Source organism: Prionailurus bengalensis, chromosome E2 (genome assembly GCF_016509475.1).
Source record: "Prionailurus bengalensis isolate Pbe53 chromosome E2, Fcat_Pben_1.1_paternal_pri, whole genome shotgun sequence".
NCBI classification, from domain to species: domain Eukaryota; kingdom Metazoa; phylum Chordata; class Mammalia; order Carnivora; family Felidae; genus Prionailurus; species Prionailurus bengalensis.
Genome location: NC_057352.1, coordinates 44,352,876 through 44,418,860, shown reverse-complemented (window position 1 = coordinate 44,418,860; position 65,985 = coordinate 44,352,876). Strand labels below are relative to the sequence as shown.

At 43.6% G+C, this 65,985-nt stretch overlaps 1 protein-coding gene and 1 non-coding gene across 4 annotated transcripts; one reads left to right on the top strand and one right to left on the bottom strand.

The window, feature by feature from the left end:
* Nucleotides 1–6,736: 6,736 nt before the first annotated feature.
* Nucleotides 6,737–45,229, bottom strand: ZFP90 (ZFP90 zinc finger protein). Of its 3 annotated transcripts, none has more exons than XM_043600932.1 (5): nt 45,031–45,229; nt 44,675–44,741; nt 14,286–14,412; nt 13,852–13,947; nt 6,737–7,329 (listed from the first exon to the last, which is right to left on the bottom strand). In XM_043600932.1, exons 2-5 carry the CDS (start codon nt 44,705–44,707, stop codon nt 7,142–7,144), a joined length of 444 nt encoding a protein of 147 aa, XP_043456867.1. In that variant the 5' UTR covers nt 44,708–44,741; nt 45,031–45,229; the 3' UTR covers nt 6,737–7,141. The 3 variants fall into 3 exon arrangements, with proteins under 3 accessions (XP_043456867.1, XP_043456866.1, XP_043456865.1); XM_043600931.1 differs by having other exon boundaries at nt 6,737–8,420; nt 45,031–45,227; XM_043600930.1 differs by having other exon boundaries at nt 6,737–10,565; nt 45,031–45,226.
* Nucleotides 45,230–56,327: 11,098 nt separating this feature from the next.
* LOC122495321 lies at nt 56,328–56,434 on the top strand. The gene has a single exon (XR_006300395.1). It is a non-coding gene; the product is annotated as a U6 spliceosomal RNA (small nuclear RNA).
* Nucleotides 56,435–65,985: the final 9,551 nt, after the last annotated feature.

The window sequence follows — 65,985 nt, the reverse complement described above, 5'->3', positions numbered from 1 at the left end:
CAAGAGCAAGAGGTTGTGTGAATCTTAAACCTCCTAGAGTCTCCTGTGGGACAGGGTGTCCGAGCCTTGTGGTACCCTTTAGAATGCAGAAGAACACGAGATTTTGCCTTTGGGGTTTTATCAGCAACTCCCAGCCAACAGAAAAGTTCCTGTCAAAATCCTGTGATAACTCTTCTGAAAACAAGCACTAAAATTCAAGAGCAAATGCTAATTGCTAGTTTCTTAATGCATACAGTGTAACAAAAACCCCATTAATTATAATTAATACTTATCTGTTCATAGTGCAGTAAAATACCATGTATACTTCAGGTCCAAATTCTTGGTCCCTTTATCCACTAAAATGTGTCCAAAAAACCGTTCAAAGGAGTGTTTTTCCAAAACAACAAGGTTTTTACTGAAATGTATTATCAAAAATCAGTTTTCTCCTCCCACCAACTCCTGCAAATAATCACTTGGGTTCTGGATCTACAGGAAGTTCTCTGCTCCCTTGCCCTCCCCCCCCCCCCCCACCTTCTTTTTAACTGGTCCCTAAAGAGGCATTTACAGGGAGTGGAAATGACTTTGCTTGATCTTGACAGTGCCAAGAACCTTTTTTCATTCTTAGGGTTGGATCAGCTTTTCACCCTTGAGAAAAGGAATGTCTATTTTCCTTCTCCTAAATCCTCCTAAATGTTTGATGTACAGGTCAAACAGGCTCATACCCTGAGGGGAACCAAGCTTTGCGGGAGGAGGGACCGGATAAAAGCAAGGAGGCAGGGGCGCCTGGGTGGCGCAGTCGGTTAAGCGTCCGACTTCAGCCAGGTCACGATCTCGCGGTCCGTGAGTTCGAGCCCCGCGTCGGGCTCTGGGCTGATGGCTCAGAGCCTGGAGCCTGTTTCCGATTCTGTGTCTCCCTTTCTCTCTGCCCTTCCCCCGTTCATGCTCTGTCTCTCTCTGTCCCAAAAATAAATAAACGTTGAAAAAAAAATTAAAAAAAAATAAAAGCAAGGAGGCAGACTTTAAAAGAGTTTGAACATTCAGAGCTGCACATACGACATATGTAACATCCTTTAACACGTTAGTATTTTGCCATGTTTGCTTTTAAAAAAGAGAAATGATGCTTTAAGCTTGATTGTATTCCTTCCTACCCTCTCCCCTGTAGCTCCAGAGGAAACTACAATTCTGAAGCTGATATTTTAATACTTCCCTACTTTTACTTCATATGTTTATTAAAAATAAAGATTTTTAAGTTATAACACCTCACACTTTATGTATCCCTCAACTTTATTTTCAACGCTAGCCTCATTAAGACATGTACATCCAGCACAACCATTTATTACATATTTGAGTATCTCCTGTGCTGAGGACACAGCACCGAATAAGATGCAAACATTGCTGCCCTCGATCACCACGCTGTTTACTTGCCATTTGTGCACTTTTCTTTTTGTTATGCTTCAATAGTTTATCTCCTCTTTCCCCCACCTCCAAATTCCTACTTTCATGGAGTTTACCTTCTAGAGAAAGACATATAATAAGTAAAATATTTAGATGGTGGTATTATGGAAAAAAATGAAGCTGAGAAGGGAGATAGGGTGTGCCATGGAGGCAGCAGGCTCTTTTGATAGGGTAGTCAAAAAAGGGCTGTTGAGAAAATCTGGAGCAGATTTGGAGGAGATCAGGGATAGACTGTGTGACATCTAGGGCAATGGATTCCAGGAAAGGGAACAGCAAACGTACAGGCTCTAAGGTGGAAGCTTGTTGTGTGTGTAAGTTACCGCAGGGGTTCAGTGGGCCCAGAGCAGTGATAAGGAAGTCATAGTGGGGGGTGCCTGGGTGGCTGTCAGTTAGGTATCCAACTTTGCCTCAGGTCATGATCTCACGGTTCGTAGGTTCGAGCCCCAAGTCGGGCTCTGTGCTGACAGTGCAGAGCCTGGAGCCTGCTTCGGATTGTGGCTCCTTCTCTCTCTGCCCCTCCCCCACTCACGCTGTCTCTCTCAAAAATAAACATTAAAAAGAAAATTTTTTAAAAAAGGTAGTAGTGCGTCAGAAAGATCAAATAGGGAAGCAGGTGGTAGCAATACTATGTACAGCTTTTTAATTTTTATTCAGTGAAACGAAAGCTATTTGAGGACTTGAGAAGATGAATGACATGATCTTAGGTCACTACACTATCACTCTAGCTGCTAAACTGTAAACAAAGGGGGGCAAGGATGGAAGCAGAGAAACCAATTAGGCCTTTACAAATATCTGAGCCAGAGATGATGATGGTGACTTGGGCTAGGGTGGCAGAGGGAACAAGAAATGGTCATCTGCAGGCGCGCCTGGGTGGCTCAGTCAGCTGGGCGTCTGACTTTAGCTCAGGTCATGATCTCACAACTCGTGAGTTTGAGCCCTGCATCGGGCTGTGCTGACATCTTGGAGCCTGGAACCTGCTTCGGATTCTGTGCCTCCCTCTCTCTCTGCCCCTAACACACTCGCATTCTGCCTCTGTCTCTCTCAAAAATAAACATTAAAAAATTTTATTTAGAAATGGTCATCCGCATATACCCTGGAAGTTAGCATACAGGACTTACTGAGGCTTGGATGTGGGGTGCAAAAGAAAAGAATCAAGAACAGTTCCCCAGTTTGGGGACTGAGCAACCAGAAAAATGGGATTGTTTCTCCAGAAGAAAAGACTGAGGGAAGAACATGATTATGATAGGGCTGGGAGAAGGAGATCATGAGTTAGTTCATGGACACATTAAATTCAAGATGTGTTAGGCATCCAAGTAGGGATGTCACATATGCAGCCGATCATACAAGTATGGAATCCTGTGCTAGAGATACAAACTTTAAAGTTGCCAACAAGTAGATATTTAAAGCCATGAGAAACAGTGAAAGGCACAATGAGTGTGACTATAGAAAAAGAATCCTAAAGATTGAGCCCTAGAAGAATTCCCATGTTTAAAGAAAGAAATTTAAAAAAACTGGAAGTAGCTGTCAATAAAATATAAGGGAAAGTGTGATAACCCAGAAGCAAGCAAAAGAAATGTGTCAAGGGTGAGGAAGAGATGAACCGTAACAAATAATGCCGAAAGGTCAAGCAAAAGGACTGAAAAAAAAAAGAAAAAAAAAACAAACCCAGTGCATTTAGCTACATGGAGTCCCTCAGTGCCCTTTAGCAAGAGCAGAAACAAAGACCTGACTGGGAGGGTTGCAAGAAAGAACGGAAGGAGAGGAAGTGGAGACCATGCGCATTGGAATATTCCTCTTAAGTGAAGAAATGGAGTGGCAGGTGGAGGGGGATGCAGTGCGTATATTTACAAATATATATTTAAGATGAGAAAAACCACACATTACTATGTTAATGGGAAAGATTCAGTAGACAAGGGGGAAAAAGATGCAGAAAAGAGGACACCTGTAGGAGCGATGTCCTAGTTTAAGGACAGGATCTAATACAGGAGAAGTTGGCCGTAAAGAGAACCAAGCATCACACATAGTAACAGGAAGAGCAGGAAGAACACAGACAAGATACACATAGGTAACGGTAGTTATCTTCTAAATGCTTTTATTTCTCACTTAACTAGGACACAAGGTCTCCAGCTGAGTGAGGACTGGGTAGAAATGCTGGAGGCTGAGAAGAGAAAAACTATAAAATTATAGTTCAGGAGACTGGGACCTTAGGAGACTGGGACAAATGACTGGACTAGGGAAACAAAAGTTTGAGGTTCGCAGTCAGGAATTTAAGGTCTGGCCACTCACCAGGGCTCTGTTTTTCTGCAGTCTCATCTAGCTCCATGGGGACAGGAGTGATATAAGCAGAACTAGAATTTTTTTTCTTTTTTCTTTTGGCCAGATGCTCTGGTTACTTCACTTAAAACTGTTTTGTATTTAATTATAATATGCCACAACCTATTAACCACTTCACTTACTGATAGACATCTATCATGCGTCCGTATTTTTACTATTGCAAACACTGCTGCAATAAACATCCTTGTGCATCTTTGTGCTCACGCAGGAGTTTCCAGTCTGGGGTACACACCAAGTAGTGAAAATGCTGGGCCATGAGGTATGCTCAGCTTTACTCTTAACTGGATATTGCCAAGTTACTCTCCCAAATCATTATGTTTATCCTCTCACCAGCACTGTGTACATGTTCTCATTACTTCCCCTCCCAGACTTCTAAATTTTTGCCACCCTAATGGGTATGAACTAGTATGATGGCTCAGTCAGTTTTAAGCATCCGACTCTTGATTTCAGGTCATGATCTCACAGTTTGTGAGATGGAGCCCCGTATGGGCTCTGCGCTGACAGCATGGAGCCTGCTTGGGATTCTGTCTCTCCCTTTCTCTCTGCGCACAGCCCCCCCACCCCGCCCCCCCCCCCCCCCGCCTCACCAAATAAACTTTAAAAAATATATAGTATCTTATTGTCTTCTTTTGTAAAATTCTGATTTCAAGATAAAACATCTTTCCATTTATAAGCCAGTCTTCTTTGTCTAACAACAGATCTCCATTCCATCGCTCACTTCGTAAAACTACAAAAGTACCTACTATGTGCCTGGCATTGTGATGAGCAGGGGAACAAAAAAGTTACCAGAACAGAAATAGACCCTGCCTTCCCAGAACTCACAATCTAGTGTGAGGTGGAGGTGGGGAGAACACCAAATAATCACAAATACATACTATGGTAACATAAAGCACATTAACGGTAACCTATGAAAATTTAAAAGAGGGTGACCAATTTAGTTGAAGTAGGGAGGCAAAACCTTCCCTGAAGTGACATTTGCATTTCAACAGCTGAGTAAGAATTAGCTAGTTCAGCAGCTATGAAGAACCAGGCACCATCATCAGCATGGCTAAGAACTGGAAAAGTGTTTTCTATCTTTCCATGCTGGCACAGAGGTGTGCTAGATGCTGTGACAGAAATAATGCCCGCCCTGGGGTCCTTCCCCAGACACACCCAGGGACCAGGAATGGGAGGTTTTCTCCTGGCTCCCTTCTGCAATTTTGGACTATTACTCCTGTGCTATTGTATCCAGTTTATTCCTGTACGAGTCTCACACCATCTGATTATACTAACCTATACACACTGACCCAGAAAACTCATTTTTGGATATTTTAAGAAAAAATTCTATAAAAAGGAAGGGGTGCTTCAAAAGATAAAAGTATTAAATGTCATTATTATGAAAGCCAGTAACAAAGCCAATCCAAATGTGTCCCAACAGTAAGGGACTTAAGGAGATCTTGAGACTGTATAGCAACACAGAAAATATTTACGAAAAATGGTGGTTCAAGTATGGGCAAATGTAAATAACAACTTGATATATTAAGGTATGAGGGTTATGGGTGAATTTAGGGGATTTAATTTACTAAAGTAGTCAGGAAAAGTATTGCAAAGCCCTTCACCATTTTCTCCCTGTTTGGTCTCCAACCTTACGTATCACCGTATCCCTTCATCCACTCCTCCCAAAACAATACTACGTTACACGCACCTCCTTGAACAGAACATGGCTCTGGGTACATCAGAGTTAGAGGTAAAAGGCCAGACAGTCCTGGGTTCAAAGCCTCAATCTTCCATGGGAAATACTACCTCAAGGGAATTGCTTTACCTCTCTGGTCCCCCCACCCCCGTTAGAAAACAAGGATACGTGTATTAGGTTTCTTTAATGCAAACAACAGAAATCTGACAAATTAGCTTAATCAAAAAAGGGTAATCACTGAACTGACAGTAGGGAGTCCACTGAATCCCAGGAAGGGCTTCAGAAATTGAGCCAGGTCCAAAAGGATCTCAGGATTAGAAATGAGAGTACCCAGGCACCCAGCTGGCTCAGTCAGTTAAGCGCCTAACTCTTGGTTTTGGCTCTGGTCAGGATCTCATGGTTTGTGACATCAAGCCCCGCATCGGGCTCTGTGCTGACAGCGTGGAGCCTGCTTGGGATTCTCTCTCCCCACCTCCCGGCCCAGCCCCTCCTTGGCTCTCTCTCTCTCAAAATAAATAAACTTAAAAAGAAAAAAAAACCTTAAGAAATAAAGAAATGAGAGTACCATCATGTCAGCTGCATCCCCTCCTACAATAGAACTCCTCTCTCTGGTAAGGAATTGGGCTCTAGGCAGTTCTAGAACTTCACCTTTCCAGCCTAGCAACACAAAATAAAAATGGTCCTGTCAAATCTATTTTGAAAATATTCTGGCAAAGGACTCTGGCTCAGCTAGGTAACAGACTTGCCCCTAGACTATTACTGAGACCCAGGGATATCCTGACTTGTGTTCCTGTAGTCAGTACAGCAGAGATCTTACAAGAGAAAGAGGGAGGAAAAAGTTGGGCAAAGACAAGAGCTACCACAAGATCTAGAACAAAGAGTTGTAAGGATTAAATGAAATGATGGTTGGGGCGCCTGGGTGGCTCAGTAGGTTAAGCGTCTGACTTCAGCTCAGGTCATGATCTCACACTCTGTGAGTCTGAGTCCCATGTCGGGCTCTGCGCTGACAGCTCAGAGCCTGGAGCCTGCTTCAGATTCTGTGTCTCCCTCTCTCTCTGCCCCTCCCCTGCTCATGCTCTGTCTCTGTCTTGAAAATAAATAAAAACACTAAAAAATAAAAAAATGATGGTTATGAAATATTTCACACAATGTCTTTCTAGTAAACATTCAATAAATGGTACCTATTATTAACTCACCTGACTGTGATAAGATTAGCAGTCAATCCCTCCTTCTTGACACACCATGGTTTTAATCTTAGCCATGTTGTGAAAACTGAAAAAGACAAACTGACTCCCATTCAACTAAGAAGGCTATTTATTGAAATAATACAATGATGTTACAAGGATGCATTTCATGTGGCCTAAAAAGTTGGGTGTTTGTAAGCGCATGGTGCCTGGTTGCTGGAACTAGAGAATCCTCTGCTCAATCAACCACGCATACCATGAACATTCTGGGCTCCTTCACTATGAATGAAGATGTGCTGATATTCAGACACTGATTGATCTAGGCCAAGCTCCACACACAAACCAGTGGTTTTCTTTGAGTCTTCTGGAACCAAGTCTTTATAAACTTTCATAAAGGTAGGATAGCACTCAACTGGTTACAATTTATGTCATTCTTGCAAACAGTCCTCTATGAGGATCCCCAATCGGCAGCAAATAAGCTCCTGATAAGAATGGTAGCCACTCAGTAGTGGAGGGTCTATGCAGAATTACCCATTGTCAAACTACGTATCAGACAACACGTGGTCTTGGCACTGTGTGTGTTTAAATATGGAACATCACAAACAAGGTGTTTTTGAACAGTTAATGTCTTGGAAGAGCAGATTCTCATCTTGTTCCACTTATTGGGCTGGACACCACACATTTCAGCCCCCACGCACATTTTTCCTGCAAAGAATTATGAAGAATCATTGGGAGCTACCTCATGTGGTCCAGGATGAGACAAGGATGATGGATCCTGCTACTTGGCATGCAAAGAAGGCAGTAAGGAAGGCTTACCATCGCCACTACCCATATAACTCCATCTCATGATTCATCAGAGTGGGAAATTTTTATTATCTTAAAGGGGGAGAGGCTCTTGTGTGAAAGGGGTCAAAGTGCACACTTGCTTCCAAATTTCTCTCCACTGTTGGCACCATGAACAAACAAAGGTTTAGGAAATTCCTTTGGGATAGCCCATGGGAGGCATGAGAGAACATTAGGGATTGGAGTGGGCTATGGAAGCTTAACTTAGGCTTTACGGACAGAAGAGCAGCACTGAACTAAAAAAAGTAAAGGTCATTACATGGATTCCCTAAACTGATTTAAAGACAAATTTTATGACAATGGGTAATTACATTTATACTTCTCCACAGTAAAATTAATTTGGAGAAAATTTTCCCTGTTAGTCCTGTGTTGTTTTCCCATTGATCCAATATAGGAAGCTTGGAGCAGTGATTTTTCATGGGAGTGTCATAAAAAACACAATAAGAGAATTTAATAGGTTTATGAAATTGACACATGTTAGTTTAAAGTATAAATATTACACTTGGGAAAAGGCAAAAAGTCACTAGTAGTTGAACTATTCACAGCTTTTGTTAACATTTTGGTATGTAAGCCCCCAACAAGTTGTTTAAAATAGGCCCGTGACAAATGTGCATGTATTTTGTTGTCTCTTATGCTTTTATGAATTCCCAAAGTATCCAACTTGAGTGCTCATCAAATGTTTGTGCATCTGATTTATTTCAAAATTTACTTTAAAGCCCTCTGAATTCCAAAATACCTTTTCAGTGGACAGACCACTGAAAGATCCAGGCAAAAGAATCTTTTTTTTTTTTGGAAAGGGCAAAAGATCCAGGAGATCTGCATTCTCCACCCAGCTTTGCCATCATAAGCTCTATCACACGGTGCAAACCACTTCACATCTTTGGCTTTTGGTTTCTTCATCTGTACAACGAAGTGGTTGAACCAGTTGATCTCATCCTTTGAATGATGAATTCCTGGGGTGGAATTGGTTTCCATGGTGAATTTGTTAAAAGCTGCAGATGAATGCAGTTGTCAAGCAATTTTAAAAGTAAGTTTTGGTCATTACTGCAGGAGTTTTATTTATTAAAAAAGGCTGTAAACAGAGTGACAAGTCAAACTGTTCAAAGTTGATGATCTCCTGCATAACTGTATTTAAAAGCCTTATAAAGTCCAATACATAGGCATATCATTTCCAACTGGTTATATATGATGTTTGTAGTTGTTTTTACAAAAGTCTGTAATCAGATTTGAGAATGTAGCTTCTATTTATTAAAAAACATGGTCTACTAGCATAGAGCTTTCTTCTCACACCACACACATGCACACGCGTGCGTGCGCACACACACACACACACACACACACACACATTCATTACATTCTCAAGCTTCCTCTCCATTAAGAATCTTCTGATACTGAATATGAACAATATTTTAGCTAAAATTTTCTGCACATTCCTTAATTTCAGGGTTTCTACAGTTTATTTCGTGTATGAATTCTCTGATGTTTAGTTAGCGCTGAGCTTCTACTGAAGTTTTTCCCGCATTCCTTACAAGCATAGGGTTTTTCTCCAGTATGAATTCTCTGATGATCATGCAGATTGGTTTTCTTTCGAAAGGCTCGCCCACATTCATTACATTCATAGGGTTTTTCTCCAGTATGAGTTCTCTCATGCTGAATTAGGGATGAACTTTGACTGAAGGCTTTCCCACAGTCAATACATTCATAGGGTTTCTCTCCAGTGTGGGTCCTCTCATGTTGAGTAAGTGATGAACGTCGACTAAAGGCTTCTCCACATTCATTACATTCATAGGGTTTTTCTCCAGTATGAATTCTGTGATGTTCTATGAAGCTTGTACTCCTTTTGAAAGCTTTTCCACATACATTACACTGATAGGGTTTCTCTCCAGGATGAGAAACAGGTTGTTGATTAAAGTTCTGCTCACATTCATAGGGGTTCTGTCCGGTATGGATCCTCTGATGATCAGTAAAGTCAGTGATGTGACTGAAGTCTTCCCCACAATCATTACAATGATAGGATTTCACTTCATTGACAGTGCTTTCATCTTGAGTAAGAGATGAGCTGTGCTTGAAATCTACACTGTAGTTATTGCTTTGGTAAGGTTTGCCTCTCTTATGAATCCTCATATGCTTATAAAGGGACGGGCTCTGACCAAAAGCCCTCCCACATATGCTACATTCAAAAGGTTTCTCTCCCGTATGAGTCCTTTCGTGCTGGACAAGAGAAGAACATCTACTAAAGGCTTTCCCACACTCCTTACATTGGAAGGGTTTCTCTCCACTATGTGTCACCTCATGTTGAGTGAGGGATGTGCCATGCCTAAAAGATCTCCCACATAAATTGCATCGATAGGGTTTCTCGCCAGTGTGAATTCTCTGGTGTTGAACAAGGGAGGAGCTGCGCTGGAAGGCTTTCCCACAGAGACTACACTGATAAGGTTTCTCTCCGGTATGAGCGTTCTCATGCTGGCCAAGCGATGAGCTATGCCTGAAGGCCTTCCCACACACATTACATTCAAAGGGTTTCTCCCCAGTGTGAATTCTCTGATGCTCAGTAAGTTGTGTCTTCCAGAGGAAGGTTTTTCCACAGTCAGTACATTCATGGTGTTTCTTTCCAGGATAAATTCCCTGATCTGTACCATTGGGGCAAGCTCCCTCTCCTTTATGAGTTTTCTCGTGTTTAGTAAGTGATGATCTATGAATAAAGGCTTTTCTACATTTATCACATTTATAAGGTTTCTTTTTTGCAAGGCTATTACCCTGATTAATTATATCTGAATTCTGTCCCAAATTGCTTCCAAGTGTATCACATTCACTAGGCCGTGAAGGAACATTCAGTTGTGTAACCAGAACTGTGTTCAATCTGGGGTTTTCACCAAATTTATTTTGCTGAAAATTTTCCTCTGGTATGATTGTTTTCTTCTGGGTGGATGCATCTGGCCCCAGATATCTTTTCCAGTTTTCCTGTTGTCTTTCTAACTGGCTACTAACATCCCAAGTGTTTTCGAAAGTGGCACGTGAAAGGCCATCTGCACTACGGGATCCTTCAGATACACTCTGCTGTAGATGTGATGATTTGCCTTCAGGCCTGGTCTTCCAGTCTGAAAGAAATCCAAAGTGCAAAAGTCCCCTATTCCCTCCTATTGAAACAAACTGCTACAGTAGGAATAGGGAAATGAAAGAGATAAAAACTATTCATGATTCCGTCTTGAAATTAATCCAGGAGTTTGGAGAGAAGAGCCAAAATGAAGGAAAGGAAGAGTAAAGAGAAGCGACAGTGCAGGTTGCAGAGCCAGAGCGCATGGCAAGTGTAGAATGAGGAAGCCCACCTAGGAGGGCTGGTTACGAAGTAAGGGAATAAGTGAGCATGAGAATGTTGGGCACAGATACTACTGGAATAAAATCATGGTATGTCTTGCAAGATCCTATCTGCTCTCCACGCTTCTTGTCCATTCTACAAATTATCCCCAAATCTGTCTTCCTAATACAGCCATTTCACAATTTCTTTAAAAGTTACCTCTGAGGCTCCAAATCTTTAAATCCTGCTGAGAAGATCTGCAGTCACTGACGTAACTGAAATCATTCTTTGATATACTTGGAGATCAATGGCTATACTTCACAAGCTGAAATAAAATAATATTTCTGGAGGCAAATCATCCTTGCCTTTACCATTAGGGCTGTGGTTTTTAGTCTGAGTTCTGGTTCCATACTATTCACCTCTCTTGACCAAAAAGGATTTTACTCTGCCTACTAAGTTGATCTCTAAACCCCTGTTTAACCTCAGAATACTAGTAGCAGATAATTAATTAGTTTCTAGGTTCTAAGAATGGTAACTTTTAAAAACTAAGGGGAAGAAGGGTTCTGGAATGATGGAAATGTTCCATATCAAAATGAATTTGGATTAGATGGGTGAATGCATTTGTCAAAGTCAACTGGATGGTACTTAGAAGAGTTGTGTATCTTATTGTATGTACATTTTTCTTACCAAAAAAACATAAATACTGAATTCTGGTTAATGACACATATGAAGTATGCAGAAGTGAAATGTACTCGTGCCGGCAACGTAGTTGGAAATGCATCAAAAAGACAGACTGATAGACAGGTGAAGAATATGTAATAAAGCAAATATAATAAAATGTTAACAACTATAGAATCTTGGTGGTAGGTATACAGTGTTCACTGTATTAATTTTTTTTAACTTTCCACACGTTTGAAAATATTCACAGTAAAATGTTAGGAGGGAAAAAAACCAACAACAAGGGACCCTAACCCCCCAAATTCCTTACCCTGCAATAACATTCAATTCTGATTTCCCAAGGACAGAAAATGCTTTGAATTTCTTTTAGAATACTTCTCAGAGAGACATTCAAGAAATGCTTGTTGATATGAATGAATGAGAAAGTTCTCTCCCCAACCATATTCCAAAACAATCAAGTAATTCCTGACTGCCTTCTATGTGCTCTGCAACACAGACAGAATACATAGACATATAACAGTTTCTTTCTCCATGCGTTTGAAATCTTAGAAATAAGATTTAATCAGCTGACGAAAAAGGAAAACCATCAGATGGTATATTTTTAAATCTGAGTTTGTGTAGTAAAGATGATATAAATGGTACTTGTGATCAGGGAAGGAAAAAATACACATATTAGTATATATTATGTCTATGGATAGACACCTTGAACATAATATATAGCTTTGGATAGGGAGAAAGCATTATCCAATGAGGGAAAGTGTACACTACTTACAGAAAACATTAAAAGAAGTTCAACCCAAGTGAAGCTTGTTTTAGTGGGAACAAAAGAGAATACCAGAAGGTATGATAGGGGACCTTTAAAATGAGTGGGAGTTTCTATTTCCTATAATGAGCTACAGGGAGTGACCGCAAGAGCTTGTCAAAGGCGGGTGGTTTATGAAGATAAAACGTTAAAATCCAATATGGTCCACCCAGTGATGAGTAGAGAAACAAAACATGGTATGTCCATACAATGGCATATTATTCAGCAATACAAAGTAAGGAGGTACTAAAACATGCTACAACATGAACGAACCATGAAAATATGACACTAAGTGAAAGAAGCCAGTCACAAAAGGCTACATATTATGCAATTCCATTTACATAAAATACCCAGAAATGGTAATCCATTGAGAGAAAAAGATTAATGGGTGCAGGGGTAGCGGGGAATGGAGAGTGCTTGCTAGTGGGTATAGGGTTTCTTTTCGGGTGCTGAAAATGTTCTGTAGTTAGATAATGAACTCAGTAAATATCTGAAAAACCATTTACATTGTAAACTTTAAAAAGGTCAATTTTATGGTATGTAAATCATATCTCAAAAAAGCTAAGATTAAAAAATCCAATATGGGTTATAAAAGAAAACACAGGGTGAGCAATTTCAACTGGGAATTCTAGTAATCTCCACCCAGGGCCTGGTTTAGGAGGAAAATAACCTGAATTGCAGGAAAACACTAAACTGACTGGGGTGTCTGGCCTGAGGGATTAGAAATCCAGTGGTTTCTAATGGGCCAAGTAGCAAAATGTGCTGGCTGGGGATGAAAGATGATTCAGACTTTAGGTATTTAATTGCATGGGACTTCTACATGGAGAGGTCCTGTGAGAAGGGAAAAAGGTGACCAGGGTAGAAGTAAGGATGACTTCTGAGTCCACAGTAGAGATTCAAGAGCTGTAACTACCAGAAGGCAGGTGCCCTTTTAAGGTGGTAACAAAGAAAGGGGAAGAAGTTGGAGAGCAGCCTCCTTAAGGCAGATTTGCAAACTCCTTACGGCAGTCAAAGACCTAAAGCCAAGAAATACTTAGCGAGCCAGGATACCAGGCGAGGATGATATTCCAGGAACTGCAGGGAGAGGCAATGAAGCAAACTGGCATAAAGGCACGATGGAAAGAAGATGGTACTACTCCCTAGACAGGTTTTATAGGAGTAGAGTCAGGGAGAGAAGTCTGACGGAGGTTATGAAAAGGCAGAGAATCAAGGCTGTGAGTATTTCCTACAAGTCTGGGGCCAGTGACAGTAAAAGCAGCAAGACTAAAGAAGACGGGAGTTCAATTAAAGTCTGAATGAGTAAGAAAAGGGATCGCTAATAATGAGAGACTGAGGACACCTGAGGAGAAGATAATCCAGCAATAGGGTGACAGTATAGGGAGAAATGGTATTCTGTGTAGGACAAAGGGGCACGTTTTCCTCTAATGCCTGCCAGCAGCAGGAACACCCTATTGGAGAAGGGAGACAGAGAGAAGTGTCATCCAGGAGATGGTGCAGTCTCCTGCAGGTGTAGAAGCTCCCAAGGTACCAATTTGAAGGTGCTTCCCCCCTCCCTCAGCTGTGCCACTGTCTGTATTGATTCCTGCACGCCTGACTCCCCCTCGTTTACCTGGACAGAAAGGTCTTTGGATTTCTCCCTCTGATATCCATGGCTCTTCTCCTTGTTCCAATTTGAAGATCACCTCTGGCTTGGAAACTTGATATCCTGCTCATGGGTAAATACACAAGATTTGGTTGTTTGTGCAAGTGGACAAAGACCCCTCCTATAAGTCAGTACTAGTCCTTGATCGTCAGGAACTCTGAAGGAAAAAAAAGGTGCAACTTGAGGAGTCATGCAATCAAATGACCTATTTTCAGTTCTGCAAAAGAAAGAACTTCACTTAAAGAACAGTCTCAGAAAACTGTAAAGCTGAGTCCCAAAAGGGAGAACAAGCTCTAATGGTGAACATCCTCCTCACAGCCACCCGATCTACGAGCCCCACAACCTTAGCAAATGAGAGAGGAAAGACCTGCCAGTAGGCAAGATACTGAATTGGTCCTTACCCAGAGAAACCAGGTGGCTATAGTTCTCCAGCATCACATCCCTGTACAAGCGCCTCTGAGCAGGGTCCACGTGGTGCCATTCTTCCTGGGTGAAGTCCACAGCCACATCTTTGAATGTCACGGATTCCTGTAGGATCACATTCCTGTTCAACTAGGGATCAACATCAAAAATGTTCCCATGGCAACACTGGGAATATACTGTAGGGTCATCAGGAACAGTGATCACACATTTGATATCCTGTGGGGGCAATGTTGGGTTAAACATACTAGATGTTTATGTAATTTTGTAAAGGATCCAGTATGGCAGGCAGGAAAGTCATCAGGGGCAGTATGTCCTGCAATCCCATATCCCTATTAGCTGTCTTGTTTTCCTGCAAAGCCAAGCCTTGTCATACAATCACCAATTCCTCACTGTCCATGCACTTCCTTTGTTAGAAAATCCAAATACAGCGGGGAGTAAAAACAACAGCCCTCCTTTACCCGCATCACCAATCCCACCACGCTCCCTAGAAATAATGACTGTTTAACAGTTGGGTATTGCTTTGAATTGCTTCATCCCTTTGATTCAAATCCCTTTGAATTGCTTCATAGTACTCCACATGCAAGTATCATAACATATTCTTGATTACAACCAACAGCACTCCATGCTACTGTGGAGAAGATCCCGATATCCCCACCACTTACTGGGCTCTAGCCAGGCTCACCTTGCTGATTCCTGAACACATCAAGCTTGTTTCTACCCTGGGCCTTTATGCTTGTTTCTCCCTCTTCCCCTAGGATCTCCATGTGGTTGACAACTAGTTACTAGTTATTCAGTCTCATCTTGAGCACAGGCCCCCAGAAAAGCTGTCTTAGCACCCTCCAATTTATTCTCCATCACATTACCACATTAATCTCTCCCCAAGCACAGCTATCTCTCATGGCCAAATCCCTGCCACGTGAACTCAGGAACCAAACACATTCAGGTAAAAAGTACTTGTACTTCTAACAATAATCTACGATTAGCTTACTTGTTAGCTTCACTGTCTCCTCCACCATGAGCTCCACAGGAACAGGGACTTGATCTATCTTGGTTTTATACCCAACACAGAGTGGATGCTTAAAAAATGTTTGGTGAGGGGCGCCTGGGTGGCTCAGTCGGTTGGGCGTCTGACTTCGAGTCAGGTCATGATCTCACAGTTCGTGGGTTCGAGCCCCGCATCAGGCTCTGTGCTGACAGCTTGGAGCCTGGAGCATGCTTCAGATTATGTGTCTCCTTCTCTCTCTGCCCCTCCCCTGCTCATGCTCTGTCTCTCTGTCTCTCAAAAATAAATAAATGTGAAAAAAAATTTTAAAAAAAGCTTGGCGAATGAATAAATGGAACAGTCCCTGTTAGCAGACATTTGGATTATTTTCAGTATTTTGCTACTACAAACATCACTACAATAACTCCTTTGCGTAAATATAGCTAGTAAGAATTGGAATTGCTGGGTCACAGGTCTTTTCCTGCTTCTTACCCCCTCCAATCATTTCTTCCTCACTACCCCACTGAAGCTGTGCTGCCTGAGATCCCTTCAATCCGATACTCATGGACTGATTATAGTCTTGACTTACTAGGCCTTGTTAAACCATGTCACCATGCCCTACCTAAAATATTTCCTCTGGTCCTGGTTAGACTTCAAAAAAGTCTATATAGTAAAATATGGTAAAGACAATTAGTGTGAAAAGACTTTGAAAGCAGAGCTGACTACAGCAGTGAAGGAAGTTTCAGCCTTACTTTGTATCCCGCCCCCCGCTGCGCTTAGCTACAGCTGAACTGGAGTTCTTTCAATTTCCTGGAGGGTACCATTCTCTCCCCACCTTCCCACCTGTCTTTTCTTTGCTAATTCTGTTTCATATTTCAGGTGCTGGCTAAAAGATCTTCAGTGAAGTCTTCTGATCCCCTACTGGAGGGCCAATCCTCTTATTATGTGCTTTAAGCATTTTGTATATCCATAATTATTCAAATAAACCTAATAATCCATTTAATACTAGTTTTCCTAGTTAGATCATGAGCATTATGAGGGCAGAGACTCTTTTTTTTTTCCTTTAACTTGAAAACACCAGTGTCCAGCAAGTGCCCGATTCATACTAAACTCTGGTTTCCTGACAGAGATTTGAACTTTACAGAAGACAGGAGTGGCCCCTTTTACTGAGTGAGGAACATGACCACATCCACACATACCACTCACTCATCTGTATCGTATTCTGGCTCAACACTGCAGCTGGGTCCCCGAGGGAACAAGGAAGTGCTGGAACACGAAACTTTTCTGACTGAGATCAGGGATCTGAATGGGCCAGGTAAGATGATACTCAATATTTACTAGGCACCTGGCTTTACCAGATGCACTATGGCAGGAAAAAAAAAAATGCAAATGAAAAACACTGCAGTCCTTGAATACATTCCAGTGTATTTTAAAATGTGCTATTTATTAGAGCACAATATGAGATGATACATAGTGAGGTACCACAGGCATTCAGAGCACGAAAAACTGGGAAAGGGAGAGAAGCTTCAAGGCAGGCAATGTACTGAACTTGAATAGGCAGAAGTACCATTTGGACACGTGAAGGAAGTGGGAATCCAATCCAGGGATTACCAAGCTTGAAAGGGGAGGCTGGCCTTGAGATGGGCATGGGGAGCAAGGAAAAAGGGGTTGGATCAAGGCAAGGCAACCTAATTACAAGTTAGGTTGTGAGAAGTAACACCTTCTCCCCACTGCCTACTCTGTCCTGTAAACATACAGCCTGCTCTAGTTAGTAACAGGTGGTTATCGGCCAACCTGGACTCCTTTGCTCAACTGGCCCCCCTTATTTATTTACAGTTACTTACTTAATTAATTAAAGTAATCTCTACACCCAGTATAGGGCTCAAACTCATGACCCTGAGATCAAGAGTCACATGCTCCTTCTGACTGAGCCAGCCAGGAGCCCCCAGGTCCCTCCCTTCCCCTTCCCCTTCCCCTCTTTTCCTTTTCTTCTTTCTTTTCCCTCTTTCTTTCTTTTATTTTAAAAAATAAATTTTTTTTTAACATTTATTCATTTTTGAGAGAGAGACAGAGTGTGAGCAGGGGAGAGGCAGAGAGACACAGAATATGAAGTAGGCTCCAGGCTCTGAGCTGTCAGCACAGAACCTGATGCAGGGCTCGAACTCACAAACAGTGAGATCATGACCTGAGCCAAAGTCACACACTCAACTGACTGAGCCACCCAGGCACCCCATTCCTTCTTTCTTTCTTAAAGTTTATTTATTTTGAGAGAGAGAGAGAGAGAGAGAGAGAGAGCGCAACGCCTTTTTAAAATTAAAGAATTTAAAAATTAACAAAGTTATCATGAAGTATCAAGTATTTCGTCTTCCTCATGTTGACATAAAAGGTCCAAAGAACTAGAAACAGCATATACTAACTTGAGAAGACTCAATTGCCTGGGTCTGTAAAAAGTGGCACATTAATAACGTATAATATCCCTTGGGTAAATCACAGACCTCCTGCTCCAATCTTCTTATCTATAACATGGGCTCCCTGAACTAAAGATACAGGAGTTTTAAGAGGAGAAGGGTGAAAGGTCACTTCCAGCTGTACAGGACAACACTTGCAAATACAGAGAGCCCTCCAACTCTAACATGTGCCAACTCTGGAGGAGAAATCTGCTCAAATTCTAACTCAGGAAACTTTGTAACTTAGAAACTTTGCAAAGCTGAAAACCAGAGAACAGCAGCTAGTAAGTAAAAACAATCAAATTTATAAAAACAACTCCCTCTGCGACCAAAGTTAATTTGGAACACATTACATCTGCTAAGACATAGTGCAAGGTTTTCACTCAAGTACTCAGTGCTCTCTGATATCAGGCTATAATAGTTTGGTAAACTGGGTTAACAGCGTATCTAACAATTGAGCCTGGAGAGAAGAAACTATTCACTGTTAGCCTTTACACACACAGATGCCCTACTTAGGCTAAGGGCATCATCATCTATTGCATCCTAACTGAAAACCCGGACCTCATCCTTGACTTTTCATTTTTCCTTTACGCCCTGGAATCCTCAAGAGCCTCAAAAACATCTATCTATAGTCCCTCCCCTTCACTTATCAAATCCTGCTCAAATCCTCCCCTGCCAATGATGCCATTAAGCCAGGAAGTAACTTTCTAGATCTATGCTGTCTAATATGGTAGCCACCGGAAACATGCACACTACTGACACTTGTAATGTGGCAAATCCAAATTGGGATATGTGGCAAGTGTAAAATACACATTGAATTTCAAAGACTTAGCACCAAAATAAAGAAATAAATAAAATGCCTCATTAATAATTTTAAAATATTGATTCATATAGAAATATTTCAGTTATATTGGGTTAAATAGTATGTGTTACTAAAATTAATTTCACCTATTTCTTTCTACCTTGTGACTACTAGAAAGTTTTAAATTAAATATGTAGTTTGTATTTCTTTTGGACAGTGCTGTTCTAGACTGTCCTAGCTCTCCACCTCAGCCACTCTCCAATTGAATCACCTTTCTCTCTTGGGGGGAGACGGTGGAATATGAGGATTTTAGGCTTGCCTCGTCCTGTGGATATACGTAGATAACATCCACATCTGTGTAAGTAATCCACAAAACGACCTAGAGACTGGCAGAATAGACTCTCCACAGCGAAATGTAGAAAAGAGTAGGAAGGGCAAAGACTGGTGAAGGGCCAAATTGATCTGTGGGACAGTATACAGGAGGGAGTGACAATGTGGGCATGGAGAGGACAGATGCAGACCTCCACCTGAGTTAGCCCAGGCACACAGGACTGCCACTGGGAAGATGAGTCCCTATAACATTTGGCTTTGAAAGCCAGAAGAGCCTAACTTTGAGAGTTGCTACAATAAGTGGGGGCTTAGCACATAGAACTAAATATCAGTGGGTTCGGCTCTGGAAGAGCCAGACACGGTGACAGGAAACTGAGTGCCTGCCCTAAAAAGAGCACAACAAACAGCCCCACTGAGATAAACCATAGAAGCAGCAGTTTGGAAAACACCTGGGGTATAGGGACAGGAGATTTATTCACTAATCTCAGGGCATGTGCTGGAGGAGCAGGGATCTTTGGGAGATTTCTCCAAGAACAAAAGAGCTGGAGGGCACCACTTCCCTCTCCCACTCCCCAGCCTGGATTCGCCCAAAGCAGTGCCACAAGCCTGGCAACGTGCAAACAGCCCCAACAGGGGCCAGCACCACTCCAAAGTTACTCATACCCCAGAGAAAGGGGAAAATAACCACACCCACCAGTCCCAACTGTGGCCCCAGCAGTGGGCTGGGGGCTGACAATGGGTCTGACTGTAGGCCCCGCCCATCAACAAAAGCTTCTCAGGGAACACCACCACAACACCAGGAAAGCACCCTGCAATTCCGTGCTACCACTACCAACGCTCTGGCAAATGCTTGGCATGACTCAACTCAAGCTCAAGGCAGCCCCAGACCGGCCTGCTAACAACAGAGCGACTAAACTCTTCCCACAACAGGCAAAGAAAGTCCAGACAACTGGACTGAAGGTTAAACATGGCTTAGCCACAACAATGGGGCACACAAACACACACAGGAGACACCCTTCAAGTGCCAGGTTCTGATGAACAAGGGATAGTGCACTGCAGGGCACTAAAGAAACTCTTCTTCATAAGGCCACTACTTTCAAGAGTAGAAGACAGGGGCACCTGGGTGGCTCAGTCAGTTAAGTGTCCAACTTTGGTTCCGGTCATGATCTCACAGTTCTTGAATTTGAGCCCCACGTCGGACTCTGTGCTGACAGCTCAGAGCTTGGAGCCTGCTTCAGATTCTGTCTCCCCTCTCTCTGCCCCTCCCCCACTTGCACTAGTTCTCTCTCTGTCACACAAAAATAAATATTTTAAAAAATTAAAAAGATAAAAATAGAAAATAGAGTAGAAGACATAGCTGACTTTCCTAACACTGAAACAGTCACAGAGAATTAGACAAAATGAGGAGACAGAGAAATGTGTTCCAGATGAAAGAACAAGACAAAATCACAGCAAGAGACCTGAATGAAATGGAGATAAGGAATATGCCTGATACATAATTTAAAGTAATGGTCATAAAGATACTCACTGGACTCAAGAAAACAGTGGAGAACTTCAATGAGACCCTTAACAAAGAGAAACCATAAAAAAGAACCAAGCAGAGATGATGAACTCAAATAACAGAAATTAAAAATACACTAGATAGAATAAAGAACAGAATAGTGAAAGCGGAAGAATGGATCAGCAACCTGGAGGACAGAGTAATGAAAAGCAATCAAGCTGAAAAGGAAGAGAGAAAAAAAAAAAAGATAAATGAAAACAGACTTAGGGAACTCAGCAACACCATCAACCAAAATAACATTCACATTACAGAGATCCCAGAAGAAGAAGGGAGAGAAAAAGGAGCAGAAATTTTTTTTGAAGAAAGAACAACCAAAAACTTCCCAAATATTTCCCAAATCTGAGGAAGGAAACAGAAATCCAGATCCAGGAGGCACACAGAGTCCCCCAAAAAATCAACCCAAAGAGGTCCACAAAAAGACACATAGTAATTAAAATGGCAGGGGTGCCTGGGTGGCTCAGTTAAGTGTCTGACTCTTGATTTTAGCTCAGGTCATGATCTTAGGGTTTGTGAGTTTGAGCCCAGTGTCAGGCTCTGCACTACTGTGCAGAGTCCACTTGGGATTCTTTCTCTCCTTCTCCCCTGCTTTTGTATGCACACTGCTCTCTCTCTCAAAATAAATAAATAAACTTTTATTTATTTAAACAAACAAACAAACAAAGTAAAATGGGAAAAAGTAGTAATGAGGAGAGAATTTTAAAAGCAGCACAAGAAAAGATAACAGTTACATACAAGAGAAACCCCATAAGGCTATCAGCTGATTTTTCAGCAGAACCTTTCCAAGCCAGAAGGGACTGGCATGATATATTCAAAGAGCTAAAAGAAAAAAATCTGCAGCCAAGAAAACTCTATCCAGCAAGGCTATCATTCAGAATAGAAGGAGAGGTAAAGGGTTTTCCAGAGAAACAAAAGTTAAAAGAATTCATGACCACTAAACCAGCCCTACAAGAAATGTTAAAGGGGACTCTTTGAGTGGAAAGGAAGGACCATAAGTCGGAGTAAAGAAAAGTAGAAAGCCCCAAAGCAGTAAATATCAGTATATGTCTAAAATGAGTCAAGGGAGGGATACCTGGGTGGCTCAGTTGGTTAAGTGTCCAACTTTGGCTCAGGTCATGATCTCATGGTTCATGGGTTCGAGCCCTGTGTCCGGCTCTGCGCTGACAAACTCAGAGCCTCAGAGCCTCAGATTCTGTGTCTCCCTCTCTCTCTGCCCCTCCCCCACCTTGTGCGTTCACTCTCTTTCTCTTTCAAAAATAAATAAACTTCAAAAAAATGAGTCAAGAGAGTCACAAAATAAAAGGATGTAAAGTATGTCACCATATGCCTAAAGTGTTGGGGGCAGAGGAGTAAAGAATGGGTTCAAACTTTGGTGACTACTAATATGGACTGCTACATGCCTAAGATTTTATATACAAACCTAATAGTAACTACAAATCAAAAACCAGTAACAGATATGCAGAAAATAAAGAGAAAGGAATCCACGTATGTCACTAAAGAAAGCCAGCAAACTCAGAGAAGAGAACAAGGGAAGAAAGGAACAGAGAACTACAAAAACAACCATAAAACAAGGAACGAAATGCAATACATACCTATTGATAATTACTTTGAATGTAAATGGACTAAATGATCCAATCAAAAGATATAGGGTAACACAATAGATAAAAAGCAAGGCCCATCTATATGCTGCCTACAAGAGACTCATTTCAGACCTAAAGACATGCAGATTGAAAGTGAAGGGATGGGAAAGCATCTATCATGCCAAAAGAAGTGAAAAGAAAGCTAAGGTAGCAATACTTATATTGGACAAAATAGACTCTAAAACAAAGACTACGACAAGAAACAAAGAAGGACACTATAGGGGCGCCTGGATGGCTCAGTCAGTTAGTTGAGCGTCCGACTTCAGCTCAGGTCACGATCTCACAGTCCATGGGTTTGAGCCCCAAGTCAGGCTCCGTGCTGACAGCTCAGAGCCTGGAGCCTGCTTCAGATTCTGTGTCTCCCTCTCTCTCTGCCTGTCCCCTGCTCATTCTCTGTCTCTGTCTGTCTCAAAAATAAATAAAAACATTAAAAAAAAAAAAAGGACACTATATAATCATAAAGGAGACAATCCAACAAGATATAACAATTATAAATATTTATGCACCCAACATGAAAGCACCCAAATACATAAAGCAGCTTGAAAAAACATAAAGGAAATAATCAAGAGTAATACAATAATAGTAGGGGACTTTAACACTCCCCTTACATCAATGGATAGATCATCAAAACAGAAAATCAACAAGGCAATAGTGGCTTTGAATGACACATTGGACCAGATGGATATAACAGATATATTCAGAACATTCCATCCTGAAAGAGCAGAATACATATTCTTCTCAAGTATATGTGGAACATTCTCCAGAATAGATCGTATGTTAGGCCACAAAACAAGTCTGAACAAATTCAAAAAGAATGAAGGCATACCATGCATCGTTTTCAACCACAATGCTATGAAACTAGAAATCAACCACAAGAAAAAATCTGGAAGAAACACAAACATATGGAGGTTAAATAACACGCTGCTAAACAATCCAATGAAACCAAGAAATCAAAGAGGAAATAAAGAAATGCATGGAGGCAAATGAAAATGAAAACACAATGGTCCAAAATCTTTGGGATGCAGCAGAAATGGTTCTAAGAGGGAAGTTAGAGGGATACAGGCCTGTATCTTTCTCTCAAATTTTGCCTCCTGCCATACACCCCATGCTCCTACTACACGGACTCTTTGCGCTTATAATATCATTCTCTTTGGAGTCTCCTTGTCTTTGCACATCTTATTCTGACCACCATGTACTTTCTTCCCTCGGCTCTATAGGAAAAATTCCTACTCACCTTTCTAGAACCAGTTCAATGATGCCTTCCCTCATGAAGCTTTTCTGGAAAAGCTCCCTGCCTCCCCCTTCAGCATTTGATCCACATCTCCATTTTAGAACTGTAGTTGTGTTGATGCTTTTTTAAGTAAATATGCTTTTCTTTTTTTTATTTTTTATTAAGTAATCTCTATCCCCAAAATAGGGCTTGGACTCATGACCCCAAGATCAAGATCTGTATGCTCTACTGACTGAACCAGCCAGATGCCCCTAGTACTGTAGTTGTTTATTCACATGTTCTCCCTCAACATTTTCTCAAACTCCTTTTCATTTCTGTATCTCTAAAACCAAGCACGTTGGAATCGTCCAGAATCATGGGGGCAAGTGATAAAACCTGCCCATGCATGCATGGAGACCTCTGCTAAAAAATTTTTAAAAACTCCTCAGGTGATTCATTATCAAAGAACAATAGCTAACAATCAGTTAACATTCACCACAGGCTAGGCACTGAACTTGGGTCATTTACATGCACCCTCTCACTAAATCTCCTCATTGAAGCCCTACTGCTGCCCCAAAGGAATCAGGTACCTTCTGCTGACAAGTTATGAAGTGTGGGCGTAGTCAAGAACCACTGCCAGGCACAGAGTAGGTATTCCACTGCTGAGTGAACAAATACAGAGTCTGGGTCATTCTTTTTTTTTTTTTTTTTTTTAAACAGTAATTTTTTTTTTTTAATTTTTTTTTTCAACGTTTATTTTTTGGGGGACACAGAGAGACAGAGCATGAACAGGGGAGGGGCAGAGAGAGAGGGAGACACAGAATCAGAAACAGGCTCCAGGCTCTGAGCCATCAGCCCAGAGCCCCGCGCGGGGCTCGAACTCACGGACCGCGAGATCGTGACCTGGCTGAAGTCGGACGCTTAACCGACTGTGCCACCCAGGCGCCCCCAGAGTCTGGGTCATTCTTAAGGAAAATGAGGAGATTTTGAGGCTCCCAAAAAAATCAGGTGAATTAAATTCTTGGAAAACAAAAAGCAGCATTAAGAGCCAAATTCAAAAGCTGGTTCCTCTTAAATACCAGCCAAACAGAAGAGTTTTGAGAAATCTAGTATATCAAAGAAACAACTGGGGCACCTGGCCAGCTCCATCAGTGGAATGTGTGACTCTTGATCTCAGGGTTGTGAGTTCTAGCCCCACATTGGATGTAGAGATTACTTAAAAATAAAATCTTAAAACAAAAAGAAACAATAACAAAATAAATGACTTAAAAAAAATTTTTTTTCAACGTTTATTTATTTTTGGGACAGCGAGAGACAGAGCATGAATGGGGGAGGGGCAGAGAGAGAGGGAGACACAGAATCGGAAACAGGCTCCAGGCTCTGAGCCATCAGCCCAGAGCCTGACGTGGGGCTCGAACTCACGGACCGTGAGATCGTGACCTGGCTGAAGTCGGACGCTTAACCGACTGCGCCACCCAGGCGCCCCTAAAATAAATGACTTTAAAGGGAATAAACAAACCCATAAAATATATAGCACGTATTAAGAAATGTGAAAAATCTTAATGAAGTGGGTAATTTTTAAATTTTAAATCACCAGTGTTGACAGAAAAAAACCTTAATAATTGAGGAAGAAACAGAGCAAACTGTTCCCAATTATCCTTTCCATTAAAAATCCTAGATCTAAATGTTTTACAGTGTAAATTCTTTCAAAAGGCAGAAAAAGATAATAAGCAATCTGAATGCTTCTGTAAGTTCAGGATAAACATATCACCAAAACCTGTAGTAGATCTTTCTCACTCTAAGGGCTATTTCACTTAAGAATACAGATGCAGGGGTGCCTGGGTGGCTCCGTTGATTAAACATCTGACTTCAGGTCAGGTCATGATCTCACAGTTTGTGGGTTTGAGCCCCACGTTGGGCTCTCCGCTTTTCAAGTGGAACCCATTATAGATCCTGTTTCCCTCTTCACTGCCCCTCCCCTGTTTGTGCTCTGTCAAAAATAAACAATAAAAAAAAAAGTGTTTTTTTTTTTAAGATTTCCTTTAAAAAATACAAATGCAAATACTTTTTTAAAAAATTTTATTTACTTAGGGACAATATGCACAAAGGGGAGGGACAGAGGGAGAGGGGGAGAGGGGGAGAGGGAGAGGGGGAGAGGGAGAGGGATAGAAGGAGAGAGGGAGAGAGGGAGAGAGAGAGAAAGAGAGAATCCCGAGCAGACTCTGCACTGACAACATGGAGCCTGACTCCAGGCTCAAACTCACGAATTGGGAGATCATGACCTGAGATGAAATCTAGAGTCTAGAAAGTAAGCCATTCAGGCACCCTGCAAATAATTTTTTTAATTGTATTTTCAAAAAAAACAAAAACAAAAAACTATCCACCGTAACCAATTTTATCCCAGTATTATTTGTAATTGTAAAAATTTTAGAAAACAACCTAATGCTGAGAAAATGGTTAAAAAATTTTAGTATGCTCATGGAAATCAATATAAAACAGGGGCACCTGGGTGATTGTATGGAATCACCATACATCGCAATTGAAAGTGATTTTTAGGGTCACCTGAGTGGCTCAGTCACTTGAATATCTGACTCTTGACTTTGGCTCAGGTCATGATCCCAGGGTCACAGGATCAAGCCCAGAGTCAGGCTCCACACTGGAGCTCGCTTAAGATTCTTTCTCTCTTTCTGCTCCTTTACCCTGCTCTCTCTCTCATTCTCCCTCTCTTTCATGTTAAAAAAAAAAAAAATGATTTTTAAAAAAACATAAAGGGGTCACCTGCGTGGCTCAGTTGGTCTGACTCTTGATTTCAGCTTTGGTCATGATCTCAGGGTCGTGCAGGGTATGGAGCCTGCTTAAGATTGTCTCCCTCTCCTTTTCCCACCACTTGTGCACTCGCACTCTATCTAAAAAAAACTAAATAAGTAAATAAAACAAAATAAAACTCTTCATAAAAATTATATGAAATTTAGGGGTGCCCGGGTGGCCCAGTCGGTTGAGCATCTGACTCTCGACTTTGGCTCAGGTTATGATCCCAGGGTCATGGGATTGAGCCCTGCGTCAGGCTCCAGGCTGAGCATGGAGCCTGCTTAAGATTCTCTCTCTTTCCCTCTGCCACTCTCCACCACCCCCGGGGAAAAAAACTTACAATAAAACCTTGGATTGCAAGTAACTTGTGCAAGTGTTCCACAAGATGAGCAAACATTTCTAATAAATTTTAACTTGATAAACGAGTGATGTCTTGCAATACAAGTAGTACGTGATCACATGATCACAAGTGAGCCAATGGTTCTTCTCTTTCTCTCTGTGGGATTGTGGGTGATAGTCAATGCAATGTCACATTTCCATGAAATCCTCAAAAGGAAGCAAAAGCAAGTGTCACTGGATAAGTTCCTTGTTAAAGTTGCACAAACTTTCTTGCTTCCCTCACACCAGCCACAAAGGTTTTCAAAGATAAGTGCAGGTTAATTTACTTTTTTTATATTTTGTATTTTATTATTCTGTGTTATATAACAGTATTGTAATCATTTTTCTATGAAAATATTTCAGTTGTGGAACGAATCATCTGAGTTTCCATTATTTCTTACATTTCCTTGTAAGCATGTTTCTGGAACGAATTATGCTCACAAACCAAGGTTTTACTGTAGATGAAATTTAAAATGTTTTCATTGAAAATGTTTAAGGGAAAAACATGCATTAAGGAGAAAAGAAGGAAATTTATTACAACAAATACAGAGGTGCTAAAGAAGGATGACAAATGACCCTTTTCTGTTAAAAAGTCTATGTTAGGGAGGAGTCGAGGAGTCAGGCAGAGGAGTACGGAGACCCTAGGCTTGCCTCATCCCCACAGCTAGATAAATATCAAATCATTTTGGGGGTATCTGGGTGGCTCTGTCAGTTAAGTGTCCAACCCCGGATTTTGGTTCATGTCATGATCTCAGTTTGTGAGACTGAGCCCCGCATCAGGATCTGCACTGACAGCATGGAGCCTGCTTGGGATTCTCTCTTTCTCTCTGCCCCTCCCCCACTCCCTCAAAATAAATAAATAAACTTTAAAAAGATATATCAAATCATTTTGAACGTCCAAGAAATTGATCTGAGGATTCAGAGAGTAAAAATGCACAACTAGAGCTGAAAAAAACCTACCACATTGTGGAAAGTAGTAACTGCAAAGAGTTGATTTGGGGAGGAAAAGAGCTCTAGGTGCTGCAATGGGGAAGGAACCCTGATCGCAGAGAGAGGAGCACGAGAGACAGAAAGAGACAGAAGAAAGAGTGAAAGTGCACGTGGGGAACTGCATAAGAAAAACTCTTTCCCCAAAACCACTGCCTTGGGAAAGGAGAGGGGCTCAATACCACAAGTTTGAGTGCAGAGTCTAAAGTTTCAGAGGTTTGCACCATCACCAGAATCTCACTTGGCAGGCTGAATTGTGGTTTGGTGGGGAAGGAGAGCAGAGACACAGAGCAAGAACCATAGTCTGAAGATCCCCTGGATCACATGGGGAGAAGCAGTTATGCTGCTTCAAGTGCATTTGGGAGAGGTGGCACAGTCTCTCTGGGGGCAAAAGATCTGGCAGGTGCCACTGAGCTGCTCCATTTGCTAACATAGCATAGGACGCTAGCTGAGGGCAGCAAGCCTTGGTGCCAGCTTTCTGCTGTGCTTTACATTTTTTTTAAGTTTATTTATTTATTTTGAGAGAGACAGTTTGTGTGCAGGAAGGGTAGAAAGAGAGGAGAGATAATCCCAACCAGGCTCCACACTGTCAGTGCAAGGAGCCCAATACAGGTCTTGAACTCACAAACTAGGAGATCATGACCTAAGCTGAAATCAAGAGTCATGCTCAAACAACTGAGCCACCCAGGTGCCCCTCTGCTGTGCTTTACTATAAATAATGAACTGCTGCACGTTTGTATAACCCATTTCTGCAACAAGCTGGCACCGGCCAGTCTTGCAGAGCAAGATCCTCCTCTAGAGGATCAGCATGGGTACTCCCTGCGCAATCTCTAAAATGTGGAGCTTTGAAACTCAACCAATGCACCTGAGATAAAACACAGATGTGCTGTGGCCTGTCAGGTGGACAGCTCAGATACAGGCAGGATGAAGTTGGGGATCTGGCAGAAGCCAGCCACACAAGAAAGGTGATTGTTTGCTCTCCTGTGAGGGCTTCCTGAAGAGTGGTGGGTATGAGCTCCTCGCTGGGGGAAAAGGGAGCCAGGTGACACAATTTTCACCCCACCCATCAGCAATGATCAACTTCAGTGAGCAAAACAGCACCACCAAGGGAGGCTAGAGTCATTTACACCAACCCCTGCCCCCTGTGCCCTGCAGGTGCATCTCCACTAGGGCAAGTCAGCCTGAATCAGTGCAGCAGCCTGCACCTCCAGAAGATAAGCATAAACCCTCAAATGCACAAGTTTACTGATCATAGAATGTTACAAAGCTTCAGCTCTAGGGGAAATATTTCCCACTCTTCTTGGGATACAGAAAAAGCAATTTTTAATATTTAAAAAAATGTTTTAAATTTAATGTTTTATATGTTACTTATTTATTATTATTTTTTTTGATCTAGCTCCTTTTAACAAGGAGACCAAAACACACCTAGGATCTAGCTTCCTTTTTTGTTTTGCTTTGTTTTTTGACCTGGACAATATGAGAAGACACGAATTCACCCAAAAGAAAAAACAGGAAGAAGTGAAGGCATGGGATTTAATAAATACAGATGTAAGTAAGATGTCTGAACTAGAATTTAAAACAACAATTATAAGGATACTAGCTGGGCATGAACAAAGAAGACACTAGAGAATCCCCAACTGCAGAGATAAAGGAACTAAAAACTAGTCAGGATGAAATTAAAACTGCGATAATGGAGATGCAAGCTCAAATGAATGCTGTGATAATGAGGATGGATGAAGCAGAGGAATGAATCAGTGATAACAGAAGATAAAATTATGGAAAATAATGAAGCTGAAAAGAAGAGGGAAAGAAAGGTATTGGGTCAAAATGCAGACTTAGGGAACTCAGCAACTCTTTAAAGCGTAATAACATTTGTATTATAGGAGCCCCGGGATGAAGAGAGAGAAAAAGGGGTAGAAGGTTTATTTAAGCACATTATAGTTGAAAACTTTCCTAAACTGGGGAAGAAAACAGACATCAAAATCGAAGAAGCACAGAGAACTCTCATTAAATTCAACAAAAGCAGCCATCACAGGGGCGCCTGGGTGGCTCAGTCGGTTGGGTGTCCGACTTCAGCTCAGGTCATGATCTCACCGTCCATGGGTTCGAGCCCTGCATTGGGCTCTGTGCTGACAGCTTAGAGCCTGGAGACTGCTTCAGATTCTGTGTCTTGCTCCCTCTCTCTGCCTCTCCCCTGCTCAAGCTCTGTCTCTGTCTCTCTCAAAAATAAATAAATATTAAAAAAAAATTTTTTTAAAGCAGCCATCACCAAGACATATCATAGTCAAATTCATAAAATACACAGTTAAGGAAAGACTCCTGAAAGCAGCAAGGGAGAAAAAGTACTTAACATACGAGGGAAAACAGATCAGGTTTGCAGAAGATATGTCCATAGAAACATGCCAGATCAAAACGGAGTGGCAGGATATATTCAATGTGCTGAATGAGGGTAATATGCAGCCATGACTGCTTTATCCAGCAAGAATGTCATTCAGAATAGAAGAAGAGAGGGGCACCTGGGTGGCTCAGGCAGTTAAGTGTCCAGCTCTTTGTTTCAGCCCAGGTCATGATCTCATGGTTTTGTGAGTTCAAGTCCTGTGTTGGGCTCTGCTCTGGCAGCATGGAGCCTGCTTGGAATTCTCTGTCTCCCTCTCTCTTTGCTCCTCTCCGACTCACACAGTCTTTCTCTCTCAAAATAAATAAACTTAAAAAAAAAAAAAAGAGAGAGGAAGAGATACAGAGTTTCCCAAACAAAAACTAAAGGAGTTCATGACTACTAAACCAGCCCTACAAGAAATATTAAAGGGGACCCTATGAGTGGGGGGAAGAAAAGGACCAAAAGTAACAAAGACTAGAAAGAAACAGAGAAAATCACCAGAAAGGCTATTTTTATAGGTAATACACAGGCACTAAATTCATATCTACCAATAATCCCTCTGAATGTAAATGGACTAAATGCTCCAATCAAAAGACAAAGGGCATCAAAATGGACTAAAAAACAAGACCCATCTATATGGTGCCTATATGAGATTCATTTCAGACCTAAAGACACCTGCAGATTGAAAGTAAAGGATGATGTAAAGGATGGAGAACCATCTATCATTCTAATGGAAGTCAAAAGAAAGCCATACTTTCATCAGACAAAATTGACCTTAAACAAAGACTGTAATAAGAGATGAAGAAGGGCATTACACCCTAATTAAGAAGATCTAACAATTATAAATATTTATTTCCCCAACTTGGGAGAACCCAAATATATAAATCAATTAACAAACATAAAGAAATTTATTGATAATAATACAATAATAGTAGGGAGCTTTAACACCCCACTTAAAGTAATGGACAGGGCATCCAAACAGAAAATCATCAAGGAAACAATGGCTTTGAATGACACACTGAACCGGATGGAACTTAATAGGTATATTCATAACATTTCTTCCTAAAGCAGAACACACATTCTTTTCAAGTACACACAGAACATTCTCCAAATAGACCACATACTGGGTCACAAAACAGCCCTCAACAAATATAAAAAGATTGAGATCATACCATGCATATTTTCAGACCACAATGCTATGAAACTTGAAGTCAACACAAGAAAAAATTTGGAAAGACTACAAATATATGGAGGTTAAAAAACATCCTGCTAAAGAATGAGTGGGTTAACCAGGAAATTAAAGAAGTAAAAAAGTACATGGAAGCAAATGAAAATGAAACCACAACAGTCCAAAACCACTGGGATGCAGGAAAGGCAGTCCTAAGAGAGAAGTAAGTGGCAACAATACAGGCCTACATAAGAACCAAGAAAAATATCAAATACTCAAGTTAACTTAACACTTAAGGAGGTAGGAAAGGAATAGCAAATAAAGCCTAAAGCCAGAAGAAGGGAAATAATAAATATTAGAGCAGAAATAAACGATATAGAAACAAACAAATGAACAAACAGAACATATCAATGAGACTAAGAGCTAGTACCTTGAAAGAATAAAATTGATAAACTTCGGGCACCTGGGTGGTTGAGTCAGTTAAACATCTAACTCTTGATTTCAGTTCAGGTTATGATTTCATGGTTGTAAGATTGAGCCCCATGTAGGGCTCCATGCTGGGTGTGGAGCCTGCTTAAGATTCTCTCTCCCTTCTCCCTCTGCCCCTCCCCCACTCGTGTGAACACTCCCCACTCTCTCTCAAAAATAAATAAATAAATAAATAAATAAATAAATAAATAAATAACCCCCTAGCCAGACTTTTCAAAAAGAGAAAGGAGTCAAATAAATAAAATCACAAATGAGAGAGAAGATCATAACCAATACCACAGAAAAACAATTACAAAAGAATGTTATGAAAAATTATACACCAACAAACTGGGCATCTGGAAGAAATGGACAAATTCCTAGAAACATACAAACTACCAGAACTGAAATAGGAAGAAATACATAATTTGAACAGACCCATAACCAGCAAAGAAATGGAATCATTAATCAAAAATCTCCCAACAAACAATAGTACAGAGCCAGGTGGCTTCCCAGGGAAATTCTATAAGGCATTAAAAGAAGAGTTAACACCTATTCCTCCTAAACTGTTCCAAAAAATAGAAATGGAAAATTCCAAACTCATTTTACAATGCCAGTATTACCTTGATTCCAAAACCAGACATAGACTCCACTAGAAAGGAGAATTACAGGCCAATATCCTTGATGAACATGGATGCAAAAATTCTCAACAAGATACCAGGAAATCAAATCCAACAGTACATTAAAAAAATTATTCACCATGATCAAGTGGGATTTATTCCTGGGCTTCAAGGGTGGTTTAATATTCACAAATCAATGCGATATATTACATTAATAAAAGAAAGAATAAGAACCATACAATCCTCTCAATAGATGCAGAAAAAGCATTTGACAAAATCCTGCAACCATTTTTTTTTTTTTTTTTAGTTTATTTATTTCTTTGGGTGGGGGGAGGGGCAGAGAGAGACAGAATCCTAAGCAAGCTCTGCACTGTCAGCATGGAGCCTGATATGGAGCTCGAACACACAAACCCTAAGATCATGACCTGAGCCGAAACCAAGAGTTGGACGCTTAGCCGACTAATCCACCCAGGTGCCCCTACAGCATCCATTTTTTATAAAAACCCTCAACAAAGTAGGGATAGACAGAACATACCTCAAATCATAAAGACCATATATGAAAGATCCACAGCTAATATCATCTTCAATGGGGAAAAAAATGAAAGCTTTTTTCTTTAATCAGGAACAAGACAGCGATGTCCACTGTCACCATTACTATTTAACATAGTACTGGAAGTCTTAGTCTCAGCAATCAGACAACAAAAAGAAATAAAAGGCATCCAAATTGGCAAGGAAGAAGTCAAACTCTCACTATTTGCAGATGGCACAATACTCTATATGTAGAAAACCTGAAAGACTCCACCAAAAAACTGCTCGAACTAATACATGAATTCAGCAAAGTCGCATTTCTATACACCAATAATGAAGCAGAAAAAAAAAAAATCAAGGAATCAATCCCATTTATAATTGCACCAAAAACAATAAGATACCTAGGAATTAACCTAAAGAAGTAAAACTATAGAACACTTATGAAAGAAACTGAAGAGGACACAAAGAAATGGGAAAACATTCCATGTTCATGGAATGGAAGAACAAACACCATCAAAATGTCTATACTACCAAAGCAATCTACACATTTAACGCAATCCCTATCAAAATACCACCAGCATCTTTCACAGAGCTAGAGCAAACAATCCTAAAATTTGTATGGAACCACAAAAGAACCCGAATAGCCAAAGCAATCCTGAAAAAGAAAAGCAAAGCTGGAGGCATCATGATTCCAGACTTCAACCTATATTACAAAGCTGTAGTCATCAAGACAGTATGGTACTGGCACAAAAACAGACACATAGATCAATGGAACAAAACAGAAAACCCAGAAATGGACCCACAACTATATGGTCAACTCATCTTCAACAAAGCAGAAAAGAGTATCCAATGGAAAAAAAGATAGTCTCTTCAATAAATGGTGTTGGGAAGCTGGACAGCAATGTGCAGAAGAATGAAACAGGACCACTTTCTTACACCATACACAAAAATAAATTCAAAATGGATAAAAGACCTAAATGTGAGAGAGGAAACCATCAAAATCCTATAGGAGAACACAAGCAGCAACCTCTTTGACCTCAGTCACAGCAACTTCTTACTAGACACCTTGCTGGAAGCAAAAAAAATGAACTATTGGGACTTCATCAAGATAAAAAGCTTCTGCATAGTGAAGGAAACAATCAACAAAACTAAAAGGCAGCCTATGGAATGGGACAAGACATCTGCAAATGATATATATATCTGACAAAGGGTTAATATCCAAAATCTATAAAGAACTTACCAAACCCAACACCCAAAAAACCAAATAATCAAGTTAAGAAAATGGGCAGAAGACATGAATAGACATTTTTCTAAAGAAGACATCCAGAAGGCCAGACACATGAAACGATGCTCAACTCAACATCAATCATCACCAAGGAAATACAAATCAAAACCACAATGAGATACCACTTAACACCTGTGAGAATGCTTTAAAATACTTGTGAGAATGCATTAAAATTAACAACCCAAGAAACAACAAGTGTTGGTCAGGATGCAGAGAAAGGGAAACCCTCTTACACTGCTGGTGGGAATGCAAACTGGTGCAGCCACCATAGAAAACAATATGGAGGTTCTTCAAAAAGTTAAAAATAGAACTACCCTACAAACCAGCAATTGCACTACTAGGTATTTACCCAAAGGATACAAAATTACAGATTCAAAGGGGTACATGTACCCTGCTGTTTAGAGCAGCATTATCAACAATAGCCAAACTATGGGAGTTAAGATGGCAGAGAAGTAGGGGGACCAGGATTTCCCTCTTCCCTCAAACACAGCTATATTGAGGTCAGAGCACTTGGAACACCCAGGAATCAATCCTGTGTCGCATCTTGTGTTGTTAATTTTATGCATTCTGACAGGTATGAAGTGGTATCTCATTGTGGTTTTGATTTGTATTTCCCTGATAATGATGCAAAACAAACTAGATATAGTGACCAAAGGAGAGAACAGAAGAAGTGAAGAGGAGAGAATAGAGAATAGTGAAATAGAAGATAAAATTATGGAAAATGATGAAGCTGAAAAAAAGAAGAAAAAGAAATTCCTAGACCATAAAGGGAGAATTAGAGAGTTAAGTGATTCCATGAAACGAAATAATATCCATATCATAGGAGTTCCAGAAGAAGAGCGAGAGAAAGGGGAAGAAAGTTTATTTGAACAAATTATAGCTGAGAACTTCCCTAATCTGGGGAAGGAAGCAGGCATCCAAGTCCAAAAGGCACAGAGAACTCCCTTCAAAATCAACAAAAACGGGTCAACACAACATATCATAGTGAAACTGGCAAAATACAAAGATAAAGAAAGAATTCTGAAAGCAGCTAGGGACAAAAGGGGCTTAACCTACAAGGGTAGACAGAAGAAGGGTGGTAGTAGATCTGTCCACTGAAACTTGGCAGATCAGAAGGGAGTAGCAGGAAATATTCAATGTGCTGAAAAGGAAAAATATGCAGCCAAGAATCCTTTATCCAGCAAGGCTGTCATTCAGAGTAGAAGGAGAGATAAAGGCTTTCCCAGACAAACAAAAACTAAAGGAGTTCAAAACCACTAAACCAGCCCTGCAGGAGATCCTAAGGGGGACTCTGTGAGTGGAAAGCAGCAAAGACTACAAAGGACCAGAGACATCATGACAAACATGAAACCTACAGATAACACAATGACACTAAATCCATATCTTTCATAATCACTCTGAATGTAAATGGACTAAATGCCCCAATCAAAAGACACAGGGTATCAGAATGGCTAGAAAAACAAGATCCATCTATATGTTGCCTACAAGAGACTCATTTTAGACCTGAGAACACCTGTAGATTGAAAGTGAGGGGATGGAGAACCATCTACCATGCTATGGGGCATCAAAAGAAAGCCAGAGTAGCCATACTTATATCAGATAAGCTAGATTTTTTATATTTTTTTAATGTTTACTTATTTTTGAGAAAGAGAGAAAGTGAGAGAGATAGTGTGGGAGGGGCAGAGAGAGAGAGGGAGACACAGAATCCAAGGCACGCTCCAGGCTCTGAGCTGTCAGCACAGAGCCCAACGTGGGGTTCAAACTCACAAACTGAGAGATCATGACCTGAGCCAAATTCAGACGCCTAACTGAGCCACCCAGGAGGCCGCAGACAAGCTAGACTTTAAAATAAAGACCGTAATAAGAGATGAAGAAGGGCATTATAGCTTAACTAAGGGGTCTATCCATCAAGAAGAGCTAACAATTATAAATGTTTATGCCCCCAACGTGAGACACCCAAATATATAAATCAATTAATCAAATGTATAGATAATAATACCATGATTGTAAGGGACTTTAATACTCCACTTACAACAATGGACAGATCATCTAGGCAGGAAATCAATAGGGAAACAATGGCTCTGAATGACACATTGGACCAGATGAACTTAACAGATATATTCAGAATTTTTCATCTATAAGCAGCAGAATACACATTCTTCTCGAGTACACATGAAACATTCTCCAAAACAGACCACATACTGGGTCACAAACAACCCTCAACAAGTATAAAAAGATTGAGATCATACCATGCATATTTTCAGATAACAACGCTAAGAAACTTGAAATCAACCACAAGAAAAAATTTGGAAAGCCCCCAAATACATGGAGGTTAAAGAACATCTACTACTAAAGAATAAGTGGGTCAACAAGGAAACTAAAGAAGAAATTTAAAAATATATGGAAGCCAATGAAAATGAAAGCATGACAGCCCAAACCCTTTTGGATGCAACAAAGGCAGTCTTAAGAGGAAAATATACTGCAATTCAGGCCTGTCTCAAGAAGCAAGAAAGGTCCAAATACACAACCTAACCTTATACCTAAAGGAGCTAGAAAGGCAGCAGCAAAGAAAGCGCAAAGCCAGCAGAAGAGAAATAATAAAAATAAAAGCAAAAGTAAACACTACAGAATACCAAAAAGCCAGAATAGATCAATGAATCTAAGAGCTGGTTTTTTTTTTTTTGAAAGAATAAACAAATTGATAAAGCACTAGCCAGACTTCTCAAATAGAAGAGAGGACCGAAATAGATAAAATCATGAATGAAAGAGGAGTGATCATAACCAACACCATAGAAATACAAACAATTACTAGAGAATACTATGAAAAATTATATGCCAACAAACTGGACAATCTGGAAGAAATGGACAAATTCCTAGACACTCACACACTACCAAAACTCAAATGGGGGAAGAAATAGGAAATTTGAAGAGATCCATAACCAGCAAATTGAATCAGTTATCAAAAATCCCCCCACAATAAGACTCCTGAGCCAGATGGCTTCCCAGGGGAATTCTACCTGACATTTAAAACAGAGTTAATACCTATTCTTCTCAAACTGTTCCAAAAAATGGAAACAGAAGGAAAGCTTCCAGACTCATTCTATGAAGCCAGCATTACTTTGATTCCAAACCACTAAAAAGGAAAATTACAGGCCAATATCCTTGATGAACATGATGCAAAAATTCTCAACAAGATACTAGCAAACTGAATTCAACAGTATATTAAAAGAATTATTCACCATGATCAAGTGGGATTCATTCCTGGGCTGCAGGGCTGGTTCAATATTCATAAATCAATCACTGTGATATTAATAAAAGAAAGAGTAAGAACCATATGATCCTCTCAATAGATGCAGAAAAAGCACTTGACAAATTACAGCATCCTTTCTTAATAAAAACTCTCAACAAAGTCAGGATAGAAGGAACATATCTTAACATCATAAAAACCATATATGAAAGGCCCACTGCTAATACCATCTTCAATGGGGAAAAACTGAGAGGTTTCCCCCTGAGATCAGGAACACGACAGGGATGTCCACTACTCACCACTGTTTAACATAGTGCTGGAAGTCCTTTCTTCAGCAGTCAGACAACAAAATGAAATTAAAAAGTATCCAAATTGGCAAAAAAGAAGTCAAGCTTTCACTCTCACAAATGACATGATACTCTCCGTGGAAAACCTGAAAAGACTCCACCAAAAAACTGCCAGAGCTGATACAGGAATTCAGCAAAATCTCAGGATATAAAATCAATGAACAGAAATCAATCACATTTCTATACGCCAATAATGAAGCAATAGAAAGAGGTATCAGAGAATCAATCCCATTTACAATTGCACCAAAAACCATAAAATACCTACAAATAAACCTAACCAAAGAGGTAAAAAAAAAAAAAAAAATCCGTAAGCTGAAAACTATAAAAAGCTTATGAAAGAAACTGAAGACGACACAAAAAAATGGAAAAACATTCCATGCTCATGGATCAGAAGAGCAAATATTGTTAAAATGTTGGTAATAGCCAAATCAATCTACACATTCAAAGCAATCCTAATCAAAATAGTACCAGCATTCTTCACTGAGCTAGAACAATCCTAAAACTTGTATGGAACCACAAAAGAACCCAAATAGCCAAAGTAATGTTGAAAAAGAAAACCAAAGCTGGAGGCATCACAATCCCAGACTTTAGCCTGTATTACAAAGCTGTAATCATCAAGACAGTATAGTACAGGCACAAAACCAGACACACAGACCAATGGAACAGAATAGAGAACCCAGAAATGGACCCACAAATATATGGCCAACTCATCTTCGACAAAGGAGAAAAGAGTATCCAATGGAAAAAGACAGTCTCTTTAGCAAATGGTGCTGGGAGAACTGGACAGCAACTTGCAAAAGAGTGAAACAGGACCACTTTCTTACACCATACACAAAAATAAACTCAAAATGGGTCAAAGACCTAAATGTGAAGCAGAAAACCATCAAAACTCTACAGGAGAAAACAAACAGCAACCTCTTTGACCTCAGCCGCAGCAACTTCTTAATTGACATGTCTCTGAAGGCAAGGGAAATAAAAGCAAAGATGAACTATTGGGACCTCATCAAAATAAAAAGCTTCTGCACAGCAAAGGAAACCAATCAACAAAACTAAAAGGCAACCAACAGAATGGGAGAAGATATTTGCAAATGACATATTGGATAAAGGGTTAGTATCCAAAATCTATAAAGAACTTACCAAACTCAACACCCCCCAAAAAAATAATCCAGTGAAGAAATGGGCAGAAGACATGAATAGACACTTTTCCAAAGAAGACATCCAGATGGCTGACAGACACATGAAAAGATGCTCAACATTGCTCATCATCAGGAAAATACAAATCAAAACCACACTGAGATACCACCTCACACCAGTCAGAGTGGCTAAAATGAACAACTCAGGAAACAACAGATGTTGGCGAGGATGTGGAGAAAGGAGAGCCCTCTGTTGGTGGGAATGCAAATTGATGCAGCCACTCTGGGAAACGGTGTGGAGGTTCCTCAAAAAATTAAAAATAGAATTACCCTACAACCCAGCAATTGCACTACTAGGAATTTATCCAAAGGATACAGGAGTGCTGATTTTAAGGGGCACATGCACCCCAATGTTTACAGCAGCACTATCAACAATAGCCAAATTATGGAAAGAGCCCAAATGTCCATCAACTAATAAATGGATTAAGAAGATGTACACACACAGGAATACTACTTGGTAATGAAAAAGAATGAAATCTTGCCATTTGCAACATCATGGATGGAAATGATGGAGCATGGAGGGTATCATGCTAAGTGAAATGAGAAAGACAGATATATAATTTCACTCATATGTGGAATTTGAGAAACTTTACAAATGATCATAGGGGAAGGGAAGGTGATAGGCATTGATGAGGGCACCTGTTAGGATGAGCACTGGGTGTTACGTGTAAGTGATGAATCACTGGAATCTACTCCTGAAGCCAAGACTACACTGTATGTTAGCTAACTTGAGAATAAATTAAAGAAAAAAAAAAAAAGCCAAACTATGGAAAGAGTGCAAATATCCATCAACTGATGAATGGATAAAGATGTGGGGAACACACACACACACACACACACACACACACACACACACACACAGAGGAATATTACTCAGCCATCAAAAAGAATGAAATTTTGCCATTTGCAATGACGTGGATGGAGCTACAGAGTATTATTCTACGTGAAATGTCAGGTAGAGAAAAACAAATATCGTTAAGATTTCACTGATCATGTGGAATTTAAGAAACAAAACAGATGCATCTAACATATGAAAAGGGAAAGAAAAAAAGGAGAGGGAAACAAAACATAAGAGACTCTTTATGACAGAGGCACCTGGGTGGCTCGGTTGGTGGAGCATCTGGCTCTTGATTTCAGCTCAGGTCATGATCTTGTGGTTTCTGGGTTCGAGCCCTGCCTGGGGCTCCAAGGTGATAGCACAGAGACTGCTTGGGATTCTCTCTCTGACTCTCTGCCCCTCCCCTGCTCATGTGCACGTGCGCTCGCGCTCTCTCTCTCACTCTCTCTCTCTCTCCAAGTAAACAAAAAAAAAAGAGAGATTCTTACGATAGAGAACTGAGGGTTTGGGTTAAATGGGTGATGGTCTTAAGGAAGGCACTTGTGTTGAGCACTGGGTATTATTTGTAAGTGATGAATCACTAAATTTTACTCCTGAAAACAGTATTATACTGTATGTTAACTAACTAGAATTTAAACAAAAATTAAAAAAAAAAAGGGGGGGAGTCTATATGTATGCTCACATGCTTTGATTAAGATATATTTTTAAAAAATTTTTTAGTGTTTAATATTTAAGTGACAGAGAAACAGAGAGAGCACAAGCAAGGGAAGGGCAGAGAGAAAGGGAGACACAGAATCCGAAGCAGGCTCCAGGCTCTGGGCTGTCAGCACAGAGCCTGATGTGGGGCTTGAACTCGCAGACCCATGAGATCACGACCTGAACCGAAGTCAGATGCTTAACCAAGTGAGCCACCCAGGTGCCCCAAGATATGTTTTAAGAAAAGTAGTACAAGACATAGAAAACTCAGGAAAATAATCATATTTTTGAAATAGGTCTTAGAAGAGGTTTTGACATCCTAACATTGTCTTAAAGACAAAATTTCTTTTTTTTTTTTAATTTTTTTTTCAACGTTTTTTTATTTATTTTTGGGACAGAGAGAGACAGAGCATGAACGGGGGAGGGGCAGAGAGAGAGAGGGAGACACAGAATCGTAAACAGGCTCCAGGCTCCGAGCCATCAGCCCAGAGCCTGACGCGGGGCTCGAACTCACGGACAGCGAGATCGTGACCTGGCTGAAGTCGGACGCTTAACCGACTGCGCCACCCAGGCGCCCCAAAGACAAAATTTCTTAAAACCGTTTAGTGAGAAAAAAAAAAAACTGTTTAGTGAAACTTAAACTGTTTCATGCAATTATTTTACCAGAAAATTGGGGTCACTGGAAAAATATAGTTTTTCTATGTTAGGAGCAGAAAATGCAGAAAGCACAAAATTACTGCTTGGCATTAAGTGGTTATGAGTGTTTGCTGTGACACCCACTTACAGAGTATGTACTTTGGAGAAAGGGATGAAACCAGTCAAATGGCCCTGTCCTAAAGGAGCTGAAAGCCTAGTACAGAGATGGATGGATAAACACATACCTCCATATGACATAAAAACAGTACTATGACAGCTGTATACATGTGCTGTCAGAATGCACAAGAGGGGCACCTGACCTTACCCAGGGGCAAGAGTGTCTCGGCTGAGCTTAAAGCCCAGCTCCAGTGAGCTCAGGAGAAGGCTGAGAAAGAGGACCTCTGGACAGAGGCAGCCTGAACATCCCTGGCTGCAAACATTCTGAGCTGGTTCAACAAGTGGCCTGGCTGCTCCTGGGGGTCCAGGAGCATCTCGTCTGAGTTTGGATGACCTGGGCCAGCTTTGGCTGAGCCTGTTCATCCTGATGATATAACCACAGAGCTCTTGGGATCTGGATTCAATGGAGACCAGGTCCTGGTCCCTATTTCCTCCCCTTCAAGGTAAATCTGGTCTTCATTTGCAGCTTTTTCTTCTAAAACTTTCCCCATTTCTTACTCTCCTGGCGGTTTCACCGTTTTTTTAATTCCTCCTGAAAATGGAGTGCACATATAATGAAGAAAAAGATACATAACGTCTATACAGATATAGCTACTAATGATCCCACAGATCCTAAGGATTTTCAGGGTATCCCTCCTTTTGCTCCCATTCCCCTCCACTTTGGAGCCACTTCAGGTATTAGCAGAGCACAGGGGGGGAAGGGCCCATCTACCAAACACCTCTCCACAGGAGCTCCAAGTTTCAAACTCTTGTTCCTACACTTCATCATTCACAGAAATCTTTAAGAAGAAATCGTCCTAGTTTCCTGCTCAAGAACAGTGACTCAAGCTCTATTAACCATTAACCATTTCCAACATTCTGAACACACCAGACACACCCATCCTGCTGCTCATCCACCCACAGCACTCTCCTCCAGACCTGTGCATCGCCTCCTTCTGTACAGATGTCACCATCTCAGTAAGGATAAGGCTTACCCTGACCACCTTATTTAAGCTGTACCCTTACCATAAGCCACCCTCTCCCGCACTCAATCCCCCTTACTTTTCTCTACCTTTTTCCCCCCAGGTACTGTCACCTTCTAGAATATTATAAAAGTTACCTACTGAATCTTCCTTTCTCCTCCTTCTAGGGTGTAAGCCCCGCGAAAGCAGAGATCATTATAGATTTTGTTCACTAATGTACCCCAACTACTTAGAAACGTGTCTCAGCACATCACAGGGGTTCCATGGCTATTGGCTGAATGAATAGTGAATGAATGGATGGATTATGAAGGCCAAAAAGAAAAAAGTCTAAAACTCCTTTCTATTCTCATCTACCCACTGCCTGCAGCCACACACACTGTCACAAAGAACAACGGTTTTGTGAACGTGCCCTTCATCTTCTGGCCTCCCAATGCCCTGACCCACAGTCAATTGGCTCTATCTCTACCCCCTTCATTTTCACTTGTTGGACTCTGCTCCTATTCAAGTGACATCTCCACTCACTCTTTCCCACAAGCAGAATTTCCTCTCCCCTCTCTACTCACAGCAGCCTCTGGACCTCTGAGACAACATCTGACACCACCTCTCTGGTACTATATACTTCTGCCAGATGCTTCCCCCACTCAGTTAACCTCCTGGATAAACAGTCACATGACTCAATTACTCATCTCTTGCATTCCCGGAGGGCCAAGCTCAGAGAAAGGGAACCTCCGACAAAGGGAAATTTCTGCCTAAAAAAGCCCCCTTTGTAGAGTCCCTTGTCCTGTCCTTTATCCTGTCCTTGATCCACGGTCATCACCGGCAGCCTGGGTTAGGTAACCCAAGTGGACTGTCAGGCCATTCCATGAGAATATAACTGAACTAGAGTATTTAGGGAACAAAGCTTTGAAAGTGTTGTTTAAAGCAGTCCCTAAATTCACTGCTCAGAACACAAATCCACTTTCACCATTAAAAAGACAACCCTTATGGAAAGGATTATCACTCCCCCTTGGATCATCACCCCCATGAAATGTTAAGTGTGTTAAGTGATTCTAATTCTCACAGCCTGCTGAGGAAACACTTTCTATGGAAATGCACTGATGACCAGTGATTTGCTCTGGCTCACCTCAAACCAAACAACTGTCTTGTTGTACTAGTGTTACTTGTCTTCCTCCTTAAGGCTCACCCTTATAAAGCAAAAACATATAACAAGAAGTAAAAGATACAAAGGCATTATACATACTGTGTGTGTTTAATTTACAGTAAACTGCTTTTATTTATTTATTTTTTTATATATATATGAAATTTATTGACAAATTGGTTTCCATACAACACCCAGTGCTCATCCCAAAAGGTGCCCTCCTCAATACCCATCACCCACCCTGCCCTCCCTCCCACCCCCCATCAACCCTCAGTTTGTTCTCAGTTTCTAACAGTCTCTTATGCTTTGGCTCTCTCCCACTCTAACCTCTTTTTTTTTTTTTTTCCTTCCCCTCCTCCATGGGTTCCTGTTAAGTTTCTCAGGATCCACATAAGAGTGAAACCATATGGTATCTGTCTTTCTCTGTATGGCTTATTTCACTTAGCATCACACTCTCCAGTTCCATCCACGTTGCTACAAAAGGCCATATTTCATTTTTTCTCATTGCCACGTAGTATTCCATTGTGTATATAAACCAGTTTCTTTATCCATTCATCAGTTGATGGACATTTAGGCTCTTTCCATAATTTGGCTATTGTACAGTAAACTGCTTTTAAATGACATTATTAGTCAGCATTTTTATCTGGATTGATTTTTTTTTTTAATTCTACTTTTAAGTAATCTCTACACCCAGTGTGGGGCTCGAACTCACAACCCAGAGATCAAGACTCACATGCTCCACCAAGTGAGGCAGCCAGACATTCCTGGATTGATCCTGATAGTCTAAAACACTCAACAGCTAGAATCTGTGATTTTCCTTAATTCTAAAGAGAGTGTAGATTAAAATACCATCTGAACCTTGTTATATTTTCATGGATATACTCTATGCAGATCAATGGATAACCTCAGAGTTGTGATGCTTCTAGACAACGCCTCCTCCCTCACAAGAATAAATGAGTTGAGAAATCAGCTTCATAAAATTAATGAAAGCTGAAGGCTGGACGCCTGGGCTGTGCACTATTATACCTTTGTTAAAGCAGAAAAGTACACAAAAAGTAATGGGACAGGTCCTTCTTGTTCTGTTTTTTCCTCTGGGCCCAAGAAAGCCTATCTCCAGCCTCTTCCTACGCAAATCCTGACCAAGCTTCTTTGGCTCCTTAAGGTCTCTTTATGGCCCCCGGGTCGGAGACTGGGGCTCCTCTCTCCTTCACTCACTAACAGTTACTTCCTCCTCTACAGTTGTCTATCCTGTGACCCTACCCTCTCCATTCCTTGACAAGAGTTCAAGGAATTGACTCTCAACAGTGACACTTCCCAACATGTTCACTCTTAACTCCTCCAGCAGAACCGCACCTGGTCCCCTCCTTTTGGGAAGCCCGCTCCTCCCAGCTCTGGACATCTTGGGTTTTCGCAAGGCTAGGAAGCTCGGAGGCGAAGACCGAGCTAGGAAAGGGAGTCGCTCAGGCGGAGAACAATGACCGCTCTAAACCTGCCCCAGGGGCCTTGCTGGATGGGACGCCCTGGGGTAGTGTGAAACCCGCTGCTCACCTGGGGCGCGGCCATCGGAGGCCTCGGAGCCATGCCTGCCACGCCGGGGTCGGCTTCCAGACTGGGGCTGGGGAGAGAGGACAGGGCCCACTCACCCGGCTGCAACCGCCGACCCCTCACCGCCGCGCCGCGCCCGCCTCTGCCCCTCAGCCAGTTCTCGGTGGAGAGGGATTAAAGGGGCTGCGCGGACAGCGCCTGGGCCTGCCGTTCCCCCACCCCCAAATTAAAGGGTCGCCGCGTCCGGGACACCGTCCTCTGGCCACGCCCAGTCCCATCCGCAGGATGGTGGGCGCGGCCCGGCGGATACAAGCCAAACCCGTGGGAGGTGCCGCCTGGACCCGCGCACTCGGAATTACCGCTTCCTGGGGACTCCGGATTTCACGACCTCGGGGCCACGCAGGGCTCGGGCCAGCTCCTCCTACACCTGCTGCAGGGTCCGTCCTCTCCAATGCTGATGTGCGGAGGGACGGCCCAAAGCGGCCTCAGCCGCACTGGGGCCGGACAATGGCCGCAGCGGCGGGGCAGAGACGGAAGTGCGCTTGCGCACGCGGAGGCTCACTCCCGCAACTCCCGGGCAGCGGCCGACTACACTTCCCAGAGGCCTCCGCGTGTGGGTCCCATAGAGGCAGCCTGGGAGGTCTCTTCGCCTCTTTTGGGCCGCTGTGGTGGGGTCGGCAGTGTGGCTTGGGTACCCGTGCGTCCGTTTATTCCAATAATAGTCACTGAGCACCTCCTCTGTGTTTGGGGCATGTTGCTAGGGGCGAGATTCAGCGGTAGATCGGAAAGAAAAGACCCTGCTTTCGGGGAGCTAGCGTGCACTCCTGTGGACGAGGCCAACAATAAAAACGTAAACATATCAAGGTACTGACTTCAGCTACAGGAATTAGACAGTTAAGCAAGTGGGGCAACGTTGCATATTCATCACAAGATGCTACTTCCTTTTCCTCTTCTATGCCATCTTCACCCATGGGTCACTACGGAAGGTTTAAACAATGATTCCCCAGATCACACTTACTGTGACTAAGATACTTGAGTCACTTATTGCTCCGAGAGGATAAGAGAAACTTTTCCTTTTGTCCCAGAATTGGTAACCCGGACTCAGCTGAGGACTTAGTTCTTCTTCATTCTAAAGAAAGACCAAACATTTGAGACTAGACATCATCAGGTCTTATAAAAGGGGGGCCAGGTGCTGAATTTTTGCCCTATTGCTATTAACCGTTGCCTGGACACAACCCCTTTCCCAGGTTCTATGAAGAGACTGGAATGGGAAAGAAAACAATTCCTCATAATGGCATGTTCCCAGGAAAAGGGGAGGTTACATAAACTACCCCCAATGCCTGCCAGAGCAAGAGAAAGGGAGTTAGAGAAGAGGCTGGGTGTAAGGAGAACAGCCTGAATTCTCATTGTGTAGTAAGTGGATACACTGGAAAACAACTGGGCTTTAGCTCTAAGGGAGTGAGAGGGGTGCAGCTCACAACATTACTGGGTGTGAAAAGTTGCTGAGGAGGTTGGAAGAGGTTGAAGCAAGAGCCAGATCTCCCAAGTCAGATATCAGTTGATTTGCTCTAAGAATCTCACAAATGCACTTACGTTTCTCCCAGTGTAGCTAAGCAACTTTAATGCTGGATGAAATAGTTTTAAAACCTTTTAAAATACACCAATGCACTGAAAATTGGTAAGATACACTGAAAGCAAAAACAAAGCAAAAATAACAACTTAAGAGTGGTAGGTGGAGGGGTGCCTGGGTGGCTCAGTTGGTTGAACCTCCAACTTCAGCTAGGGTCATTATCTCACGGCTTTCGAGTTTGAGCCCCGGGTCAGGCTCTGTGCTGACAGCTGGGAGCCTGGAGGCTGCTTCGGGTTCTGTGTCTCCCTCTCACTCTGCCCCTAACCCACTCACATTCTGGCTCCGTCTCTCTCAAAAATAAATAAACATTAAAAAAAAAAATTTTTTTTTTAAAGAGTGGTAGGTGGAGCACTAGAGTCAGCTCTCGCCTGGAAGACTTTTGCAAATAAGGCAAAGTTGAACTTTGTTTTCCATGGTCTCTTACTTTCCTTTCAAGGACGCCCTCTGGCCGGGAAGGCCAGGGGTGGGGCATCGAGATGGGAGCCACAGGCTCCTCTCAGGGGGAAGCGCGGCCCTACCCGGCAGGCTCTGCCGCTGAAGGTCAGGTGGCCAGGTGGGTTAATGTCGTCCAGCCGCACGGAGAAGACAGCAAGCTGGCCAGTTCCTCCTAGGCCAGTGCACACCTTAGGGTTGATGGCAACCTCCCGGGCGTGGGGCGTGGCGCTAACCTGTCTTCCAGCCGGTGGAGAGTCACATTCTTCTCGGAGCCTCCTGTTTCCATGACAACCGCCTCCGAGGTGTCTCCGAGGTGTCTGCTCCGTACTCGGAATCCCGGAGCTGAAAAGATCAACTCGCGGGTCCAGTTGAGGTCCCGGGGCACGGGCGCTGGGCCAGGGACATCGGCGGGGGCCACCAGGTGCCCGAGTGGTGCTCCAAAGCCTCTCACGTCCCTGCTACACGGTGGGCAAGAGGCCGCCCCTGTGCTGGGGAAGCGACTAATAATGCAGTATTCAGCGGGTTTTTGTCCCAGCCACGACAGAGGCGAGAAGACCCGTCGTTAATGCCAAATGCCTTCCATATTGCCTTCTCTGTCTTTAATATCCACGTGGATTTGACCTTCAATTCCTCACTCGGCCCGCCATGGGTCCAAGGCTTCTGGCTGGGGCCTTCCCCACAGCACAAGAATATCCAAGTTCCAGTCCCTTAAAATGTTCACTAAACTGTTCCACCCTCTCGTTTCCAAGAAAATTCGTGAGAAAAAAAAGGGGGGGGGGGAACTTGACGAAGGTAGCTCGTCCAGATCCTACCCTGTTAAGCCAGAGAACCAGCGATTCCTGAACCAACAGTGAACTCGGGTCCCCTGTCTTCCCTGCACTCCCGGGCTGGCAGGACACGAATGAGGCGCTGAGTGGAGGCTGTGTAGCTTCAGCCACCCACTGCTAGATCTGAAGCCGACCTTCGAGTCAGACACGAATGGAAGCGAGTTCTCAGCGCCCAGGTCCTCTCGCTCACATCAATTAACACCTGCTTTAAGTTTGGAACTTCAGGGGTCAGTCCGCAGAGCGCTGGGGCTCTAGTGCCACCTGCTGGCCACTAGGACCCTCTACTCCTGTAAAGTTTTCTGCATAACAATATTGAGAACATTAATTTGACAGCTTCCGGACCATTGCCGACCCTGCCAACCGCCCACCCTCAAGTCAAGCTTCCTCCATACGGCCCAGAAAATGTTTTTCAATTCAACAAAATTTCACTTAACACCTATGTAGCCCTCATTCCCTGAGCCCCCGCTGCCCTCTATTTCCTCACAAAACCTCCCTGGTGGTCTCCTGCTACTCTGGGCTGAGCTGAAGACTCAGCTCTTGATCCAGACTCAGCTGCAGCTACTCAGGCTGGACCCGAGTGGTGTCGTCTCAAGGGCAATGTAGTCCCCACAGGTCACAAGAGCCAGGTGTCAGGAGACCTTGATGTGGTTTTGGGGTGATGGTGGGGTTCGGAACTGACAGCCAAGAAAGAATTCTTGAAGTCGTCTTTGGTGCAAAAAGGTGATTTTATTAAAGCACAGAGACAGGACCCCTGGGCAGGAGGAGTTGCACTGGGGTTGTGAAGAATGGCTGGTTATATACTATGGGACTGGGGGAGGTAAAGTCGAGAGGAACTTTCTTAGGGGCACCTGGGTGGTTCATTCGGTTAAGCATCTCACTTCAGCTCAGGTCGGCACAGGTCATGATCTCGTGGTTTGTTATTTCGAGCCCCGCGTCAGGTTCTGTGCTGACAGCTCAGGGCCTGGAGACTGCTTCAGATTCTGTATTTCCCTCTCTCTCTGCCCTCCCCCCGCCCCATTTCTGTCAAGAATAAATAAACATTAAAAAAAATATTTTTTTGATTAAAAAAAAGAGGAAGTTTCTTAAAGGGATTTTCCAGATGCTAAAGACTCAGATTACTGGAGGCCTAGCTATTGTCAAGCTAAGGTTGTTTTTCCCTCTAGCAAAGCATTAACATTAAGACAGTAGGGAGTTCCTGGAGAAAGCTTTACTCTGCCTACCTCAAGTAGTTGTCAATGGGCTGTAGGTTATAAGGAAATTTAATTTTATATGCCATGTCCTTCTTGCCCTTGTTCCCCACATCACTATGGAGGGGAAGGTGATGTTGGACTCCAGGAAACTGAGTCTATAGGTTTCTGGAGATTAGGCTATTGATAAGATTGCCTTTTCCTTGTAATTTACTAAGATATTTGTAAACCAATGGAGACTCTATCAGTTTAACCATTTGTTTCTGTCCTTTCCTTTGACCTTGGGCAGCCAGGAATGCCTGAGGAATGTCACACATATCCCACAGGCGTGCTAGCTTGTGCTGGGCCCTCAGCTTGCCTCTTGGTCCCTTATCAACCTCATTTTGGCTTCTGGCTCAGCCATCTTGCTCTCCCTGTCGCTTGCTCCTTGTTTATCAAGTCTCAGTGGTGCCTCAAGTGTATCCTGGCATCTCATCTTTGCCCTGGCACTGTGGCCTGGTTCCATTCTCTCCCCGGGTTTGGAGTCATGAAAAATGTCTACTCAAGGAAGGTTTTCCTCAGATACCTCTGTTATCTGAGACAAGGGTGTTCAATGACTGTGAGATGTGGTTAGTTGTGTGGGAAGATTGATCCCACCTGGAGATCCAAGATGCAAACGGCATCTGAGGGCTTTTCTGGACAAACACAGGGACACTGCTTAGAGACCAAGAAGTGGACAAAATGAGCCAAGGACAGAATATGGAAGGAGGGCAGAGAACGGATGAGGTGCTAGAAATAAACAAGATTATATTATACTTCTTGATTAACCGTGTTTCTGAGTTTTTGTTTTTAAAATAAACTTGCAAGTTAATTAACTTGAAATTATTCTCAACAAGGTAATTTTTGTTCATGGCTAACGTTCCCTAACATTACAACCAGATATATGAGTCCAAGGGACCTGAGTTAGGCTGCCCTTAGACTAAGCCTGCCAGGGGCCCAGTTCCAGAGACATCTGTGGACTGTAGCCCCAACTGGACTGTAGCCACAAGTGGATCTTGCTCACTTGCATGCCCAATAAACATGTGCCCAGTTAACCTGGCTGAGTTTATGAAATGAAGGCTTTGCTTTATTAAAAAGAGTAATGGGCTCTGAGATCAGCTAGACCAGCTTCTTCCTTTTAAGGATGAAATAGAAGCCCAGAGAGGGAAAGACACTAGTTGGAGAAGAAAGAAAATGGCACAGGAAGACAAAGCTGCATATGATCAGCTGAAGGAGATTCATAAGTTACATGTGGCATTGGGCTGGTTTTTTAAAAATGTTTATTTATTTACTTAATATTGAGAGAGAAAGAGGGCTCAGTCTCACAACCGTGAGATTATAACCTGAGCGAAAATCAAGAGTCAGAAGCCCAACCAACTGAGCTTCACATTGTGTTTGTTTGTTTTAACTCATCAGGTGAATGCTGGGGTTTAAAACAATTTAAATTTTCAATTTATTTTTATTTTTGAGAAAGAGAGCACATGAGCGAGAGCAGGGCGGGGGGGGGGGGGTGGGGGGACAGAATTTGAAGCAGGCTCATGTTGACAGCAGTGAGCCCGCCCGATGTGGGGCTTTAACTGAAGAACTGTGAGATCGTGGGGAGCCTGGGTGGCTCAGTAGGTTAAGCATCCAACTTCGGCTCAGGTCCCGATCTCACAGCTCTCCTGAGTTCAAGCCCGGCGTTAGGCTCTTGTGCTGACAGCTCAGAGCCTGGAGCCTGCTCCGGATTCTGTGTCTCCCTCTCTCTCTGCCCCTACCCCACTTGCACTCTCTCACTCTCTCTCTCAAAAATAAATAAACATTAAAAAGAAGAAGAAAAGAACTGTGAGATCAAGACCTGAGCCCAACTTGAACGCTTAACCGACTGAGTCACCCAAGCGCCCCTAAAACAATTTAAATTTTAAAATGGTAATTAAAAAATAGAACACATTCTAGATTAGGTTTTTGGTCATTTGCATCATTTTCTTCTTTTCCATTTTCTATTCAGCCTTATTTGAAGGACTGCAGTTGTATGGTCACCAACAAGTGTCTTTCCCTCTCTGGGTTCTATTTCATCTGGAAAATGAGAGATCTGGTGTGGCTGATCCAAAGCCAAATTTTATTTTTCCCCTACAACTGTTATGCCTGGCTCAAACTGCATAGGTGTGACCCGCTGGGAGGTGAGAAAACGTGGAAGTTAAAATCAGCTGGGTCTTCGACCTGCCTGGGCCTTTGCCAGGAGCTGACTGCCACACATCCGCTGGCATCTGGGACCCCACACCTTGGGCGTTTCCTGCCTCCCGGCACAGAGGCACAGGTCTAGAGGGCTAATGCGGGAGACAGGCCCTGCCGTTACCATGGTGACCTGCCGGCTTCTACAGCCTTGGTTGCCGCCTAGCAACCAGGACATCCAGGGCACCTGCAGCTCTATCATTTCCCTCTGGCCATGTATTGGGGGCAGCTGTGTTCAGGGAGGTGGCTGGCTACCTGTCCCTCTACTGCTAGGCCCGGACCTGACCTCTTTAGCACTTCTGGCTTCTCTGCCTTGGGGCCAGGCTTCTATGACTTTGTTTCCCCAGGCCCAGAAGTCCTAACCACCCACCCCTTCCAGCCAGGGTCCTGGGAGCTTAAAAAGAGTTCTTACCTCGGACACTCCTGAGTCCCTCTAGAGGAGCAGAAAGGTCCAATGTGGTATGAACTAAAACACCTTTCTCTCCGCCACACTACCCAGCAACTGTTGATTTAGGCCTCAGATTTTGGAGCCACTTTTCTGGATGGATAATCTTTGAGATGGGATACCATTGACAGGACAGCCTGGCTAGAACCCAGGGAGGCATCAGTGTTGGGGGGTATCACCAGAGCTGGGGATCCCTTCCACTGGGAGATGGGCAGGCATACAGACAAGCTAATCCAATATAGGTAGGGGTGGGATGGGCAGTGACAGGGTTGGTGGCACAGGGTGTACCAGGAGCATGTATGGGGAAGGGGACTCACCCCAGGCTAAGTCAGAAAGGAATGTTTCTTGGGGGACATGATGCCTGAGTTGAGGCTGGAAGGGTAAATAGGCATCTAGGTTGGAGTCGAGATTTCCATGAGGGTGGGCTTTAGGTGGACTGGGAGGTCTTCAGAGTCTGCCTTTCTGAGGGTGTGATTCCCCATCCAAACCCCACTGATCTTGTGTCTCCTTGTCTGTTTCCTCCTCTTATCCTGTCCCCTTTCCCTGGGCGATCTCCTCCAACTCCATGACTGTAATCCACACTCCTTTGTCACATGTGGTCCCTTCTCCCTGGGCTACTCACAACTTATTTGTCCACCTGGTGAACTCTTACTCATTCTTCAAGACCCAGCTTGATGTTCACTCCTTTCTGGCCTTACCAGAACCACCCTTTCATTCATACATTCAATTCACACACTTCTAATGAACAGCAAGTGTTAGGCCTAGAATGTGACCCTATATTGTAACTGTCTGTTCACTTGTCTGTCTCCTGGGGGGGGGGGGGGCAGGAGATGGCAGGGTGCTTTTGTTTTTCTTTTTTTTTTTAATTAATTTTTTAAGTTTATTTATTTTGAAAGAGGGAGAGAGAATGCGAGAGAAAATACACCCAAGGCTCAGAGAGAAGGGAGAGAGAGAATCCCAAGCAGGCTCCGCACTGTTAACAGAGCCTGATGCAGGGCTCGAACTCATGAAATGAGAGATCATGAATTGAGCTGAAATCAAGAGTCAGAAGCTTAACCGTCTGAGCCACCCAGGCCCCCCACCCCACCCCATCTTTTGTTTTTCTAATCCTCAGGCTTTAACATTTACTCTCTGAATGAATGGGTGGATGGATGGATGGATGGATGGTGGATGAATAATCACACAGTTTCCTGTAAAGCAATGAAAATAAACACCCCAGGTAACTCTCTGAATCCCAGTTCTATCCCCTGACACCAACCCAAAGGGATTTGGCCATATGTTATTAAATTATAGTGAATTAAAATTTGCTTGAAATAACCACAGACTCCCCCGCTCCCCTGAGCCTGCAATGACCAGATTACATCTCCTCCAGGCACAGAAGTTTGACATTTCATTGCAAAGTCATTTTCTTCTCATTTCCTTATGTTGCTAAAATATTCTATTTCTCTTCACTTCCCCTTTGTGTCCCCATTACTCATGTTTAGTTAAATTTATCTGCTGCCATTTTTAATCATCTGAGATAGGCTTGCTGGTGTAGATGTTCCTGGGGCACTGCCTGGCCTTCCAGACCATCTGTCTCCTCCTGAGGCACTCTGAGAATTGAGCATGGACCCCTCCCTCAGCGATTCTGGGTTGACCCTCAGACCCAAGGTTTTTCCCCAAGGCATCTCTGACTTCAGGGTTCTCCCTTTCTCCCCACACTCATTATCTTCCTCCTTCCAGTCTCCTCCTCTCCTGTTTCCTGGGGCATGGTTTTCATTCTACTTCAAGGCCTGGTACTTCCTGAGGTCCCTTTGGTCACACTGAGCAAGGGCCTCCTAATTCTTCTCTCATAAGTTCCCTAAGTCCCTAATGGGACAAAATAGCCAGCAGCCAACGTGGGGATTATTTGGTGCTTGCCTGGGACACTGCCATACCCATCACATTTCTGTGGCTGGATGGATATCTTCCTCTTTCTCACTAGCCCATCCATCCTCATAATATAGGGGTAGGGATACTGTTCTCCCTGGAGGCAGTTGGCAAAGACCAGAAAGGAATATTTTGGCTTGGAGTGGAATCTCAGTTTGGCCTCTCAATAACTGTCTCACTTAGGGACCTGGAATTGCCTTTGGGACTTAGGGCTTAGAACTACTCAGGAAGGGGCACCTGGGTGTCTCTTCCCTTACCCCTAGGCCTAGAATTTTTGTTCCCCATCCTCAAGCAGGCTCATTTCTGCTCCCAAGCTTCCCTGGGCCCCTCAATCCCCCTTAAAAATTTTTTTTTCTTAATGTTTATTTATTTTTAGACAGAGAGATACAGGGCATGAGCAGGAGAGGGGCAGAGAGAGAGGGAGACACAGAATCTGAAACAAGCTCCAGGCTCCAAGCTGTCAACACAGAGCCCCTTAATGGAGGTTTCTTGCACTCTCCAGACTAGTTGCTGCTCTTGAGCTTCTCTGGGGCACTCAATTAATAAAAATTCCTTTATTTTCAGTACGTTAGGTGCCCAACTTTGGCTGAGGGAATGATCTCACATGTTGTGAGTTCCGGCCCCACGTTGGGCTCTCTGGGTCTATTATCTTTATTATTTCCCAAATAGTGCAGAGCCTTCTTCAGATCCACTGTCTCCCTCTCTCTCTGCCCCTCCCCCCACTCAAAATAAATAAACATATGTTTAAAGATTAAAAAAAAAAAAGAACTGCTCATGAAAGGGGCAGTCAATTCCCAGTGGCCATTGAGAGGCAGGTAGGTCTCTGGGAGGCAGGATCAGAAGGCTGGGATGATTGCCATTTACTGAGCATTTGCAGTGCACCGGGCTCTGTGGACATATTTGGGGAGTTAGGGTTGTGAATCCCCTTTCTCCAGGGTGATAGTAAAAGATGCTTGTTCCTCACCTCAAGCTTAGGGAAAGGAGCTTCTGTGGGATCACTCAGAAGGCTCAATACCTGTCCTTTGGAGTTCAGGGATACAGTGAACTAGGGCAGGGAAATTTTAATGGCAGGAGACAGGCTGGCCAGATGTGTTCACAGTGCAGCTAGGAGAGGGGCCGCATTGGGGTCTGCCTGCAAGGCCAGAGATCATGGGGGCGAAAGATGAGTGAATGTTTCCAGTGGACCAGAGGTGGCTGCTGACATGAGAAAAACAGCATGGGGTCATTTTACAGCTTGATCACGAAAGCCTCTGGGAGGAAGAAAGAGCTGAAAATTACTGCCAGGCCAAGGGGTAAAGAAGAGGTCATATGGGAATTTAGCTTATATTTCATCCAAGAGCAAGGCAAACTATTTTATAGTTCTATTTTGTGAGTCATGTTTATAGGGCTACACATAAATTACCTTATTTTCTTTTTGTTTAATGACATGTACTTTACTCTTGTGTCAATTCAAAACATATTTCATCTTTCTAGAATAAGATCAAATCTCCAATCTACACTCATCTACATTTTCTATGATTTCCAGCTGCATTTAGGCCAAAGAGGTCTATTATCTTTATTATTTCCCAAATAGTTTATGTTTCTGAACTCTTATCTCATTTAATTCTCATAACAACCCTGGAAGGAAAGTGCCCTTGTTATCTGTTCCACTTTTGGGCACCAGCGATTAAGAAAGGAGCTCAAAGGTACACAAGAGTGAATGGCAGAGTCAGGTTTATTATTTTATTTTATTTTATTTTATTTTATTTTTATTTATTTTTTGCGTCAGCCTTAATTAGATAAGTAAGGCCGGGGTTAGGGTGGGAGTTCAGGCAGTAGTGGTGCCAATGTGAGGAATGAGCGGCGTCAGCAGCCCTCCCCCGAATCTCCATCCCTGCTCCCACTTTAAAATATGGGCAGCTACTTTCTAGACAGGTTCCACGTGGGACCTCCTGACAAACAGTGGCCCTACCGCTGCCCAGGACTTTGACACAGGTGCTTGGGGCACTCTGTCCCTGGACACCCTCCACAAAGGGGCCAGAAGAGGGTTTCCTTGGTTGACAGTGGCTCTCCAAGCACTGGGTCAAGTGCCATGACCAGATGAGCCCAGAGTCATGTTTGTATGAGTTCAAGTTTTGGGAGGGGAGCAGGAACCAAGAGTGCACCTGCAGAGAGGGGTGCCCAGAAGCAGGAGATGGATGAGCAGCCTCAGGTCTGGCGCCAGGGAGGTGCTGCCTGTGACCAGACAGCTCCCAGGAGGCCTGGACTGCTCTCCCATTTGGCTCCATCCCAGGATTTCCTGGTGCCTGCGGGCACCTGCTCCACCCTTGTAACCTTGGCTGTTGATGGTTTTATTTTCACATCAACACATTTTTGACTGAGACAGAAATTCTTAAAAAACATATTTCTTTCTTTTTTTTTTTTAATTTTTTTTTAACGTTTATTTATTTTTGAGACAGAGAGAGACAGAGCATGAACGGGGGAGGGGCAGAGAGAGAGGGAGACACAGAATCGGAAACAGGCTCCAGGCTCCGAGCCATCAGCCCAGAGCCCGACGCGGGGCTCGAACTCACGGACCACGAGATCGTGACCTGGCTGAAGTTGGACGCTTAACAGACTGCGCCACCCAGGCGCCCCTTAAAAAACATATTTCATTAAAATTTACAATTCCCCTTCATGCACTGGCCCACATCAGATTCTTCCTTCCTTTTTCTTTCTTTTTTTAAATTTTTAATGTTTATTTATTTTGAGATTGAGAGACAGAGTGCAAGCAGGGGAGGGGCCGAGAGAGAGGGAGACACAGAATCTGGAGCAGGCTCCAGGCTCTGAACTGTCAGCACAGGGCCTGACGCGGGGTTTGAACTTGTGAATGGTGAGATCATGACCCGAGCCGAAGTCGGGCGCTTAACTGACTGAGCCACTCCAGCACCCCAGATTCTTCCTTCCTTAATACCACTTACTCATCAGTACTATACCTCCAGGAATGCAACATGCCCCCAAGAACGCCATGTATCCTGTGCTCGCTTCGGCAGCACATATACTAAAATTGGAACGATACAGAGAAGATTAACATGGCCCCTGCACAAGGATGACACGCAAATTCGTGAAGCATTCCATATTAAAAAAAAAAAAAAAAAAAAAAAAAAAGAACGCCATGCATCCTGCCTAGTCCCACCAGCCTCCTTCCGGCCACTTTGTTTCCTTGGAATCAATGGAGAAAAATGAGCAGACTGGCCTAAAAGCAAGGGCCTTGAACAGACACACGGCTGTAGCTTGCAGCAGGGCTAGAATGAAGTCCCGTGGGTTTTTCTCAGCCCAGCTGCATCTGCCTGGTGGCCAGAGGAGGCGCCAGGGGCTCAGACACACAGACATCTAGACTGGTTCTGAAGGAGAAATCTTGTGCTTTGCCCGCCACTGGGACTTCACCGGTGATTTAACAGGACTCTGGAAGAGGACACAGCTGGGGTGTCCCACTGATATTATTTGAATCAGAAGCTCCTCTTTCGTTTTTTTCCCAGTGAAGCAGCTTCAGCAGGTGTTGAAAAGTCTGAGGCAGCCGAGGGTGAGCTGCAATAAGCAGCTTGTGTCTGGCATCTAATTTGATTTGACTTGTTTTCCTAGCCATGAGAACTTGGAGCCAGGAATAAAAAGCACAGGCTGCAGAGGTGACAGCTCCCTGCTTCATGTCCCTGGCTCTCTCAGCTGGAGGGTTCACTCTATAGCCACAAAGCTATGCATAGGGAGCATAGCCAAGGACTCATGTCAGGCACACACAGCATGGGAGATTATTTTTGATTATGTTTGAAAAGCCCCAGAAAAATTGCTTCCCCAAACTTTCCATGTTCGGGCAAGGGAGTGATTTATTAAGCATGAGTCGGGACTGGGCCAGCTCTCCTGGTCGGCTAAAATTGGTCTGGAAAATAAAGTAATTTGTGGTTGTCAGATCCTAAATTAAATGATTCAAATACTACTGTGGCTGATTAAAGGACTTTATTCAATTTCCTCTTGACCACATGCTCTTCTGTGAGGGCAAGAGATACTGTTTCTGGAAGAAATGCAATATTTGGGGACCATCGATCTAATCTAATGGGTGGTGTTTATTAAGTATGGTCTCCCCTCCCTTTTTTGATGACAGGTAAGACTTAAATGGGAAGAAGAAGTGACTTCCTGTTTATGAATGATCCTCCCCATGCCAGGCATCTGGGTAGGAGCCACTGCAATAAATCAGGCTGGGCGCCTGAGGAATTTTTAAGGACCCTGAAAAGACCTCAAGACAACAATAACAAAGGCCAAAAACTGAAACACGAGCATGAGTAAACAATAAAAAAAAATGAATCTGGGACCGTAGCAGACAGTCTAATAGTGGTGTCTGCATCACCCTGGCCACTGGCAGAAGGGACAGCTGGCTACCTTGGTGCCCTACCTTTTTGGCCCCAGTGGTTGAACCCGGATGGGACTATCCAGAGATATATGATGTGCCCTGGCATAAAACAGATGAGCTGGCTTGGGGACACAAATGAAGAACTCCAGGGCTGAGGTGGCCAGTTTCTGATACAGATGCTGAAAGGAGAAAAGAAAGAGGTCAAGGAAATGTTCAGATCAGTGACGTGGTCAGATATGAGAAAGCAGCTCAGGAAAAAGAAGCTAGGAGCCAGGGAAAGGAAATGTTAAGTAAATGGGGGACGAAGGTGCTGCTGGTGGAGAAGAGAAGAGAGCAAGCTCAGAGAGAGACTCTGTGACCCTGGGAGAGAGATGGAGATACCAGCCGGCCCTCCCTGGGCAGCCCTTATGCTAAGCTCCTTCTCTTCCGGGTTCTGCCCCAGTTTGTGCTCATCTTGAAAACAAGCTCACCCCTTCCTAAGGTCATCCAAGCAGGACTCAAAAGAACCCAGGTGGACACAAGAATCAACAGAAGTTTTCAACACTGAACCACAGGGCAGTTCACCATATAAAACATAAGCAGTTTTTAGAGAGTGATTCATCTTATCTCAAAGGGATGAAATGAGACCAAACCAGTAGGGAAAATCATGGCCTTTGGGCCACAGCAAGGAGGAGGTGGCAGGCACTGAGAAAGAATTGGGTTCACCTCCTCTGGGGCTACCTGCTCTCCCTCTGACCTTACTCTTGGGTTTTTGTCTCTGGAGGAAAGGAGACCCTGCAGACTACAGTCATGGCCTGGCCCTCCTATCCTGGGGCCAGACAGGAAGCTCACTAAGGGGACATTTCACTCAAAATCCCAGGTGCCTCCAAGATCTAGTGAGGAAGACCACAGAGACCCATGGGAACACAGAAGCGAGAGCATCTGGATCCTGCTGGGACCACTGGAAGCTACAGATGCACTCATCCAGATTCCCTCAGGCCTCTCAGAGTCTGAGCTAAGAGTTAGATGGTTCCCCCGGTAATGAAACTTCTCTCACCACATTTAACAGGGCTAAATTTTGCTGTGTCCCAGCCCAGAGACCTGGAACCTGGGTCAGTTATCCCCACCCCCAAATATTAGTGGGGGCTTTCCCTTTCACTTCCCCAGATCCATCCCACCTTCTGCTGAGACCCATGGGGGATAATTGTCACACTGGGCCAGTGGCAGGGAGGTGAGTGAACACTAGGAGCAAAGATGAGCATCATCCCCACTGAATGGTTAACATGCAAGTCTTCCTCCCCAAATGTCTAGCACAGTCCTGGGCACAGGCAATGGATCACAGCAGCTGGACAGGAGCCCACCAACTCCTGTGGATTATACAGACAGTGCCTTCAGCAGTGGCTTCAGGGACCTTGCTCTCCCTAAAATGCTCTCCCCACAGATAAACACGAGCCTCCCTCCCCCACTTTCTTTAGGTCTCTGCTCAAGTGTCACCGTCTCAAAGAGAAGGATCTGATCATCTGATTTAAATATCCCTTCTTTTCCCCCTTACCCTGCTATTTTCCTCCCAAGCACTTATCCCACTTGCCACAGAATATAGTTTCATGTTTATTTATTTATTTACATTGGAATGTAAGTTTAATGTTTTGTGTGTTTTGGTATCCATTCCTCTGCACACAGAATAGGCCCTGGCTCACAGTAGGCATGCAGTAAATACCTGTAGAATAAATTTATTGAATGGATTGTTTTAATTTACACTTTGTTTTTTAGCCAGAATGTACATTTTTCATATATTGACAATCAGTCTAATGCAATGAGTAAGGCCATAGACTCTGGTGTCAGGCCGCTGGGGCAGATTCCTAGCCTTGTCACTTTATGTGTAGGCTTGAGCAAGTTCTGCGCCTCAGTTTACTCATTCATAGAATGGGAGTACTCTGTCTTCCTAGTAGTGTTATGGAGAGATTTAAAGGAATCGATGTATGTAATGGCTTGCAACAGATCCTGCCTATGTAAACGTCAGATTAACGTTTTATTGGGCATTTGTGTTTCATTCCAAATGTTTCTGTTCCTGTCCTTTGTCCACTTTTATGGGGGCTATTTTTCTAGCTGATGGGAGCACCCTCCTGGGCCTAGGTTGAACGCCTGCAGTCCGCACAGCCTCCAGGGGGCGCCCAGGGCCCGCGCTGCGGGGACGAGGCAACCCGTGAGAGGGCAGGGAACGGCGGCCAGAGCCGCGATCTGGGTCCCCCTGGGTTTGTCCCCATTGTCCCGAAATCCTTTTCTTGCTGCCCCATCCAAGTATGGTGAGCTGGAGAGGGGCCTGGCGCTGGCGGCTGGAGCGTCATCTGGGGACTACAGCCTTCAGGATCGATCCCACTTTTGTCCCACCTTTGTGTGGGGACCTCGAGTTTTCAAACCAATGTTACATTGTTTCTCCACCTTCCCGCCCCGCCCCCGCCCCGCGCCCTTGGGAAGCAAGCGGGGGATGCTTGCCCTAGTGTCTCAGAAGATGCCCCCTGCCTGTTGCCTGCATCTGAGGCGGAGGGGGGGGGCGGGGGGGGAGTCTTGGTTATTTTACTAGAAAGAACTTTGAACATTAACACGTCTTCACGGCCGTTTCGCTGTGACCTTAGGAACTGGGGACAGAAGGCAGGGAGGGGTAGGGGCGTGGGAGGCTGCACCGTCAGGATTCCCTCGGGGGCTGGCTAGTAGGGTCACCAAGCAGCAGCTCCGTGCCCAAGCAGGGGCCTTAGATGGCAGCTCCTGGGCTGAGGGATGGAGATGATGGGGTTCAGGAGCCCTAGACAGAGTAAGAGGGATGGTCACAGCGTCCCAGCCAGAAATGAGGCCACAAAATCCTTGGGGCTGGGGACCAGAGGCCTCTGCAGGAGCAGAGAGTAGGGGAGATACAGGGTGCTCACTGTGGCCAAGGTGTCACCTAATGGCTAAGATTATCAGGTCTGGACACGGCAGCCTGGTTGTGAAAGCAAGTGGAAGGGTATCAAGGAAGTCTGTGACCTGGCCAGGGCAATGGGCCGTTCACACCATGTTAAAGTTACCCAAGATGAAGGCAGTTCTTTGAGGTGAGAAAGGGTAAGCCAGGACCCAGAGCAAGGGCTGAGAAAGGGGGGAACAGCATGCAGGAGCCTCAGAGGCTGGGTGGGGTTGTTCAAGGGCACAGAAGCCATGGTCTCTGGGAATACTGTGGGTCTGGAGAATGAGTGGCAATGCCCAGGGGGTATGGGGAAGCTTAGCAGGAGGGGTCAGGTTCCAGGCAGAAGATGGAAGGAGAGGTTGTGCATGTGTCGGTGGGAGATGGCCCCTGTTTTCCAGGGTGGGAGGAATGCAGATGGGGGCAGGTGAGGCGATACAAGACTTCTCAGGTTGGCTGGACAGGATAGGGTGACCAAGGGTATGAGGGCTGGACAGGCCCCAAGGCCTCACGTGGGGCCCTGGACAGAGACAGGGCAACAGAGACGTCACTCATGCCCCAGGCCTCAGCTGCTGCTTTAAAGGACCTATCTCCTATTAAGAACCCCCTGCACCACGATATAGCCTTAGAGGGAGCCAGTCATGGGCTCTCAGTGCACGCCAAGGAGCCCCACATGTGCAAACACTTCCTGAAGCATTAAGTGCTTTAAAAGGCCCTCTGCCTGGCATGTCAACCCCATTAGAGGGAACATTTATCACAATGGAGGCACAAGTAGGTTGTTTGATGGTAATTGCTTTCCTAACCCATAGAGAAAATGCATCACAAATCCACCACAATTAAGTAAAATGGTCGCATTCCTCTTTTTTGATTTAGAGCTATTTAGAAATATTAGCAACTGACTTTGTTTCCAGTTGTTGTTGTTATTTTTCTCAACTGAAACTTTTTTCTTTTGAATCCCATAAAATATTCTAAGTGCTCCAGGAGAGGGGAATGAAAGGGTGTTTGCATTTCCAGCTCGGCAGCCAGCCATTTCTCAAATAATACCCTCAATATGTAACCTGGGAGCTTAACATCCTCAAATATTTATAATTACACAAAAATGGCCCTAAGAAATGTTCAGCTTACTCACAGCTGGATAATTGTTGGCATCCAACGTTCACAGACTCAGAGCTGTTTCTGAAATTTCAGTGGTGTCCCTCTGCCACTCAAAGTATGCACGGTACGTGGAGTCTGTGGGCAGATCCCCAGTGGGGCAGAGAGATGGCACATAGAGGCCCTAGCTCTCCCTGGCACGTTGCAGCCTCCTCTCCTGCTAGGCCTGAGTTCCCTTCTCCTTCTCCAGAGCGTGAGAAAATGCAAACGGCACCCAGCCTCCTGGTCATGAGGAAGAGCCAGTGTATTGTACAAACACACATACAAAGGTGGACTCAATCATTCCCAACAAATCCCTCAGTCACTCGTGGATGAAGTCCCATATCTGGTGGTGTCCCATGGAGTCTCAGATGCTTCCCATAAAAGGGCGCTGTGGTCAGATGAGCATGTGACCGGCTGCAAATCCCAACCTATGCCCCTTTGGAGAGGTACAATGCATATCCTCTACTAATACATTTTCCCTTTCCCGTGGTCTCTCCTGCTGCTCCCTGTGCTCCATGCACATTTCCAGAAGAACATCAAGAAAAGTATTTTCCCTGCATAATTATCCGCCTCCTCCCCACCCACCTACACACATCTTTCCTGCTTTGAAGTGGCAGCTGCTCTGATTTCTTTAGGTGGACTGCACTCTGCATTTACTAGTCAGGTGGAGTTAAACTGCAGCAGCTGCCAGCCAAGGCCGGGGGCGAGGGACCCTGGCACCAGCCCTCCCCTCACCCCACCTGCCTAGACTTTTCTGTCCATATTCAGGTCTCCTTCCCACTTCTCCTGAGCTGGGGACACAAGGCTGTTGGTCCTTGGATGGGTCACTAACCAGTGCCTGCCCCTCCTTCCCCAAACCCAGACTGCCTTTCAAGGTCAAGAAACCAGATTTGAAATTCCTCTTCGGTGAGATCAGCGAGTATGCTCTCAGCTGCAGGACACAGACGACCCAATCCAAACTAAATCACACAATAAAGAGAGTGGATTGGCTCACATAACCTCAGAGTCCAGAGGTGGCCGAGGTGCCAGCAGAGGTTCAGGCAGGGTGCTGACTCCACTGCTCTGGGATTCTCTCAGGCCTGCCTCGCTCTGGCTATGGGCTTCATCCCTAGCTGAGCCACACTCAAGGCCGTAAAGAAGTCAAAGCTGTTCCAAACCCATGTCCACACTCTGACCACACAGAAGAGTCTGTGGGTCTTTCTCCCCATGATCAAGAAACCATCATCCCAAGGACCCATCAAAAGTCCCTCCGGTCCGGTTGATCCAGATTGGGTCTGGTGTCTACCCATTGGCCAATTGCTGCGGCCAGGTGGATGGGACATGCTGATTGGTTTCACTCTATCAAGACCTGCCTGTGTAGCTGGGGGAGGGTGGGAAGTCTAGAGGCTGCATGCGGGAAAGATGAACATTCAAATAAAGTGTGTACTATGTCATCAAAGGGAAGAAGAAACAGATGCCAGAAGGCCCACAGTGGTGAACATCCACTTCCCTGGGTAACTTGTAATAAAGTCCCCTCAGCTTATCTCTCTGAGAAGCAAAGAATCGATCTCTTTCTCTGTGCACTTCAATAAAGAGCTTTCCAAACAAGGTCCTGCCTTGTGGTCCCAGCATCTAGAACACTGGCTGGCCCATCTGGTGCTCCACCAGTTAAGAGTGGAAGGAAAGGATCAAATACAGGAAGAAAAAGGAAAGCCAACTTCCCATTTGCTTGTTGCATGTGGCTCTGGGGCTCTGGGGCTCTGGGTGAGTCAATGGACTGAGACAGCCCTGGGATCAACGGTGCCGGCTGGTTGCAGTCTAGGACCCAGAGTGACACATGCCCTCCTCCAAAGACCTCGCTTCTGAGACAGCCAGGAGAAGGAAGAGCTTTTGCCAACAGCACTATGTGGCTTGTCACGTAAGTATCCACTACCTGAGCTGCAGGGATAATTCAATGAATTCAAATTCTGGAAGCATTTATGGAATATCTACCTATGCCAAGCCCAAGAATGGGCACTGTAGAGCTCACAAGTGGACAAGGCACAGCTAGTCCATGCCCTGTGGGTGTGTAGCTTGGTGGATATGGGTCACAACAAAGCCAGGACAAAAACAATGGGAACTCCATCACCAAAGGTCGAAGGAGCCCCCTCTGCATCACCTTAGACCTCTCTCTCAACAGCAGGAATGAGCCCCTCGGTGCTCTCACACAGCTACTGGGTGTTCTAGATACTCCTTTTATAAACATAGATTAGTAACAAACCATTCCAACCTCCATGTTTCCATCTTAGTTGCAAAGGCTTAGAGGAAAGAGTGCCTCCCCAATTTTCTTTATGAAGAAGTTGGTACCTTGGACACAATGTCTAGTTTCTTTGAAAACTCTTCTTAGTAAGAAGAATAATTTTTTTTTCTTCAGCAAAATAGTTTCTTCCTCCAAGTTTGTGAAAACCATTTTAATCTCTATGCCCAGTTCCAGAGTGGATGGGTGTTCAATGTCAAGAGCTAACAGATGCCCCAGGTCAGGTGTCAGGGCAGCAAGATGGGATCCTGTGGCTTCCTAAAGCCAGATCCCATTTTCCCAGAAACAGGGGTTCCTGCCTGGCTCAGTCGGAAGAGTATGTGACTCTTGATCTTGGGATCAGGAGTTTCAGCCGCACACTGGGTGTAGAGATTACTAAAAAAATAAGTAACAAACTTAAAAAAAAAAAACACACAAATAAAAGTCACATGGCACTATGTAATATATGAGACGCAATGGGGACTTTTCATAATCTGCTTATGTTTTGTAGTGTGCTTTGGTTGAGAAATTTTTGAGTATGCTTGCAGTTTTGGTTGAAACTACCTGGTGACCCTTCCCCAGCTGACTCCACTGAGGTTCCCTGAAGCCCTTGGGTCTAAAGAGGGGCACTCTTGGGGTCAGGACCCATGATTTTCAGTGAGAGTCCATGTCGGTCACGCCTCGAGGGCATTTCTTCTCCTTACTGAGCTATTCCAATTCAATCACCAGACTGAAAGGTATTCATCTACTTTGCAAGTGTTTTTTGGGTATTACCAGGTTTAAAGTCCTGTTCTAGGTACTGGGTCTGAAACTCTGGGCAGCCTGTTCCTTAGGACAGTCACACTGAAAAGGATCTCCATGTTCTCTCCCACTTTTCTCGGCCCTGTGAGGAGGTGTGCTGCAAAGACGAATGTGAGAATCAGGACATGGCCATGCGGTGACTCCCAACGTATCAACAGTATTAGTTTCATATTGCTGCTATAACAAATCAACACAAACTTAGGGGTCAAAACAAATGTATTCTCTTATGGGTCTGGAAGTCAGAAGTCCAAAATCAGTTTCACTGGGTTCAAGTCAAGGTGTCGGCAGGGCTAGTTCTTTTAGAGCCTCTGAGGGAAGAATCCTTGCTTTCTTGGCTTCTGATGGCCACCTGTATTCCTTGGCTTGTGGCCCCTTCCTTGGCTTCAAAGCACATCACTCCAACCTCTGCTTCTGTCATTACATCACCTTTCCAACTTCCTTCTTTGACCTTTCCTCCCTCTTCTAAAGATACTTGTGATTATTTTTAGGGCCCACCCAGATAACCCAGGATAATCTCCCCATCTCAAGGTCCTTAACTTAAATACATTTCAAAATCCCCTTTGCCATATAAGCTAACGTTCACAGGTTCTGGGGAAGGCCATTATTCATCCCACTGTACCAGCCCAGAACAAAGCTGGGTGAAATTTCTCTCTTATGCCTCACATCAGAGCATAAACTCCTGCCAGTATCTGGCTGGGTTTTACACCCTATCCAAGCAACCCCCCCCCCCCCTGAAAATCTAAGATTTTCCTGGGGACTTAGAGATTTTCCTGTCAGCTTTTTGGCTATGAGGTTGCCTCTGTGGCCTGGGACCCTGAGATGGCCACTTAGCTGAGCATTGCTGGCCTCCCTGGCTACTCCTAAGGCCCCACTCTGGCTTCAGGAAGGGTTTCTTTTTTTTTTTTAACTTTTTTTTCAATGTTTATTTGTTTTTTGAGAGACAGAGCTTGAGTAGGGAAGGGGCAGAGAGAGAGGGAGAGACAGAATTCAAAGCAGGCTCCAGGCTCAGCTGTCAGCACAGAGCTCGATGCGGGGCTCGAACCCACGAACCGCGAGATCATGACCTGGGCCAAAGTCAGATGCCCAACAGACTGACCCACCCAGGCGCCCCAGGTTTCTTCTTCTTAGAGCCAAGAGATCTGTCCTAACAAGCCTCGTTGTCAGATGTCAGCTCTTCTAAAGTCATTCGCCTC

Bases quoted from the DNA above. Each gene is read 5' to 3' on its own strand.
- ZFP90 (XM_043600930.1), bottom strand. From the start codon at position 44,707: ATGGCTCCGAGGCCTCCGATGGCCGCGCCCCAG. The intron at 14,413-44,674 runs GTGAGCAGCGGG...GTGATCCTACAG, and splicing joins CTCCGATGGCCGCGCCCCAG to GAATCCGTGACATTCAAAGA. The intron at 10,566-13,851 runs GTAAACGAGGGG...GATTTCTTTCAG, and splicing joins CCAAAGACCTTTCTGTCCAG to ACTGGAAGACCAGGCCTGAA.